Source organism: Amblyomma maculatum, chromosome 1 (assembly GCF_055883805.1).
Source record: "Amblyomma maculatum isolate TAMU_Amacu chromosome 1, ASM5588380v1, whole genome shotgun sequence".
Taxonomy (NCBI): Eukaryota; Metazoa; Arthropoda; class Arachnida; order Ixodida; family Ixodidae; genus Amblyomma; species Amblyomma maculatum.
This window is the reverse complement of record NC_139344.1, coordinates 490,062,816-490,134,904: the sequence shown is the minus strand read 5'-3', so window position 1 is coordinate 490,134,904 and position 72,089 is coordinate 490,062,816. Positions and strand designations below refer to the sequence as shown.

At 46.6% G+C, this 72,089-nt stretch overlaps 1 protein-coding gene and 1 long non-coding RNA gene across 4 annotated transcripts; one reads left to right on the top strand and one right to left on the bottom strand.

Annotated features, from left to right (window-relative positions):
- Positions 1–17,713: 17,713 nt before the first annotated feature.
- On the bottom strand, positions 17,714–27,104 carry LOC146210174 (uncharacterized). 2 transcript variants are annotated; one of them, XM_084608411.1, is made up of 3 exons: positions 26,982–27,103; positions 21,822–22,414; positions 17,714–21,761 (listed from the first exon to the last, which is right to left on the bottom strand). In XM_084608411.1, exons 2-3 carry the CDS (start codon positions 21,885–21,887, stop codon positions 21,027–21,029), a joined length of 801 nt encoding a protein of 266 aa, XP_084464537.1. In that variant the 5' UTR covers positions 21,888–22,414; positions 26,982–27,103; the 3' UTR covers positions 17,714–21,026. The 2 variants fall into 2 exon arrangements, with proteins under 2 accessions (XP_084464537.1, XP_084464531.1); XM_084608405.1 differs by having other exon boundaries at positions 17,714–22,414; positions 26,982–27,104.
- Positions 27,105–27,253: 149 nt separating this feature from the next.
- Positions 27,254–45,252, top strand: LOC146210173 (uncharacterized). Of its 2 annotated transcripts, none has more exons than XR_014708407.1 (3): positions 27,254–27,358; positions 29,893–30,003; positions 44,864–45,252. It is a non-coding gene; the product is annotated as an uncharacterized LOC146210173 (long non-coding RNA). The 2 variants fall into 2 exon arrangements; XR_014708406.1 differs by lacking the exon at positions 27,254–27,358 and adding an exon at positions 27,418–27,802.
- Positions 45,253–72,089: the final 26,837 nt, after the last annotated feature.

The window sequence follows — 72,089 nt, the reverse complement described above, 5'->3', positions numbered from 1 at the left end:
ACCGGTAGGACACAAACTGTGTTTGGGGCAGTCATCAGTAGATGTGATGTGGTAATATGTCGCCATCACAGCTCGCTGCATGGCATCCACATCACCTACATTTGATCGAAGCGCTCGGCCATAATATATTGCCAGCTTGTCAACTAGATCAGCTGTCAGCCTTCCTCTGCCGCCAAGACTTTGCTTCCCTGCACCCTTGTGTCTCTGCAAGAGGTTGCGCAAAGCTGCTCCCATACGCTTGTGCACGTGATTTATGCAGTCCTCTTTGACTATTTCAATGTAGCCATAGATTGCAGCATCTTTAAGAGCACTGAACGTGCGACTGTCCCCATCGCATAGCATGGCTGTGTAGCGCATGTTGTGGCGCTGCAGAGATCTTTCAAACAGAATTTTGCCAGCCTCTACTTCCATTTGACCAGCCTTGGAGTTGGTGTTTTTTTGGCACTGGTGGCGTGATTTCCAAAATTCGTAGCCGTCAGTGTTTGGCTTGGGACCAATTTCGCAGCCCAGACAAAAGTTTGACAACACCACATAATCAAGCACGTAACCAGTGAAGAGTTCCACCACGGCACCGACGCCTATATGTGATGAGTGTCCGCGCGTCATCCATGTGCCGTCGTAGCACACGGCAATGTTCCCCCTATGCCCAAAACACAAGTCATCGTAGACCTTCGCCACTGCCTGCGCGGCTTGTGCCATAGCGGTCGTGGCGGCTCGGGTAGCAGCGGGTTGCAGTGTGTTCTTCAGATGCCGTTGAAACGTCTTGTTGTGCATCCCGCGCCGCGACAACCCCATCGCCGAAAAGATATCGTTCATTGCTGTCTGGCCGTTACCGGTCGACAGCATTGCTCGACTAACCAGAATATTCAGCTCAAAAGGATTGCACCTTTTCTCGCCGTCAACCCTCCGCGAGTTCCACTCGGCCGCAATCTCACCGCAGTTGTCGCACAGCACGATCAGTTTTACGGCGAGGCCATAGCTCCGGTCGCTGGTAATTAAACGCACGCATCCACGACACGTTTTGCACCGCACGGCATCCAGAAGGATATTCACAATGCTGAGGTCAATTACCGCATAGGAGGCTGTTCCGTCCGCATCTGACTCTGCGGACGCACCACTTGCATCGGCGAACAGCGCGGTCTTTCGTGCCGTCGCCGGCGTCGATACCAGTCTATCAAGCGTAGCCTGCTCACGGGCACTCACTTGAGTTATGTCACTGTTAGTGACAGGCGCGGTATCAATACGTACACGACTGCAGTCGGCACGAAGAACGGCGCCGTTGTCCAGCGGAATCGGAGAAGCGTCGCCGCCCGCAACGTGATCGTCACACAATCCCGCAGCACTGGCACTTGCTTCTTGCACAGTATGCAACGAAGTCGCATTCTTAACGCGTTTCTTTGGTTGCTTTCGCCCGAACTTGTGCAAAGAGCGGTACTTCTTCGCGCCTGGCATGACTCTCGCGTTGCACTAGCGTGGTCGGCAGAAAGACAAAATGGCGTCACTGGGAGTCCGCATTTCAGGGCTAGCTTGCCGGAACCAACCAAACGACGCCATTTTGATCACGTGCCTTAACCGGCCAATAGTAGCGCGCGCTGCATGCTATCTTTTTGTTTGTTTTTTATGGGGAAGGCGGAGCGCACAGGGTTGCTTTCCGAAAGAAAAAATAAGCCAAAAGCGCGCGCTTTCGAACGAGACCAAAATCGCCGCGGTGGAGCGCGTAGTTCTCATGCGCCGGGCGATCGAAATTGGGTGTCGTTTGTCCACAATTTAAAGGGCAGTGGGTGTGGTACTGCATTTTTTAATCGCTATAACTTCATAAATACGCGGGGTATAAGGATGAAAATTTGCGTGCAGATGCGGAATGGTGCGAGGAATACGAAAATGAAAAAATTGAAAATCCGATTTTCAGGCCGATTTTCGGTGCCAAAGAGCCGTGTCCCCCCTTAAAGCCAAAAGAATCGAGGGGCCCTGCTTTCGCGGTCTCGAATCGTACTAAAATTCAAGATCAAGCAAGCATTTGCCCTTTTGCTCTACGAGAGGTTTCTGTCCTCGCTGAGCTCGCCTTAGGACACCTGCGTTACCGTTTGACAGATGTACCGCCCCAATCCAGTCTCACTCCTGACACTGTTGGAAAGTAAATTCAAAAATAAAGCGGAGTGAGAATGAGCCTGCACCAGCTAAGCTATAACAGGCTTAAACCAATCAAAAATAAATGAAAAGGGCCCAGTCGGCCAAAGTGCTTAATTTGGTAGAAAAAGCCAATTGGAAAAATAAATAGTGGGTACGGTTACACATCTGTATCCTAAGGGCTCAACGAGCACAGAGGGTGGGCAGTTCTCGCAAAGCTGGTTTATTTATGTTATAGGGATAATATTCAATAAATGTGCCCAGGGACACATACATAGACATTGCAAAATAACACTTACAAAAAAACACACACACAACAACAAACAAAACAAAAAGGAGGAAAAAAACCAATGAGACTTTAATGAGAAAAGGTGTGAGGGGGAATCTCGATCTTGGTGGTGAGCTGGCGGAGGAGGGAACCATAAAATTGTAAAGCATAGAAAAGAAAAGAGCATAGCAAAGCAAGGAAAAAGCAAAGAAGAAAATAGATGTAAAAGAGAAAATAGAAAATGGAGTCGAGGAAGGTGCAGGTGAATACAAAAATTTTCAAGAATCAATATGTACACTATCTACAGTATGTACACCATTTACACTTTGTACAATTAAAAAATGATAAATATAAATTGAAAATAAAGATTAAAACAGAAGAAAAATAAAATTAAAAAATTTACATTATCTGAAAGCGGCATGAGGGCGAGCACTGGCAGTGCCCACCTCATTTGGCTTGATTAGCCCCCAGCCGATGATAGGATAATGTAAAATGATAGTGTAAGTTGTGTATGAAATATTATCGTGCGTAATTTTGCCTTTTATAATCTGGGAGCAAAGAACTAACAAAATTTACTAGTCGAATTAACCACGCACAGTTGAATTTATTGTCTAGCCAATGTCTCCAAATTGTTGGGTCATGTAGTGGAGGTGGGGGAGGATTTAAATGGCGACGATGGGTAATGGTTAATGGACATGAGGTGATGTAATGAGTGACGTCACCCTATGATGCTCCGCAGGGGCATTGCGGTGATGGTGAAAGGCCGAAACGGTGCAAGTCGTGGGGTAATCGGCCGTGACCAGTTCTGAGATGAATAATTGGCTTCACGGGTGGAAATGAGATGGGTATGTTATTGGCATCGGGAACAAAATCAAATATTTCCGTGCCCTCGTTGTTTTCACGCCACCAAACAGCCCATCTCATTGCAACTACCCGACAGAATTCGGCGCGGACCACAGCTTTTGAAGCTACAGTAGCCGACGGGTAATTCGGACTCCAATAATTTGGATTTGTAGGATATTTCGGACTTCAGTGAGGCACCGTCAGTCACCCCATAGAAGCGCATACATATTCGCGACGGATATTTCGGACTTTAAAAGTCCGAAAGTTCGATTTTTCGGACTAATTTCAGTCCCCTGCAGGCCAAAATCTGCCATCTTATCGGCTTTTCGCCGGCGCAACAAGCGCCATCTTGGATTGAGGTGGATTGGCTCTGCAGTTGGATTGGCTTGACATGGTTTCGGTGCCCCATTTTTGCCAGGAGAGGCCCCTGCAATCTCTGCCACTTCGAGGTGGCAGTCGGATTGTCATCGCCGTCAACCTGCTTTTGTCGCCAACGCTGACGCGGGCAGCTATCTCTTTGTGTTTTGTCTCATACGTCCGCCGTGTTGTCACACGAGTTTCTCCGACCACGTCAACCGAGTGGCGCGCCGTCAATCCTTTGGCCGTTTTGTGATTGCGTCCGGCGGTTCCACCGCTCTGAACGAAAAGTGCCTCATTTTTGCGTGTTTGACGAGCGGTGTGGTGCGCACTCGGGCTGTGGACATGGCCCCGCCGGTGCTGCCGGGTCCGTCAAAGAAGCGTGGGAGCTATTCTACCATGACCCTTGAGAAAAAGGCAGCGATCATAAAGCTAGTGCTGAGTGGGCGAACGCAAGCTGACGTGGCCAAGGAGTTCGCACTGTCGAAGCAAACTATTTCGGATTACGTGAAAAATAAGGAGATTTTTTCCGCCTTTGAGGCGTCCCACAGCAGCAGCCAGAAGAACGACAGGAAAGGCGACCACCCCGAATTGGAGAAGGCCTTGCTACTCTGGCTTAAAGCTGCTTTAGCGAAAAACCTTCCAGTGTCGGGCGACACGTTGAAGGAAAAGGCAGAGACCCTGGCCGTGAAAATGAGAATTGAAAAATTCAAGTTCACGGACGGATGGCTCCACGGTTTCAAGAGACACGGTGTGTCTTTTAAGATGTGCGGGGAGAGCGGAGCCGCCAACCCAGCCACGGTAGCAGACTACCGTCAGACGAAGTTGAAGCCCTTGTTGAGCCAGTACAGCCCGGAGGACACCTTCAACTGTGACGAGACCGGCCTCTTCTTCAAGATGTTGCCTGACCGCACCCTCTCTTTTTCGGGTGACTACTGTTCAGGGGGCCGCCACAGCAAAGAAAGGATAACAGTAATGGTAGGTGCAAATGCCACTGGCACTGAGAAGCTGCCACTTCTTGTGATAGGCAAATCCAAAAATCCTAGGTGTTTTAAGGGCGCGAAGAACCTTCCCGTGTGGTACTGCAGCAACTCCAAGGCATGGATCACTCATGCTTTGTTTGAAGATTACGTGCGTCGACTCAACCGAAGTTTCGAGCGGCAGGGGCGACAAGTTATTATTTTTGTTGATAACTGCGCGGCTCACAGCACCTTCGACAACCTGAAAGCCATTCGGCTCGAATACCTGCCACCAAACACCACCAGCGTGCTCCAACCAATGGACCAGGGGGTGATCAAAAACCTTAAGGTGCATTATCGGACCCGTCTTCTGCGGCGCACAGTCCTTTGTATTGACAACGGAAAAAAGTACGCCACGGATCTTTTTGCGGCGGTTAGCATGCTGGCTGACGCGTGGAAGGCAGTGAGAGCGGAAACAATTGCTAATTGCTTCAGGCACGCTGGATTCTCCGCCGATGAAGTCGATGACGTAGAAGACTGCAACGATTCTGAGGATTTGACTGCAGACAGTGGCGAAGACCTCATCGTTGACCTTCGCGGGAACGGAATGGACATTCCAACGGGCTCCACGTTCCGCGAGTTTGTTGAAGTGGACGACGGCCTCGATATGTGTGCGGACCTCACGGACGACAAACTTGTACACCAGGTTCTTCAACCTGAAGACGAGTCTGACTCCGACGACGACTCGGGCGGCCTACCACAGCCATCGCTTGCATAAATTACGAACGCTGTGAACTTGCTGTCTAGCGTGTACAGCGAAACGACAACTTTGGCGCAAATACAAGCGCAAATCGTCGCCAGCAAAAGAAATTTGCCGCAAGGTAAAATCCGCGACTTTTTTAAGCCGATTTTCTCTGAATAAAGTGATTTTTTGTGCTTCACGGATTTTTCGGACTGTTCGATTATTCGGACCATTTTTCGGGTCCCTTCAAGTCCGAAAAAACGGTCGGCGACTGTAAAGCCAATCTGGTCCGGCTCGCCGTATGAGCTCGCGACGCAACTATGTCAGCGAGCTCATTACCTAACACTCCTGCATGTGCAGGGACATGAAATAGTCTAATCGGCCTTCGTATGATTATCTGTTTTAATAATCGCTTAATTTGCATGAATTTTACAGTTTGTAGTTTTTGGTGCGGCTAGGGCTGCAAGAGTCGAAAGGGAGTCTGTGCATATGTGCACAGGCTCCCCTGCAAACCCCGTACACAGCGGAGAGATTCTTCAAACGCTATTTGTTCTACGCCGTATGCGCCAGATGCTCCCTCTACTCTGAAGCGACCGACAGATGTTGTACGGCCTGCTGGCGACATAACGACGTAGGCCGCCCCGGCAGAGACAGAGGTGTACATGCCATCCGTGTAGACATGTATTTATTTATTTATTACAGGTTCCCGCAGCGGCCGAAGGCATTATTGCAGGGGGGGAGATGACAAATAAACTTGCTGGGAACGCCAGTGGTACAATAAAATACATAAAAATGAAGAAAATAACACGACACAAGTGACAATGCTGAATGAGAAACATGCATCTAAAGGGGGCAACTGCGCGACGTACAAAGTGATGAAAACACTCAAAAACAAAGTAATGAAGGAAACACACGCAAGAGAACTGGGCGCCACGTCACACATCCGATAAAAAAGCCCGAAATAAATTTTCAGTGCAACACTCAGTGATGCCAGCTGGCAGCCGGTTCCACTCATTGATCGTCAGTGGAAAAAACGAGGTGTTATACACATCTGTCCGGCATTTTATTTCGCGGATCTTACACTGATGATCAAGTCGTCTGGATAAAAAGTGAGGTTGAAGCAGGTACCGGTCTTTGTCAATGCTGAACTTTCCAAAATAAATGCGATACGTGATCTGCAGTCTGAAATGTTTTCTGCGGTGGGCTAAAGATTCCCAACCAAGATGGTGTTTAATAGACGTGACACTAGATGAAAAATTGTAATTGTTAGACACAAATTTGGCAGCATTATTTTGGACGCGTTCGCGCATGCCAGATAAGTAAATAAACTGGGGATCACATACAGGGCATGCATATTCAAGGATTGGCCTTATGTAAGTGAAATACAGGAGCTGCTTGACATTTGACTGCGCTTTGTTGAAATTACACTTTAAGAAATTAAACATTCTGCAGGCTCTCGATGTAATATGCTCAACTTGTCTCGTCCACGTAAGGTTAGATGTGAAATATACGCCGAGATACTTATATTCAGAAACTTTTTGCAGGGGAACATTATTTATTGAGTAACAGGTCTGTAGAGGGGAACGCTTACGAGTGAATGAGACAAGTTTGTATTTTGAAATGTTCAAAGACATTTGCCATTTTGAGCACCAGTACTGGATAAAATTTAAGTCTCGCTGAAGTTTTAATGCGTCAAAAGAACTTTCCACAACATATAGCCGCACTTGGCAGGTGAGGTCAAGATAAATATCATTAAATGAGAAAAAGAAGGGGTCCAAGGAGAGACCCCTGGGGCACACCTGAGGAGACGTTCACGGAATTGGAGTGGCAACCATTAATTACAACACGCTGCATGCGATCCTGGAGATATATACAAGGTGTTGCACAATTAGACGCGCGCTGTAGAATGCTTCTCCCAGCTAAACCGCGGAATCCTTGCAGTTCAGATTTCGCACAGAAATCGCATTTTGTCGCTAGTATTTTTTAATACTAAATTTGTTTAGGGTACTTGCCTGATTAGATAAGAAGAAGTAAAATATTCCCATGGTCTGCGGCGGCGGCGACGCCAGACAAATCGCTGCCCCAGCGATGGGACTGGTGGCGCCACCTCATGCTGCTTACAACAACTCAAACCTTCTGCCAGAAACGTTCGCCCCCTCTTTTTCTGCTACAAAGTTGAGACGCGCTTGTGTCGTCTCCTGTTCCTTTTAGTCCTGTGTTTTCGCGCTGCTTTAAGATGAATCCTATCCAACTCGCCCAGTTTTCTATACTTGTGACCCTAAACAAATTTAGTATTAAAAAATACTAGCGACAAAATGCGATTTCTGTGCGAAATCTGAACTGCAAGGATTCCGCGGTTTAGCTGGGAGAAGCATTCTACAGCGCGCGTCTAATTGTGCAACACCCTTTATGAATGAAGCCAGTCGATGATATTGGGATGCAGACCAAGACAACGTAACTTATGTAATAATAATATTAGTAGTAACAGTAATAGCACATAGAATAGCATAGCACACAAGACGGGTGACGACGCCATTGCCTCCGCGCCATCCCTGTCCAAACGGACTTACGCGATTGAAAAGACCTCTGACGGGTGCTCGAGCGAGTCATCGAACTGTGTGGCCACCTCTGATGCGCAGTATGACTTAAAACCAAACGTGGTGTCTAAGCGCTGCGTAAAAACCGCAAACTCTGCGTTGAACGTGTCAAGGTCGAACGCGAGTGGAGGCACGTGCAGCAAAATTTGGAGCGCCCTCGTGCTCGTAGTGGAATACGCTCCCGTAAGTGCCAATAACGGAGAGCGCTGAACTGAAATCAGTCGTGCACGTAAACCCGAATGGGGCGAATCTGTCCACCAAACGGGTGACGCATATGCAAGAAATGGAAGAACGACCTGATGGTAAAGCTGTCTCCGCTGCTCCGGTGCCGGTGTGCCGCTAAGCCGCATGAAAGAGCTGAGGCGCGCGGCAAAGATCTCGGCTTTCTTCTTGAGCATGTCATCATGGGGTATGAACGACAGGGTACGGTCGAAGACCACACCAAGAATACTGACGGAGGGCTTGAACTGCAAGCGCACTCCGCCAAGTCGTACGGTGGGAAGTGTGCGCCCCATTCCGCCCCTAGGGGGAGCAATAAGGACGCACACTGTCTTCTCCCTTGATTGTTAACCCTCGCGTTCTCCGCTCATGTTGCTACTCTGCCAAGAGCATTCTCCGCCAATTCCGTCAACGCCTTCCTGCCGGATGCAGGCACAAGGATGACGAGGTCATCCGCATAAGCCTGCACCGACACACCATCTGGCATCGGGAGCTCTAGCAAACCGCGCACCACTATATTCCACAGCAGCGACGACAGCGGAGATCCCTGTGGGCTGCCTAAGGTGGGACGCGCACCACGTCCCCCGCCTGGCAGCGGAATACCACCTCTCGGTCAGATAGAAAAGACCGGAGCAGCGCGCACAGGTTCTTTGGACACCTCCAGTTTCTGAGCAAGCTCAGTACCAGAGGATGCCAAACGCTGTCAAAAGCGCCGCGAAAGTCTATGGAAATGAGCAGTGCATACAGGCCATTATTGCACATATCTCTTGAGTGACAAGCGAATGCAAGGCCTGGACGGTCCCTCGCTGTCTCGTGAAACCGAATTGTTGCGGATGTAATAACTGACTTAGCGATAGAAAATGGTACAGGCGTCCGTACAAGAGTCGCTCGAGCACCTTACCGAGCGTAGAATTTATGACTATTGGCCGATATGATGTTGTCATCTCCGGAGGCCGACCCGGTTTATGCAAGAAAATGATGCGTCCCTTACGCCAGGTCATCGGAAAATGGCACAGTGTAAGGGACGCATTGAATATAAATATGTAAAAATTCGGATGACGCTCCCAGAGTTCGCGTACCATGCGCGGCGTTATGCCGTCCAATCCGGACGCCAGGGACTGACTTGCCGCAAGTAGACGTATCTCCCTGTGTGCGTCGCTATCGTTTCCGTCAGAATCTGAAGCAACTTGACCACCAAGAAATGACTGTGCTGTTTCCAGCAGAGACGCCGTCATTGTGCCGTTCCACAGGAGCAAGTGTAATGGTGCCGGAAGTTTTTTGAAGGCAATTTTGTATGGTCGCCCGAAGACTCCCGATTTGATCGATTGACGTGCCAATTCCCACAAGTACAAATTGCGGGCTTCCGTACATAACTAATAATGTCATCATAATGTTTTCGTATTTCTAATTCCGTAGATCTTTGATAACGTCTCCTGAGTGCTCTGGAACGCTCGATGGTCAAATCGGGTGTCCACCATTGGTTCGAATTGTTTGAATTAGGTCGAGAATTCGGACGGGTCGTTGTTAAATTTCGTTTCCTAAAATAATCGAATAAACTCTAAAATTTAGTAAGAATTAAATCTAATGCCGCCGGTGAAGCCAAATTTGCGCCTACAACGGCATCCATGAAACCAGATGAAGATAATGAGTTGAGGAGACGTGTTGTCCCTTTGTATGTAAGCCTACGCTCTTTTGGATGCGTGATAGGACCGAATCGAATCTCTATGTGTTTGTGTTCGGAAAATGTTTTGGTATCTGTAACTGTCCATGTGTAACCTGTCCTAAAGGGTGATGGGGAAGCTAAAGAAACGTCTATCCAACTGTATGTGTAACTTGTTGTGTATGTCGGAGGGGATTGTGGGTTATTGAGGATGACTAAACCGGAACCCATTGCGAAGCGGAGGAACTCCCCTCCTCTCGCATCGCAGAGTTCCGGACCCCACGCGGTATGCTTGGCATTAAAATCGCCAGCCAGTACCGCCGGCATCCCCTCCGTGGTGATGAGTGTTTGTCGTATGTCGTAAAGCGTAGGTGTCATAGGGTAGTGTGGTTGGAGCGTATGCAGAAATGAGGATGAATGATGCCGTTGTTGTGGAGCAAATGACTGATGTTACCCTGGATGATGCGAATGGAAAAATGTCAAAACGAGTGGTGCGTGCAATGATACACGTTCTTGAATTTGATGGCGCCCTAAAAATTTGCCAATTATGGGGAATTCCCGGAATGTCGTTTCCCTTCGTATATGGGTCGGATACTAATGCAAAGTCTATGTTAGCCTCTCGTAGCCTTTCTATGAGAATTAGCGTAGCGTTTTTACAGTGGTAAAAATTAGCTTGTATGAGTGAAAAAGATACAAGCGAATTCATTTTAGATTTGAGAAGCCGAATTGAAAAATTAGTGAGAGGCTATAAAACCGCATCATGAAACAGTATCCTAAGCGAAGAAGATACGAGTGCAGTGAAACCTCGTTAATACGTACCCGCTTACCAAGTAGTTGCGGTTAAAACGTAGTTGTGAAGATTCCCCGGCTGAGCCGCTATTGAAACCCATGTACTGGTTGACTGCTTAATGCGTAGTGGCTCGTGAAGTGCCTACCTGTTAATACGCACTTTTCGTTGCAGTTCGGCTGACGCCGTGCTGCGACGCAAAACGTTTTCACCTTTCCAAAAAGCGTTATGAACGTGCGGACTGCCGGTGATAGTAGAAAGTATTCCAGAGAAAGCATGCGGTTATTTTGACCATGTTCCAACGAACGCTGTTCGCAGCGGTGATGTCCATGTCAATAGGCAGCCTGGGAATCGTCGGCCACTCCGATATCGTTGGCAGCCCTATTGCAGTAACCATCACAGTCACCCCCAACCCGCCCACGTGACTTCGCGCTACGCGTGCAGTTGCGACGTAGCCTATCCTATGGCCTATCTTCCTTTCTTTGCTTCGTGGATGTGGTGCGGAACAGTTGGCTGCATCGTCTGCATTGAGCTGTGGTGCTTTGCGAAGTGGTTGTTGCGTGTGTGTGTGTGTGAATGAGCAGCACTATGCCGAAGCCTACCCGCCCGAAGTTGTATCGCGTGATCAGTGTGAAGAAAAAATTGGACATTATTCGTTGCATCGAAAATGGAACTGCGAAGACTGTAGTAGCACGTGCGCGGGACCTGCCCTTGACTACAGTTTGCGGCATTTGGAATGCTCGGGAGAAGTTGAAAAGCAGCGCGGCTGCGTCGAATATGAAGAGATGCTGCCTTAGGGGATCTGCTTTTCCCGACGTGGAAGAAGCTTTGGTGTTGTGGCTCAAGAAAGCTAGAGCTCAAAACCAGCCTGTCACCGGGCCCCTTCTCGCAGAAAAAGCAGAAACGTTCGCAGCCCAGCTGAACCACGAAGATTTCTCTTGCAGTAATGGTTGGTTGGCAAGATTTAAAGCACGCTACAGTATAGGTGCGAGGGTGGTTTGCGGAGAGGCAGCACACGCAGACAAAGATGGTGCTGAAGAATGGCAGAATGGGCAGCTGCGACACGAGTTGGCCAACTACGCTGCGGAAGATGTTATCAACTTCGACGAGTCGGCGCTCTTCTACCGACTTCTGCCCAACAGAACGCTGACATTCAAGGGTGAGAACTGCACTGGTGGCAAGCATGCAAAAGAATGAATATCAGTTGCTTTTGCAGTCAACATGACAGGAAGCCAGAAGTTGCTACTCCTTGCGATTGGAAGGCATGCCACACCAAGGTGCTTCAAAGGTGCCCGACTGCCCTCAGGTGTTTACTACAGAAGCAACCAAAAAGGGTGGATGACCGGAAAGCTTTTTGAGGAATACGTCCGACTGTTGGACCAGCGTTTCATGGCACAAAAAAGAAAAATTCTACTTGTGCTTGACAACGCATCCTTGCATCTTGATTTGGACAACCTGGGCACAATCAAGCTCCTTTTTTTGCCACCAAACACCACTGCGCTTGCTCAACCTCTCGATCAAGGCATCATTCATTCAGTGAAGCATCACTATAGGAAGAATCTCCTGCGTAGAATGCTTCTGGCAATGGAAAGCGGGAAGGTATACTTTATCGATCTGCTAGGTGCGGTGCACCTCCTCGCATTCTCGTGGCAGCAGGTTGATCCGCTGACAGTGCAGAATTGCTTTGCGAAGGCGAAATTCATTGTGCGCTCAAGCGATGCCGAGGTGAGCAACGGTGCCGATGACTGTGACACCCTACTAGCGGAAGTGTTGGAGCGACAGGGCGGTGCTGAGACTGTGGACTTTGAAATATTCCGTGACATGGACGGCGAGGTTGCAACGTCTCCGGACTGGCCGGACAGCGAAATTGTTGCCACTGTTGCCCCTCCCCAAAGCGATGAGGATATCGACAATGAGGACAGCGACGAGTTGGGAAGTGCCGATTCAGGCCCTACTGTGACGGAAGATGCTCAGGCATTAAGTGTTATGAGAGCATTTGCCGAGAAGATGGGCCTAATGGACAAGCTTGCTCGCGGTCTCGCTGATTTTGAGACGGCTGTTGTCGCCGCGCGACCGCCACGGCGGCAACTGAAAATGACCGACTTCTTTTCGGCAGGACGAGAATAAAGTGCATGTAGTACGTGTCTTCAAGGGAAATTTACAGTGTCTGGTTAATTCTTCACTTTTGGAGGGTGAGTAATGGCAAAATTTGTTGTAATCGGTTAAGGTGTACTGCCGGATAGTACGTACTTTTGCCGCGTCCCCGCCAACTACGTATTAACGGGGTTTTACTGTGGAAACGAAGTGGTGGGAATCTGAAACCTGTGTTATGAAACATAGGAATCGTAAATTTTAGCCCGACCAAATCAGAAAGTGAATATGGTATAAATGGGATCATTCGAAAAGATAATGGTTTTGAATCAGATGTCGTCATATCTTTGTGACGACGTGATTCCAAGTTAACTTTGATAATATAATTTGGTCGGGAGTGCAGAAAACTGCGAGACCTAATTAGAGAAGTTAGTAATAGTTTTAGGATGCCATATTCGTGCGTGGTTAATTTTGAAGGGGGACGGGAGAGGAGATCAAACACGCTGTGGAGATTCCTGAGGTGAACAACGCGTAGGATATCGCAAAGGGATGCGATGACGCACTTTGAATTGGTTGAAATGTTTTTGTCTCTCTCCCGTTCCTCTTGGAGTCGATCCGATCGCTACGTCATAGTCTGTCCGATTTCGCATGCGGAGCACCCTCTTCAGCAAAATCGAACAGACCTTATCACCCGCCCTGTGCGGGGGACCCTGGCGACCCGCACGCGTGCAGACCGCGCAGGCAACCTCCGCGTCCGGCCCAGTGTTCGTGCACACAGTCGTTAAATGATTACCGGCACATCGCGTGCAAGTAGCAGGAGATGGATCCGACGCCGCCCGACAATTCCGCCTCGAGTGTCCGTACTGGACGCAGTACGTACACATAGGGACGTGTAGGTCCTCGGCCACCTGCGCTGAGGACCACCCGATGGTAACACGCCACTTTGCTATAAGTCTGCGGAAGGCGTCGGGCAGCACCGAAATAATATGTGTTTCCGTGCCGTCCCTGGCACGAAACGTGTGCCGGCGCGTGCAGGTCGCAGGGTCGAGCTGGAGATCTGAGTTCTTTGAGATTAGATTACAGTCGCCGACGGATTTTTCGGACTTGCTGCATATTTCGGACATCCGCCAGGCACCGTCGGCTTCCCCATAGGACACTGTATATAGCAATGACTAATAATTCGGACAAATTGTGCATAGTGCGGGGCCCTTGGCCCCTCTGTTTTGGAGCATATCAATGCAACAACGCAGCCGGCCGCACTCGGCCGGCGCCGACGCTACTGCGCATGTCAGGCAGCCTGGACTCTGACGCGTAACGTTGCACGTGACTCGCCGAGCGTCTAGATAAGCGACGAGCAAACAGCCGCAGGGGGCTTTTTTCCCGCTGGACGGCCCGGGCAGCGGCGTTCGCCGGGAGCTATACGTGAGTGTGTGCGTTTTCGAAGCGTCGTGTTTTACGCCAGCAGCTATTCTTCTTGGTCGCGAACTCCGGTTTCCTATCGAGCACGACGTTACTTCCAGCTCTGAATTACCACCATCCAATTACTCCAGGTTCACCCAGGATCCATCGAGCCGCCTTGCCGGGACCCTGAAGGAGGCCAGAGAAAACCTGGACATCGCCCGCCTGGAGCAATGCAGTCAGTACAACAAGGGAATGCGACACGGGGAATTCACTGCTGGCGACAAGGTCCTCCGCCGCACACACCCACTCAGCGATGCTGCAAAGGGGTTTGCAGCCTCCCTCGTGTGCGATGGGAGGGCTCTTTCTTAATAATAAAACGCGTCAGCAGTCTAGCCTACCTTCTCCGAAACATGCATGGTGGTCGGACAATTGGCCCCGTTAACATCAATGATCTAAGACCTTACTACAAGCGTCTAAACCACTAGTAACGGTGTCTTGGACTTTACAACACTTTCATCGTTGTCGCTGCACTCCGAATTGGAACGTCCATACGCAGACCGATCCTTGTTGTCCCCATCCTTTTCCGTTGCTCTACAAGATGCCACGTGATCACCGCAACGAAAGGAGCCTTCCCAGCTATGATGGCAGCTCCGCGGCCTACCGCAGCCGCAGTCATCGCAGGACGGTCCAGACTCCGTACAGTCGACCCGCCTATCTTGCTCCCCCACGGCGTCGGCAAGCAAGGGACGAGGTTCCCGGGCACTGGCAGCACGTGGCAACTTGGTGCCACATCGGCAACGGCATGGTGGCATGCTTTGCATCTGCCTCCGCCTGGGAGACGCAGGTACGGCCGGAGAGAGGCAGTCTACCGGCACCACTGCCATTCACCGGCCATACCGTGGAGGAGCATCGGCGTAGAGACCCCATCCGGCCCCTCCCCGAGGAAGCCAACGTAGGCTGGTGCTCACTATGCGATACATGCATAACCTTTCAAGAGGCGCACTCCCTCAGCGCGCTACACCAGGAGCAGCAGCGGCTGCACGACACATTGCGCCAGGCTCTGCAGCCGGGTGCTCCAAATGACGCCAGGCGCCGCCTGCTCACAGAGTTCGCCGCAGCTCTAATCCACAGCCAAAGCCTGTCCCAAGCACCTGCAGTTCAAGACGCGGTGGCAGCTGACAACCTCTGGGACTTAGACGATGTCTAATTTGTCGTGAACACCCATGCAGTGCCTTTTGAACCTCATGAACGTTACTCTGTCCATTATGAACAATATTACAGTTCTCTTTTTAACCCCAGGGAGGGGTACCGTCTTGTGAGGGGGGGAGTGTGGGGCCCTTGGCCCCTCTGTTTTGGAGCATATCAATGCAACAACGCAGCCGGCCGCACTCGGCCGGCGCCGACGCTACTGCGCATGTCAGGCAGCCTGGACTCTGACGCGTAACGTTGCACGTGACTCGCCGAGCGTCTAGATAAGCGACGAGCAAACAGCCGCAGGGGGCTTTTTTCCCGCTGGACGGCCCGGGCAGCGGCGTTCGCCGGGAGCTCTACGTGAGTGTGTGCGTTTTCGAAGCATCGTGTTTTTGTCCGGCAGCGCAGGCGCTTTTCGGCCTCGCCACATGCGGCTTGGCTCTTGTGTTTCCACCTGGTTGTGTGGCGTGTTATCGATGCTCGCTTCCTTGTACGGTGCTGTGCAGCAACTCGCAAGATTGTTTTCTTTCACCATGCGTTTCACCATGCCTTTCATCATAGAGTTTATTTTTGACTGCTCAAATTAAAGCGGTTTCTTTTGTTCACATTGTTGCCGGTCGTTTCTCGCATGGGTGGCGGCTCACGAACCCCCCTGAGTGAGGGCTGAGGCCCACAATAGAAAGTTCGATATTTCGGACAAAAATTGGCATCTTCATTTCATTTCGCGACCACTTTCCGCCGTAATGGTACCATGCGGAGCTCAGCAGACACCCGAATGTCGCCATATTGAATTCTGGTGGCTTGTTAGGAACCGCGGGTGGCTTGGATTGGATTGGTGTGGCAGTCGTGCCAATCAGCGCGTGCGCCTTGCCGGCACGGTGTGCGGGTCACGTATTGCTAAATTTCTCTACTATCATCATCATTGTGCGCTCGTTGACGTCGTCATCGTTGCGCGGTGAGCTCGGTGGCTCGGTCGCTCGGTCTCTTTGTTGTCTTTGTCCCCGCCAACGGTGATAGTCGCCACTTGTGTGTTGTGTCCTCGTCGACCGGGATATTCACGCCTTTCCGAGAATATTCGTGGTGTGTTTTTGACGCTATGGCTCCGCCTCGTGCCCCTCCGCCGAACATCGCAAAGAAGAAACGCGGAAATTACAGCACCATGACGCTGGAAAAGAAAGCTGCGATAATTGGACTCGTAGAGAAAGGACGGACGCAAGCAAATGTCGCGAAACAGTTCCAGCTGTCCAAGCAAACAGTTTCCGACTACGTCCGAAACAAGAGTAAGATACTCTCTGCCTTAGAGAATTCGCACTCGAAGGACCAGAAAAACGACCGCAAGGGTGATCACCCAGAGCTGGAAGATGCATTGAAGCTCTGGCTGAAAGGGGTGCTGGCAAAGAACTTTCCAGTTTCCGTTGACACGCTTAAACAGAAGGCCGAGACTCTCGCTATCAAGATGAAAATTGAGAACTTCAAGTTCACCGACGGATGGCTCCGCGGCTTTAAGAAGAGGCACGGAATATCCTTCAAGAAGATGTGTGGGGAAAGTGGAGCCGTCAACCAGGAAATAGTGGCAGAATACCGCTCCAAGAATTTAATCTCTGTGCTGCAAAACTACAGACCTGAGGGCTTGTTTAATTGAGATGAAACAGGCCTATTCTTTAAGATGTTACCGGACCGTTCGCTGTGTTTCTCGGGTGACACCTGTTCCGGAGAGCGGCACAGCAAAGAAAGAATTACCGTTATGGTCGGCGCGAACTCGACCGGTACCGAGAAATTTCCACTCCTCGTGATTGGAAAGTCTCGAAACCCGAGATGCTTCAAGGGCGCCAGGAACTTGCCAGCATGGTACATGAACAACTCGAAGGCATGGATTATGCAGTCCTTCTTCGAGGATTACCTGCGCCGCTTGGACAGAATGTTCCGGTCCCAACAACGCCAAGTGGTAATTTTTGTTGACAATTGTGCAGCACACGGTGCTGTAGACAACCTTCAGGCCATCCGGCTGGAATTTTTGCCCCCTAACACTACGAGTGTGCTGCAGCCTATGGACCAGGGCGTGATTCAAAATTTGAAAGTGCACTACCGAGCCCGTCTTCTTCGCCGCACAGTCCTGTGCTTTGAAAATGAGAAATCGTACTCAGTGAATCTTTTTTCGGCAATTTGCATGCTTGCCGATTCGTGGACGGCCGTTCAGCCGGCAGCGATCGCGAATTGCTTCAGGCACGCCGGATTTTATGCCACCGAAGAGCCTGTTGCTGACAGTGCAGCTACAGCCAGTTACGACGCAGCAGCAGAAGACGGCGAAAACTTAATCGCCGACCTCAAAAGCAGTGGGATGGACATTCCGGCAGCTACAACATTCCGCGAGTTTGCCGAAGTTGACAACGACCTTGAACTGTGCACTGAACTCACCGATGACGAGATCGTTGCGCAGGTGCTTGAGCTCCAAGACAACGACTCTGGCTCCGATGAAGAGCCCCTCGGCTGTGTACAACCAACATCGGAAATTGCCAGTGCCTTGACATTGCTCTCAAATGTGTACGATGAAGCAACGACACTTGCGCAAATACAAGCGGATGTCGTATCCCGCAGGCGCAAAATGAGGCAAGGCACAATCTGAGATTATTTGAAGGGGGGAAGCGGGTCTTTATGGCGCAAAATTGAAAAAAAATTGTTTTTTTTTTATTTTGTCATACATATATTTATGAGGTTCATTTCCATCTGCTGGCGAAGTTTGAAAGCAAAATACCGCATAGTTTTCGAGAAAATCAAACTAAAGATTCGATCTCGATGAGATTCCTCAGGAAAAACCATCAAAAACGGCGATTTTGCGTGGCTCCGCGTATCGAAACTACCCGCCGTACCGCCACCATCTTGGTCTCGTTTGAAATGGCAGCCCTTCCGCTTTTTTTCCCGCCAAGAGGAAACTCTCTACGAGGCTTTGAAAATGAAGAAAAACGCCACAAACAAAAGCTAGGTACGCGACTGTGCTATTGGCCGTCACGTGGCAAAACTAGCGCGTCCCATTGGCTCGCACCGTTTCGGCACGGCGCCATTTTGAAAAAGCCAGCCATGCCTAGCCCACGGTCGCGGCGTCAGAAATTTCACAGTGCGCATAAATTTGGCAAAAAACGCAAGAAAGGTGCAAGAAGGCTAACTGATGCGTTCCGGCGATCGGCAGCGGCTGCAACGAGCGACGCGGCAGCGGCGGCGATAACGACGGCGATACCGATCGGCGACATCAGAAGCTGCGGACGCTGGCGCACAGCAGCACCGAATAAGGATTGATACCACATTCCTAACAACTTCCGATCAGCAGCGACTGCAACAACAGGCCGACGAAAGAGTTGCAGGTTTGTCGGCGATCTCCGCGAGTCAGCGTAAGCTGCAGGAACTTGTACCCGCGTGCGACGACGCCAGCCTGTCAGCGTCTGCGGCGACGTACACGATCGTTGACTTGACAGTGATCAACCGTTTGCTTGAAAGCGCTGCGTGCCGAGGATGCGGGGGTTCCATCTCCATCGGCAGGGATGACCGGGAATATGGCGCCGCGGTCAAATTGCGCCTCGACTGCGATGTCTGTGGTTCCATAGGAAATGAATGGAGCTCTCGCCGGGTTGCGGGAATGGCGAAATGCAACCCTTTTGAAATCAACATTCTTGCTGCTCGCGCTGTACAGAGTACAGGAAATGGCCATGCAGCATTAAATGATATTTTTTCTACAATGGGAATCTCTCACAGGGGCCTGCACCACAAGACATATCAAAACCATTTGAAGGCTAAAATAAACCCTGCAGCAATGAAAGCAGCTGACACAGTGCTTTCAAAATGTGCCACAGTGGTAAAGGACCTCTACAAAGAACTCTCCTTTGGAAATCCGGGGAACATAGCAGTATGTTTCGATGGAAGCTGGATGACGAGAGGGCACTTGTCCCATATTGGTGTGGGAACTGTTATTGAACTGTTCTCAGGGTATGTGCTAGATTTCATAGTCCTCTCAAATTTCTATGCTGGCTGCAAGCGTGCTCCCTCAGAAGATGACCCCAGCTACGGCGTCTGGAAAAAAGACCATGTCTGCCAGAAAAATACTGACAGCAAATCTGGCCAGATGGAAGTGGAGGCTGCTGTCACACTCTTCCAGCGATCACTTTCACGGCACAACCTGTGCTACACAACAATGTTGTGTGACGGGGATAGCAGGTCCTTCCGTGCCATTCGGGAAGCACAAGTATATGGCTTTATGCCCGTGGAAAAGGAGGACTGCATTAATCATGTAAAGAAGCGGATGGGTACTGCACTCCGCAGTCTTGTGCAGAAGCGGACGACAGAAGGCAGAAGTCTTGGCGGGAGAGGAAAATTAACAGCAGACATGACTGCAAAGTTCAGTGATTATTATAGCTGGGCTTTAAAGTCTAATGTTGGTGACATTGATGCCATGCATAAGGCGACTTATTACCATGTCACATCCACACAGGAACAGCCAAATCAACTCTTGGTGCACACATAATGCTGCAGTTGCAAGAGGGAAACCTCCGCCCAAACACCGCTATAATCTCCCAGACCATGTGAGTAGGGCACTTGTGTATGAGCGCCTAAGCGAGACGGTGCCACAGGGGCAAGACTCAAAATGCAAATGAAGCTTTGCACTCGGTGATATGGTCCCTTATGCCGAAGCAGAAGCATGCATCTCTTATTGCTGTAGAAACAGCAGTAGCTGAGGCGGTCATACGCTTCAATTCAGGAATAAGAGAGGCTTCAGGGCGTATCCTTCAAGAGCTGCAAGTTACACAAAACAGCAAGAGTATCCAGAGGGCAAAGGAGAAGGACACGCTCCGTATTGCAGCCTCGGTCGATTTTCAGCATGCTGCAAAACGACGGCAGCGAGGAAAGGACGACCCAGATTATGCTCCTGGATCATTCAGAATAAATACATTTTTATCAGCCAGAAAAGTGGTAAAAGCATTGCATTTAGTTTTTCACCATTTTCTTAGTTCGAGTTTTTCTGCCGCTTCATACTATTGCCGTGAACTTTTCTCTGGTTCTATGCAAGTGATTTTGCTCATTCTTCTTTTGTTTTGTAGCTGAATGCTGGATGTTTGCAATAAGATGAAACAGTTATACCTCACATAAATGCAAATAATATAAAAATTCACATAGCCTATTTCTAATCTTGTCCATTTTTGAACTGTAACTTCAAACATGCATAACTTCTGATGTAGGAGACATAGAATGGTAAAGTTAGTCTTATTGCATTTATTTTCTTCTGCAGAAGCCATTGATATTATACATACTGACATATGTGCAACAGATTTCTTTCCAGTATCCCGGCAAAATTTCAAAGATTATGTACTTAAAAACTGCATAAACAGTGAAAAATTTGTTTTATCTAAATGAGAGGTACATATTTGAAATCAGCATAAAAAACTGCATATGCACAGTAATTTTCATCACCATAACTGCAATATTAACAATTCCTTATCTAAGACCCTCTTCCCCCCTTAAAGTTGATGAGCCAAAATAAAGTTCATTTTTTTCATTTAACCGTTTTTTCGGACAGTTCGTTTATTCGGACATTTTTCCCGTTCCCTTGAAGTCCGAAAAATCGGTCGGCGACTGTATTAACTAAATCACCGTCCGCCACGTCGGGGTCGACTCCTCAGATGCGCACGTGCGGATGACGTCTTTCCGGGATGCGAACGCTCATAACGTTGTTTGTAACCGAGTTATTTCTAATCGCGTTGCGGAGGTTCTCTATTGTTGCGCGGTCCTTAGCGACTATAGTTACTCCACTCTGCGTGGTTTTGATAGTGACTGGACCGATTCCCGCGTCTTCGGGGTTGATGTTAGATTTAATGTCTGGACGACCTGTGATGGTGTGGTCGCCTCTGGCGACGTCACGATAATAAATGCCAAGTGGCCCGCCACTTGCCCATTTGTTGATGTGGGCGTCGTCGCAGAGGGTGGTGCCTGCGTCGACCGCGGCGAAGTCCCAACGATTTGTGCGAAGGTCGGTCGGGCCGTTGGCGTTGCCGCAACCGCAGATGGTACAAAGGCCCGCAACCGGACCTCCGCCGTCATCGCCCGCTCGCGCAGCTCGGAGTTCTCTCGCCGCTCCATCGCCCACATGCCGCGGAGAACCTCGCAGCAGCCTCGGGCATCCGACGCCAACGCATGGTAATCGGCGCAGGCAATCGTCACTTCCGCGAAGACCTGGGTGATGTATTTGCGGGCCTGGACACCGACCTTGTTTTCAGGAGCGCTCATAAAGTTTATGAGGCGCTCCTGAAATGACTTGATGCAGTAGAGCCGCGGGAGGTGCTCGAACGAATTGGTGTGGCCGGAGGGACCCTCCGTAGGAGGCGAGCCCTCCTGGCCGTTGGTCTCGCCCGCCGCCACGGGCCCGGGCACGTCCGCGCCGGAGTCCGACGCCCGCGAACCCCCGGCTGAGGAAGCACCGGGCCGTCGTGCTGGGCACCGCCAAGTACGGGGACAAAGGCTCCGGCGGAACAGGAATTGCTGCGATAGCGGCGTCGCCGGAATCAGAGAAGGGCCACATCGAGGGAAGAATACCCTCACCGGAAGGCGATGGCACCGATGCAGCGTCCAGCGACACCGACTGGGTCGCCGCTCGGATGAAGTCATCAGCAACCGATGTCGTTGGCTGCCGGGACGCAGGTGATGCGGGCGACGCTCCTGGAGAAGGTGGCGACGCCGAAGGGCCCGAGGTCGCCATGAGCGCGGCTGCGGGTGACCGCCTGCCCGGCCAGCAGCGGGACAAGGCTAGGCCTAGGCCTAAGCTTCGCTAAGGCAGCGTGGCCAGGCAGGACAAAGTCCAGCTGCCACAAAAAAGCGACCGAAAAAGCCGCCACTCCCTGGCGGTAGCCGCGGGCGTGGCGCAGGACCGCGCGGTGGAATCGGCAGGGCGGGACCAAAACTCGAACCAGGCGGCCGCCAGCAGCGAGCAGGAACAGCAGCCGCGGCAGGTCAGCGGCCGTGGCTAAGTCCGCAACCACAAAATTGCGGCCAAAAATACCGCCCGCGGGTTGCAGGCCCGCAAGCGGAAGTCGCGGCGCCGTCCACGACCGCAGCAGGAGAGCCCCAGAAGCACCGCAGGCAGGTATACAGCAGGCTGGCGTGAAAAAAGATAAGCCTCGCAGCCTGGAGTTAGGCTGCGAGCCGATCGAACAGGTGGGCGAGCTAGGCTAGCGCGAGCCCCTGGAGCGCTGCTCGGAGACAACCATTCTCTTCGAGCAGCTTGAAAGCGACTCATTTTTGATTTTCTTCCCAATATCATACCCATCTCATTTCCACCCGTGAAGGCAATTATTCATCTCATAACTGGTCACGGCCGATTCCCCCACTACTTGCACCGTTTCGGCCTTTCACCATCACCATCGGCCAGCTAACACAAGAACGTTCTAAGAACCGCCACCCTGCACCTCCACCAAGATGTTAAGTGCTTTGTACGCACGGGGGGTTTATTTACAGGGATCTGTCCAAACAGGACTGCGGTGAAGCGTACAAACGTCCCTCTGCCCTTGCTCTTCTTTCTTCACCAATCTACCCGACCGTTCATCTTCTGTCGACGTTCTACGAAGGCGCATGACAATATTATTATAAATTGTGTGTTCCTTGTAATATTGTTGCTTAAACACCTGTCTTAAATCTCCTTGTGTTTTTTGATAACGAACTCTCATTGCTCTTACTTTTTTTCTCTCTATTTCTAATTCCGTGTTCCACCTTGCATTTAGCTTGTGTTTGCTTTCCTTTAATTTAGTTTGATATTTCCTTTGAAGTGACTTGATCTTTCTATAGAATTCGCTTACTACATTTTCTATATCTTCAACAGAATTTAGTTCGTGATGTTGTTCAAACCATATATCATCCTTTAATTCCTTGAGTATGTTTTGTTCTCCCTTCATAGTTAAATGAAATGTTACTGGTTGTTCTACTTTTCCTATTACTATTTGAATGTATCTATGGTCACTATTATTGGCATGTTTTAGAACTTTCCAACTTTTAATTGAACTGCTTAATGGTTGATTCACTAGGGTTAGAGCTATCCATCCTTTGGCTCTACTTGTTTTAAATGTGGGTGGTGAATTCCTTTCATTTAAAATTATAAGATCATTACGTATTACAAATTCACAAGTTTCATTTCCTCTCTGATCATTTACTTTGCTTCCCCATATGACGTTTTTTGCGTTGAAATCTCCCATTACTAAGATCTCTTCTGTTTTGAATGGCGCTATATCTAATTCAATTTTGAGTAAAATTGGTATGATATCTTCATTTGGGGGACAGTATACACTTGCTACAATAATTTTCTTTCTCCCCTTAATTATTCGAGCTATTACTACTTTTTCTTCAACCTTAATTGGGGAAACTTGCATATTATCTTTATGTACAATAATCGCTGCCTTTGGCTTTTTACTGTTTGCTATTATTTTATGTTTTATCGGAAATGGAATTATTTTGTCGTTCAAAATGTACGGTTCCTGAATTGCTGAGATATCGTGAGAATGTTCGTTGTTAAAATCTTTCAATTTGCTTTAAATGATCGTGCCAGGTTGATTTGTATTATTGTTATTGTTTCTTTGTTTCCTTTTTGCGTTAATTGCAATTGCCCTCTTTGATTTTCAGATCTTGTTCCAGAGTGTTGTCCGCCTAATTCAGCCTTGCCAAAATCCTTTCTTTTTCTTTTTCTACCTTCTTCTGGTAGCATGGGCATGAATAAGCCAACAACGGGTGATTGCAATCCTCTGCATCATATCCCGCTTGCCGGCAGGCTAAGCAAAAAGACTTACGTTCGCACTCGTTTGAAATGTTTCCTGGTTTTGAACAGTTTATGCACCTAGCTGGTGCCTTGCAGAACCTGTCTGCGTGTTCCAGACATGGGCATTTTGAACATTTGATGACAAATAAGCTCTCAAAGATGGGACACCTTTCCCATCCGATGTTTACATGTGTGCGACCTTCTAGTGCTTCGTATGCACGTTTGTTGACAGCGATTATGGCTGTTCTTCCTCTTCGTCCATCTCTAGTTGTTTTCACGTGCATATCTTCTTTTTCGCACTTGATGTTGTTTTGCTTGACGATGGTTTCCACAAGGTCTTCATCGTCGATGTCGCCTTCTATTCCCACGATCTTGATTTCCAATCGTCGTCCCTTGGGTTCTTTCACTTGCAGATCTTTCGTTGCTTCATTTTCTTTCACCATCTTTCACCATTTCCAATCGCAGAGCAGGAGCACTTCCAGAGCAACGTTTTCTGCTCCTTTCGGAGCAATTGTCTTCCAAACGCAGATCCGGAACACGGATCGCGTCTTCCAAACGCAGAACGGGAGCAATTGCCGAGCAAGGGTCGCTCCGCGGAGCAGTCAAAACTGCTCCGCCGAAATCGGGGGAACCGACCGGAAGTTTGCGTGACGTGACTTTCCGAGCGACGCTTGCGCATGCGCTAGCTAGCGCATCCATTTCCGGTGGCTCGCCGCGTTGGCTTCTGGTCTCTGCAACGCGCCGCTCCATAGCAGACGATTAGTATTTGCCGCCGCCATGGATGGTGATTCGCGTCGCGCTCTTGCGCTCGCTTTGCTTGAGGACAGCGAGTCGGAGAGCAGCAGTTCCGACTCATCTGTCGAAAAATCAAGAATCAACTATTTATATGTCCATCGTCCGTGTAAACTCAAAGCCGCGCACGTTACAGCTCGGCTCTGGAAGGCTGCAAACATTCGGTATGTGAACCGAAGTTTTCTTCCATATTAAAGAAAGTGCTGAAGGAGTCTTACCGTGTGTGTCCGCGCTCGGCTCTTCGAGCAAGGAGGATATAATTGCGTAAACGGCTGGTGTAACCTCCATATCAAAGGGAAGAAAGGCTGCAGGCTTGCAAAGCAGACGACGCGAGCGCACGAAAAGCGCGGGCAAGTGCTAGGAATGATGGGTACTTTCTCCGTCTCCGTTTGCTCGCGAGCGCTACCTACTTGCTCCGGCCGGAGCAAGAGTATTCGAAACGCAGAGTCTGGGAGCGTGCTCTCCGCCGGATTGAGGCGTTCTGTGATGGAGCGTGCGCGCTGCTCCAGTTCTGCGATTGGAATTCGTCATTAGCGATTGTCTCAAGAGACTCCTGATTTGATGAAACCACCAGAACTCCTTCCCTGCTTGTCCTCAGGGAGGTTTCCTTGATGGCCAGCTCCACAGGGTTGATGTTGCGTTTTATGTCTTCGAGAATTCTTTCCTTCCTTTTTGTCGTTGAAGTGATGATTAATGCTCTTGTCTGGCTTTGGTTTTGGTTCCCTTTTTGTTCCTTTTCCTCATTTTCCTTTACGATGTCCGCATAGGATGGCCCTCCTTGGGTTCTTGCTCTACACTCCGCCAAACTTCCCTTGAGAAATTCATTCTCATGTGTGGCCTCAAGGAAGAGAGTTTTCAGCTTGGTTACTCCAGACACGATGTAGTCAACCTGTCTTCGAGCACTCTCATCTTCTGCCGTCTTGTTAGAGATTTCGATCAGTGCTGAAAAGATCATCTTGTCAATTACTCCCAACTCATTGAGAATTGATGTGGTTTCCATCCTTGAGGGGTCAGCGTTTGCTGGAGGAGTTCTGTTCTTTTCTTGTCGTTCCCTCCTCTCTTCTTCTGAGTCCACCACACTGGTGATTTGTGTCTGAGACATATGTTGGCTCTTTTGGTCTTCTTTCAGCTGTCTTCTTTTTTACCTTGCTTACAGGCTTCTTGAACATTTCTTTGTCCATTTGCCTCTGTGCCTGCTCTTGATCTGACATGGTTGGCTTCTTCCACACAGCTTGGTTACTGTTGAGTCGTTTTCCTATTGGTATATCTTCAGGTGAACCCCAAACAAGTTGTTTGCAGCCCGGCTGAGCCTACACTCCTGATGTTGTTAATTAATCTTCCTCACTTCTTCGGGCATAGCCCAAACGATCTTGTCCTTCACCTTCTTAATTTAAGTGCCCACTGCAGCAATTACCTTATTGTGCGCGCATCCCAACACCCTGTGGCGTCTGCTTGAGTGACAAAGGGTTAACTTCAAATGTTCTGAAATCTTCACTTGTGTTGTGCCACACTAGCTAAATGCTTGTCCGTGCCTGAATTGTAGCAACTTTTCCTGGTTGGTTTCTTCTTCCCGATTCCGAATCCAAATTAAAAAATTTTCCGCTAATTTTGACAGATTTTCAGTGGTATCTGATAACACTAGTTCAGGTAACCTTGTGCTACACAGCTTTTCTATCTAATATCTCGAAAACCAGCAATAATAGACAAAATCCCATTTCACTTTTGGATAGCCCTTGCTCAGCCTTTTAAAATTATATATTATACTTTTCTGTGGCTTCACTATTTACGAAGTTATTCAACTTTATGTCGCGCCGGTTATCCTGCCGAGGTACGGGCCCCTACTCCTCGGCTTCCATGACATGATGGTATTTTAGCTTATATGTTCTATTTTAGGCTATCGAAGGTCTGTTTCTTTGTTACTTGAGACACCCTGTCACTTTCTGATGCTTCGCTGACCTATTTTAGACATCGGGCGCTCTTATTTTTCTAGTTTCGAGTACTTTTCCACGGCGGCTTGAGATCGATTAGGGTTAGTTTGTTTACAACTTGTTCAGGGACATTTTTGGTGATAGTTTCCGAATTGCTGGGCGGATTTTCACGCAGTTTGTTTCTGGATGATCGCCAACACTTTGCGAAAGAGGAATGTGGAAGGGCATTGCCGGACTCACTCGTTTGCAGGTTGAAACTTGCAAAAACCGCCGCAGTCCAACCTGCCGGTCGCCACCGCGCGATCTTAGTAAGCTGCGCATGCGCGAGAAGAAAGAAGGTAGGCGAGGAGGAATCTTTTGTAATCTGGCGGATGTGACGTAATGAACTGTTCATGTTTGTGTTTTGCTTGCGCTTACTCTCGAACCCAGGAGCTTTTCTTTCTCTGACTCTGAAGCCGCAGATGCTTTCTTTTTTTTTTTTTTTTCTTCAACTTTGGCGCGCAGCGGCAATGGCGGGAGGTTCGTTTGCATCGCATTGTTTCAGATCGACCGGACTAAAATGGATTCTGCAAAATAGATTGGGTGGCACGCATCCCTGCAGCTTTCTCCAAACTTTCGTGAGTACTGCAAAATACAGCGCAAAGCACGTGTTGCATTCCGTACTTGCCTCGCCTACTCATTGCACCGCTGCCCCCTCGTTACAGATTGGAATTTTTTTTCTGCATCGACGCGCTATTGTTCAGCGATCTCAATTATTTTTTCGTAATCTTGCTGTGAGTCTGCAGTGACTGCAAGTGAAGTGTAGAGAAACTAGGGAGCCCTTTTTCGCGCGTTTAAAAGCAGTCCCGGCGGCTCGCACGAAAGGGCTTTCTTTTGTAGTTCATTTTCGAATACGCCTCCGTTTGGCCCCGGCTAGCCCTGTCCCAGCAAGAGCAACCATTTCTGTTTCCTTTCAATGTGTACCGAAATAATCTTGATGCACGGCGATTGTGAGATCTTGGCTTCGTCGCAGCTTCTGCTCATGGCCTCTCCCGATGGTATGAATTGTGCCTCATGAAAAGGTGAGTAGCACTTACTTGAGTGCACCTGCTTGTAAAAATATGTGCCGGCAAAAAACCGGTTGCTCCACAAGGGTGCTGATATATGGAATCAACAGACTTTATTTATGAAGATAGTCCACAGCATGACTGATGTGGCCAGGGCATGAATTTCGATCAGCACCGCCACAGCCAAAGCAGTTAAAAGCGGGGGAGAATCGAAATTAATGGTGGCCCAACAGCGCTAAACATACACAGACCAAGAAAGAAACGAAACGAGACACACGAACAGCGGTGAACTTACAGCTGATTTTTTTATTGGGGAGAATCACATCATATATATGCACACGAAGAAACAGCGCACATGCGCAATGTCAACGACCTCAAGTTTTGGTAAAAAAGAAAAAAAGCATTTAAAAGCACGAGTGCATCAGCAGAACTGCTGCCCACTGTGCAGCATATTCATTTCCCGAGGAGATAATGTGACAAAAGGCGTACTCACGCACCCTTTACTTTTTCTGATGTGAAAAGCTTTGGCTACTTCTCTAGTGCACTGGTAAGAATGAACGACCAAAACATCACTGTCATCAAAAAATGACGTGCATTCGCACGTGAATCAATGCATTGCTAGGTTAGTTTCTTTCTTTTTCAGCGAATTAGCGTGCTCCATGAGCCGCACTTTACTGCATTGCACAGTCTGGCCTATGTAGGTAAGGCCACAGGACAGAGGGATTTGATATACTATGCCAGTCTTACAAGGAACATATCTATTTTCATGATTTATGTTGCACATATTTCTTCTGCGCCCCTCGTGCATTCTTTGAACCGCGGCTCCCACTCTTTCTAGTTTGTTAGGAGAAGGAAACAGAACGTTTACCCTATGCTTGCTTCCTACTCTTTTAATTCGGTGCAACAGCGTGTGTACATATGGCATGACTATTACCTTTCTTCTTCCTTCCTCCGAACCCCTTTCCCGCCCTTACATGCTTGAAGACGATGTTAGCGCGCGGAGGACTTTGTCTGCACTCGAGACAAGAACTGAGTTCAGGAAACCAGCTTCCCTGCATTTGTCCGCCTGAGTTAAGAGACTGGACATTATTTCATGATGACAAGATTTCTTCACTGCCATGCCTAAGCATCCCGTAACAATACTACTTTTTACGAGCTTTGAATGAAAGGACCTGTAATTCAGAAGGTGCTTTTCACTCCTAGGTGAATACTGCCAACAGACATGATGGGGTTGGAAAGACAACTTTAAATCGAGAAATTGTAAGGCTGTTTCTTGGGGGACCTCATGCGTGAGCCTTAGTCCCGACCCATTACGTGCAAAAACATCAAGAACATTTGACACAAATTCAGGATTCACAGAGCTAGCTAGCACCAGAAAATCATCCACGGAACGGAAAATGTGCATGCAACAACTTGCTAAATCATTCTCAACTTTCATATCAACCCTGCTCAGATAAATGTCGCTGAGGATGGGAGCTACCTTGGCACCTATGCACACACCAGATTTTTGCGTATAAATTCGACCATCTCACTCAACAAACGTGTTACTCAGGTAGTAAGATAACATTTCCAAAAAGGATTCGGTTAAGGTTCCACACTCATTTTGGAACCAGCATTCATCATAGTCCTCCGTAATACATTGCTGAACATACTGGATGAGTTGAGAGTGTGGAAAAGATTATACAAATCAACCACATCTACGCTAAAACCAGCACTGTATGCCAAGCTCTCATTTTGGAGTAAGTCAGCAACTGCCTCAGAATTAGAAACGAGAAATGGATCCTTTACGCGAAGTGACGACAAATGTTTGCAAAGATAGTAGACACAACCAACTGCCATGAATTGCGGAATTCATACTTTCATTCATTATACTTTTTGTGTTGTAACAAAATCCTTCATGTCTTACCTTTCCCAGGAGTGGGCATTTATAGCTAATATTTCATAGCTAATATTGTATATATAGGATGTATTATTTATGTACCCAATTTTTGCAGTGTTTCTTTTTTTCCTGTATTTCTTTTTGCCCACTGCCCTCTGAAATGCCTGTACGGCCCTAAGGGTAAAGACAAATAAATAAATAAATATTGCATTTTTCTGATTTCCAGGTCCTTCCCTGTCTTTGGTGCGTGTGCTGAAACAGGGATCCTTTGGAGGCAACCTGTGCTTTCTTCTGTGCTTTTGATTCTGCCTTAGTTTCCATCGGATAGCTGTGACTGGTACGTGTGGGCAAAGGCGTTTCATATTTGCAGACCAGCATATATATGGTCCAGTGCTTGTCATGTCAAGCCAACAATTTTTTTCAGTACAAACTATGATGCTGCTGCAGTTCCACAAAAAAAAAAAAATGTTCTTACAATTTTTAGACAGCTTACCTTCAAGTTCTTCGATTTTGTGGTGGTGTATATATGTTATGCTACCACTGTTTGTTTGTTTTTTTTTGCTTTTTCTTGTCATGCTGATGCATCAAGGATAATGCTAGGCTGTTATGGCTAGCATGATCTGCTAAGGTAAAGGTGCCGGTTTCATTCTACACCAACTGATACAGGTTGTGGGCTCGACCATCCTCAATTTGTTTTTAAAAAATCATAGCAAATTGTATTGCTATGAAGAATATTATCCCAGCTTGTTTTTGGTGAAAAAGTATTTTCCTCCTGTGACCATCATCTTAAAGGAGTATAGACACCAAATTTTGGTGGCATTTTTGTAAGACATAGACATTTCTGTATACGGATCGCCACGTGGTTTTCGCCTACGACCGCTAAATAATTCTCAGTTCAATTTTCTTTTCTCACCTGTTTCGGTTTCAGCAGCTGAGATGGCTGTGACATCACAATCAAGTCCAAGCCATGCACGGCATTAAAAAGCCGCAGTATAATCACCAGCCCTTCACTTGTGATTCCGGTTCTTGAGGCAGGCTGGCTTCAGCGTTGTAGTGAATTTAAACATCACAGGATATCACAATTTTTTTTTCACCCATCACGTGACCTAGACTTTGGCGTCACCGAAACCGAAACGGGTGAGGAAAGAAATTCAATGATAAATTGTTTAGCAGTCATAGGTGGATATCACCTGGCACTTTCTGTACAGTAATACCTTGCGCATCATTACAGCTAATAAAACACGAACCCAAAAATTAGGTGTCTATAGGTCTCCACCATGTTTAAAACAAACAGCAATCGAGGTGGCGCGGCAGTCGTCTATGGCCCCAGAGCAGGCGGAAAGCACGGGAGCCACCCCACTGCTGTGGCCATGCTTGCCAAGAGCGTGTTATTGTGATATGCAGGCACCTTTTTGGCAGATAAAATACCCACGCGCTGTGTGAGTACAAAAGCAATACTTGGAAAAACTTCACGTACACAGCATGCATCGCCTTGTCCTGCACACCGTACCAGACCAAGAGCGGGTTCAAAGCGCACGAGCGAAGTTGTTGCTGCCTTGCAAATAGTAAACAGGAAAATGAGCAGGGTTGATTGATATCTATTTGCTATTTGCCCAGCACATTAGCCGCGGAATGCGTCGAGGATTGCAAAGCTTTGGGTGCATACAACAACTTTCAGTCGGGTAAGTGGAATGCGATTTTTCTCGCTCGTAAACAGCGCACGCAAACCAGGTAGGAAGTACTCCGCTCAAAGCATCATTGCATTCTCGGACGATTCTTCATACCGAGCACCAAATGAGCGCTGTTGGTAAGCATGGCAACAGTAGCAAGGGCATTGTGCCTTGGCACCGTACAGGTTTGCTTATCCTTGCATTATTTCTTTAAATCACCATGCTGCATGCCTATCTGTTGTGTTCGTGGGAGGTTATTGGTGTCAGCATTTATAATTTCTTCATGGGTATTCAAGCTTTTAGCTTGCATTACAAGCTGCAGCGTCCACATGCTGGTTCCGTAGTTAGGGCTACCCAGTTCAGTCCCGGCCGCCGTGACCATGTTTCTATGTAGGATAAACTCTGAATGCGACAGTGTGCCATGCAGTACGTAGTTGATGTAAAGATCCTCAAAATCTGAAACAGCTAGGGGCCCATATGTCGCTCGGGACGCTCAACCCCACAACTCTCATTCAAAATTAGCTGCAGTGAATACCACTCAAACCCCTCGGTGTAATAAAATTCAGCTCCAATTGAGCAAATCAGTGGCTGTCAGCGCACACACATTTCATCACAAAATTTAAAATAATTTTAGGTGAACAAAGCTGATGTTAGCCATACAATTTAACCACGGAGGAGTGCAACGCAGATCGCTTGCGCAGCAGCTCACTATGCACATAATACGTACAATTAGAAAGTGAAAAACAAAAATTTGCTTGAGGAATTGTTTACATTATAAACAGGTCTACGCATTAATATACTGGCTGCCTCGTCAACATTTTACGTGCACTCACAAAATACCATTACGCGTCGTAAAGAAGGCCAAACTCGAGTTATTCATGACCTTTGAGCTCGTAACCGCTGTGGCGTAAAGGTGTCGGTATCCAGCCTTCGCGCCTCACTGCGATGGCCCACTGTTTACGGCGACCTTCGTCCGTAAGAAACCTGTGCAAGCTTACTAAACTTTGCGTTCTTTACCATCCAGTACATGCCACGGTGATGCAACTAGTCAGCATGGTGCTTTGTTTTTTATTTCTTCGGCTGCAGCAAACCGTCGCACAATCACAGTAGGCGAAAGCAACTGAAGCAATGTTTTTCCTACCACACGAAAGTCTGCAATTACGACAGTGCCACCACATCTTCATGACGGAGCCAGAGCGAAGGTGGTCTATACTCTTTTAAGTTTGCAAGTGATAGCAAAACCTAGTCACACAGATAAATTTGTAAAAAAAATTAACTTTTTGATGCATCACTATAAAAAAAAATTTTCATATTAATAAAATGCACTGTTCTTTTGATGTGCAGGAAATAAACAAACTCTGCCTTATTTTTGTTCAAATAAAAATCATAAAATATTGTCACGGACAATAGGGCTAGACGTGCCTAAAAGACAGGGAGAAGCTGTACCAGCAGCCAGCGTTCCGCACAGAGCGCGCGAGCAGACTGTAGCGTCTTTCTCCCAGGCACCACCTAAGAATCTGGGGAACACCAGGTGGCATTACCCCCCCCCCCCCCCCCCCCCTCGTCCTCCTAAAAAAAAACGAAAGCAGAGGCTGATCGCGAGTGATCGGCTTTATATTTGTTCAAATATAAATCGTAAAATATGGTACAAAAAGCTGAAATTTTGAAATGTTTATCAAATTTTATATTCTTATGGTACTAGGTGCTAGACTAGAGTTCCAGAGTGCCTGGGTTCAAACCTGACTGCCGGCAGCTGCGTTTCGATGGATGCAAAGCGGAGAGGCATCTGTGTGCTGTGCGATGTCAATGCATGTTAAAGATCCCCAGGTGGTCAAAATTACTCCGTAGCCCTCCACTATGAGGCCTCTCTCCTTCCGCTTTCGCTCCCATCTTCCTTCCCTTGCAGCGTGATTCAGGTGTCCACGGAAAAACTTTTCCTTTCCTGTAAGCCAATTATTACTGTTATAGTACTCAATCTATTTCTCCAACTTTTTTAGAAGACAAAAAGCCTATAAAAGAGATCAAACAACTTAAGGTGCACCTGCAAAAATATTTAAATCCGAGAAAATTACCTTATTGAGGTTTATTCCTCCGTCAGTTATGTAATGAAGTGGCCCTATTAAAATTATGAACAATACTAGTTTGCACAGAGCCATTCATTGCTATTTAATTCTGAAAGTTTAATCAGGGTGCTTTTAAGCGAGAAAATAATTTCTCAAGTTGAGCCTTTGCAGGAAACCACGGTGTTGCTCTGTGCCTGCTCATCGCAGCAGTCCACTTTCTGCTGGCTGCGAACTAGCAGTCCACTGCTTGAGTGCAATGGTGCTTTAGGCCTGGGCTCTGTCAGCTTTAAATGTGCAAATTTTTTGCAGTTATATATATATATATATATATATATATATATTACATGACTCAGTACCATTCAATGGCATTTATTTTTTAGAGCTTAATCTAATTTGTGCTTTAGATTTTAAAAAAAAAACATTTCCATTCAGCGATCGCTTTGAACCCTGGCGTTGCTCTGTGCTTGCTCTTCACTGCAATGGATGCCGGAGCTGACGTCAAGGAGACATGTACCAACACCTTGTGGGGGTTCTCACGGGACTCGGGCTCTGTGCTCAGAACCGAACGCCCTGCCGCTAGCTCTAACCACATCCGTGGCAGGGAAGAATGAAACACTGAGGCAGAGCCACCGTATTGGGCTGTTTATTGGGAGTGCCCAATTTTTATCCTTGGTCATAGCAGCATCCGCGCGCTCTGGTGTCGCGGCGTCGTCTCCCCTGGATGAGATGCTGTGCATCGATATGAGAGGGTAGGGGGAAGGAGGGGCCGCTCGGCACGCTACGCCAGTTCTCTCGCCCCTGCCCTCTCCGCCACTGCTTCAGGGGAGGGAGAGAGCTGAGGTATCCCCGTGAGGGAGACGAGGGCGTGTTCTTCGTGTCGTGCGGGCGCGGGGAATCTAAAATTCCAACACCCTCCTCCCTTAATCGTGACCTCCACCTGGGTCCCATTTTCCCCTTTGGAGTCGCACGGCTGGTCCTTCAGCAGGCCCATGTAATACAGGAATCAGGGCAGGGGTCGGGACTTGGGTTGTTGGACTCTGCTCCTGGTGCCGCTGCCAAAGCGAGGAAGGCCACCCCCTATGCCGAGCGGGCCCCGCATGCAGGCCGTACATCCGACTCGTTCTGCTGAAATCCCTGTCGCCGCAGTCGCGAGGAAACACAAGGGGGCGAATTATCATGGCTCGCCTATCGGTCATGGGCTGCCAGTACGCCCGTGGTACGCTGCTCGCCCACGGCTGCGCCGACTTCCCGCAGGTCGTAAATCAGCATCAGACTCTATCCCGATAGGAGCTTCATACTGTTTTTGTGGAATGCCAGTCTCTGTGCTCGACCTCAAACCGAATACGGCACCTGCATTTGATAGCCCTCCTTGCAGCTGCGGGCAAAGAACAGTCTTCTCTGCAGCTTTTTGATCTGCATCTCAAATTACTTTGCGGGGAATTCTGATCCTTGTGCCATGCTACAGCTTCATTTAAATTTTTCTTTGTGTCCATGGCCTTCAGCAGATTCCTTTATTGTCGAAGCTGGCAGTGCCCAAGCCTAAAGCAGCATTTTATTGAAGCAGTGGAGTGCTGGTTCTGTGTATATTTGCAGCTGGCAGAAAGTGTCCTGCAGTGAAGAGCATGTAAGGAATTTACGGCGTTGTAGCGGAGCACCAGAACAAGAGGACCAGCGTGGCAGGCTTCTCGAACCGGACAGCCCATGCCTTGCTTGCTCACTGAGCACGCGTCGTTCAACCTTATTTTCTTCTTTTGCTGGCTGTGAACGCCGATCTTAGCGCCTCCGCTTTACAGCGGCGCTGTGCGCTACAGGGCCCCCCACCAAACGGAGCGGCGAAATGTACGCGCCAACGGGGCAGGGATGGCCTCAGCGGCAGGCACGTCGGCAGATAAGACAGCAACATCCGAGGGGAGCTCCTAGGGAGGTGTCTCCATGTATTTGGGTTTAAGGCGATTCAGGGAGACTACCCCTTCACGACCATCCAGCAGGATAGTCGCCGACTTTGTGGTCTTGTTGAGGATGCAGTACGGGCCATCATAGGGGGGGCTAAGAGGCGCCTTTACAGTGTCTAGCCTTAGAAAAACATGTGTCGAGGACGCAAGGTCTGGGTGCTCAAAGATCTGACGGTCAGATGATCGAGGTGGGACAGGGTTTAGCTGTTGAATGCAGTCCCAAAAACGTTAAAGGTACTGCAGGGGCTGGGACCAGGAAGCCGAAGGAACTAACAAGTCTCCGAGATGACTTCGGCCACCGAACAGCCAAGGTCGCGACGAAAAACGGTTCGTAGGCTAAGAAACACCATAAAAAGGTGACCAGCCCAGTGCTCGCGATCTAGGTGAGCAATGAGGGCAGTCTTGAGCTGACGATGGAGCCGCTCAGCCATGCCGTTGGCACAAGGATGGTATGCTGTGGTGCGGCAGTGTTTAGTGCTGAGCAGACGGGTAAGTGAAGTGAAGAGGATGCATTCAAACTGGCGGCCACGATCCGTGGTAACAGCCAGAGCTGGAAATCCATGCTGAAACGAAGGCTTTGGCAACTGTTTCCGCAGTAATGTCCAGAATGGGCACTGCTTCGAGCCAATGAGTGAAGCGGTCAATCATCATCAGAATGTGCCGGCAGCCATTAGGTGGAGGTGGTGGTCCAACCAAATCAAGGTGAACATGGTCAAAGTAATAACCAGGTGGCAGGAAAGGACAAGGAAGAAGACAACACCTGCGCTGTTGTCTTCTTCCTTGTCCTTCGTCTCTGCGCTGTTATTCCTTAAAAATATGTACCAACTAGCTCAACTTTCCGTGTTATTGTACCTTTCTTCTGTGACTTATACCTAAAAAAACGCTAAGTTGGTTTAATTTGCTGCATTCAAAAGTGCAAGTCGTGCACCGCGATAACCTTTGCACATACGCAGTTCAGCTGCCCCTCCACGCGCAGAGAGAAAAGAGCATGTGCAGTTTAATTAAAAGGCGTTGGAGCCTAAATGTTTTATGAATTTGTGAAGCCTCTTCGTAGACAATACGACATGTCAGCAATATTTCTTTTTACACGAGCAGTATCTAGAGTGGCAGGGAGTACTCAGGAGGAGAGATGAAATGCTGGTGTCACCGTTGGCGACCGATTTCTCAAGTGAAATGTACATGTCAGTATTGATTTTGTGAGTGCAGATCCCAAAAGTTTTGCTGCACGGCCATTAATTTCAGAGTGGTGGCAAATTGGCCATTTTAATGAGTTTGGTTCAACTGATGGGAAGACTTTTTTAAATCCAGTTTTTTCTGTGATAAAGGAGCCCTTTGTTGCCATACGGTTTTTCTTTGTCCATAGCTCATCATCATTATCATCATTAGCTGAACTATACCCACTGCAGAACGAAGGCTTCTCATAATCCTTCAGTTAACCCAGTCTTATGCTAGCTGCACCCACTTGACCCCTGAAAACTTACTAACCTCGTCCACCCACCTGACTTCCTGCCGCCCCCTGCCACCCTTTCCTTCACTTGGAATTCAATTTGTTACTCTTAGCGAATCGGTTATCCTCTCTTTGCAATATATGTCCTGCTTGTGGCCATTTGTTCTTGATTTCAACTAGAATGTCATTATTTAGAGTTGATTTCTTGGACCCGCTCTGCATGCTTCCTATCTTTAGACTACACTTACCATTTTCCATTCCGTAGCTCTATGCATCTTCTTCAACTTAAGTATAACCCCTTTAATTAGCGTTCACATTTGAGCCCCATAGATGAGTACTCGTAAGATGCAACTGTTATTTACTTTTCTCCTGAGTTATACCGGTAAGCTGCTAGTCATGACCTGCAAGAACTTGCCAAATGCGCTCCATCCTAGACTTGTTCTACAGGTTTTCCTTCTGAATTTAATCCTAGTGCCAGCGGAAATAATCTGAGCGCCAACTGATACAATCTGCGCACCGTGTAATTTAATTTGAGTGCCAAGCATTTAATAAAAGCGGCAGTGTATTTAATCCGAACGCCAACTCGAATAATGACAGTGCCAAACAATTTAATCAGAGTGCCAATGCAATTAATACAAGCGCCAGCGGATTTAATTCATATGTGGAAAATGAATGCGGTAGAGGGCCCTAAAGCACAAAGCATGAATTCCAGAATAAATCGAAATTGAGATCACTTCGCAGACCACGCGACGCTTAGGCGCCACATCTGCATGCACTATTTCGCTTTGTTCTTGTATCTTGCAAAAAACCAAGAACCACACGCAGCTGAAAAACTGCAGTTTATGACACGCCTCTCGCAGCTTTTAGTTTAGACGTATGACTAGTGAATAAATATGACTGTCATCTTCTAATCGGCTGGTTAAGCACTGCTTATTAAGGGTTGTCATATGCACTGAATCTGCATGCCGATGGCATTTCGGCCTTCACACAACAGCCTGCTGTTTTTACGAAATGGCAACCGGTGCAGAAATGTATTTGTGTTTCTAATAATGATTCAATGCCACTAACAGAAAAGAAGGATTAGTGTAAAGCAGAGTTGGTTCAGGCGAGAAGATATGGAGCCAGAGAAACATCTCATTTTACCGCTTTCTCAATTTTACACGACCACGGAAAGAGAGAGCGCGCGCCGTTGCATTCAGTCTGGCTGTGACATGGCAAAGTGGCTGAAACTATGTACAGCAGAGCTTACAACCCAAACAGCAGTGCTTAATTTGCCTGGGCGGCAATCGTAGCGGCGTAGGTGGATAACAAACTACAGGCTTGTAAAAGCACAGAAGCGGCCGTCTTTAAAATGCAATTTTATTTTCTGGGAGACATTAGGTTTAAAACACTTGCATCAAGGCAATATTTGTCATAATACTGATGAAGGCTATCCTATAAGTTGACGCTTCGCCGATTCGGCGCATTGTCTGAAAGATGATCTCAATTTCGATTTATTTCTGGAATTCATGTTTCGTGCTTTGGAGCCCTCTATTGCATTCATTTTCCACATATGAATTAAGTTGGTTGGCACACGGATTAAATTTGCCGGCGCTTGTATTAATTGCTTTGGCACTCAGATTAAATTAGTTGGAGCTGGCATTATTTGAGCTCGCACTCAAAATAGATTTGCTGGCGCTTTAATTAAATGCTTGGCACTCAAATTAAATTACATGGCACGCAGATTGTATCGGTCAGCGCTCAGATTATTTGCACTAGGATTAAATTCGGGGGAAAACCTGTAGTTATCGCCCTTTCATGGTCCGGATCTGCGGTTGTTACCTGTCCTAAGCAGACACATTCGCCAACAACATCTAGTGCTCTGTTACCTGCAGGGTGGAAGTACTGCTCCATTCACTCTTCTGCTCCAAGCTGCTTCATTCTGCTCCATCCTGCCCCAAAACGCAATATTGTTCCAAAACCCAAAAACTTGATGTTTTGCCATGATGTTTTGATGCCTTGATATTTTGCCATAAAATTTAACGAAACATGATTTTTGCTTAACATTAATTGTATTGGGCCATTAATTGCGCCAGGTACAAGAAATGCGGTTCGGTGCAATTTGATTAGGTGACTGTGAGAAGTGCAGCAGGGCAGTGGCATGTTGTGCTATAGACCTTTTCACGAGCCTCGGCGAAACTGGTTTGACTGGGCTGTGAGGCGGGTTTGGAAGAGATAATTCTCAACTTTTCCTGTGCGAGCAGCACAGCCCAGTATTCAATATGGCAGCTCCCACGACCACTTTTCGAAAAGGTCTATAGACCAGAGCAAGGAGGGTAAATTGAACACTGCCATTTTGAGAGCATTCTAGCACCATCTATAGGTGCCGCGGCGAAACTATGGCTCTGGATTGTCAAACGAGGCAGCCGTGGGTGTCTAGCTCTTGTGCTTCTATGTTTCTTTGAAGTTTTCAGAACTGGCTGCTGATAAAATTGTCAAAAGTTAATTTCCGCCTCACAGCAATGCTATTCTTTACATCTTGCGAGGGCAGAGGCAAGTACAGTGTCCACAAGTGAAGCGTGTGGTTCCTATAAGCGCATGGTACCGTTGCATGCAGGCTTGCTATGGCTGCGACTTTTCTTATTTGATTTGCACCCCCAAGTAATGTCCCACGTAGAAGCTAAACCTTTGCAGTCCGCAGTATGTTTTACCTTTGCGTGGTGACTGCAAAAAAATCTGCCGCAGCCCACACCTCACAAAACAGGCCGCATGCCGCTACTGCGAGTGAATACTTCTCATTGGCGATAATTGCCCGGTGTCTCTCTTCTTCTTCTTTTTCTTTTTTTTTTTTTTTTCCTTTCCAACAGGTTTGAAGAACAAATCAGCAGCACATCATCCAAGCAGGAGATATCAAGAAATATTATTTTTGTGACTGGTTGGCGTTGCTTATCTTGGCTGTTAAAAAAACAAAAAAGGCACTTCCTTGCTGAAATGGCAACGGAGACATCAGGGAATCAGAGCAAATGAGACATGTTTACTCACACTTGCGGCATGCCACCTGTTTGTGCGGTGCGGACCGCAACAAATTTCTGCAGACACCACGCGAGGGTAAGATATATTGTGTACTGCAAGGGTCTTGGTAATATGTGGCATATCATTGGGCGTGCAAATCAAAGTGGAAAAGTCACAACCGTAGTATTTTTCGCATAGAAAGGTACTATGCACTTAACCGAACCACTCGCTCCACTTGTGGACGCTGTGCTTGCCTCTGCCATTGCGAGATGTGCAGAACAGCCTTGCCATGAGGCGGAAACGCACTTTTGACGATTTTGTGGGCAGCAAGTTGTGAAAACTTCAAAGAGACTTAAAAGCGTAAGCACTATGAATACTCATGGCCACCTCGTTTGGTAGTGCAGAGCCGTCATTTCGCTGCAGCACCTCTAGATAGCCTTACAGCGCCCTCAATATGGTGGCGATCAATTTACCCTCCGTATTCTGGTCTATAGGGGCCGTCATAGTCTAAACGAAGGCAGCACACTGGTGGTGGAGGTACAATGCACCTTGGCTGGGCCTAGCTATCATATATAAATTTTTAATAAACTAGAAAAGCGAGCATAAGAAATCTTTTGATCTCAAGTTATTCTAAAACGAGTCACAAATGACTTGGAGGAATTAATTGCAAGAAAAATGTTTTGTGCACATGACGGCAACTTCTCCCAGCCTTTTGAATCGCCGGTGGTGAGAGAAGTGAGGGCAAGGAGCGAAGCAATCGCCACAGGCAACCATGAGCTGTTGAGGAAACTTTTCTGGTTACAAAGAACTACACGAGTTGTTCCAACAGTTCTGCTGTGAAAACGAGTGTGTACTTCACTATAGAATCGTTGTTAACAACAAACCTGTCAAGTCTACATCAGACAAAAGCATACTTGAAGTATTAGGGTGGTGATGCCATGACGGTGTCAATTGCAAGAAATGCTTTCAAGAGTGTTGGGCATAGAAAGCCTGTTGCCGACGTGTAGCCCCAGTATTACTTAAAAGAAAACATGAGTCACTAGGAGACAACCATGAAGTAAAGAAGCTTAAGGAAGAAAAGGCTACCCTTTAGTGCCATCTATCCTTTCTGAAAGTACTACTGAGCAGTGCCCAGGAATTTATCAGCACAGCTGCGGGATCAAGAAGGATATGAAGAAGATAGCGAGTGGCGATGTGCAGCTCGTTTATTTCAATTCCAAGGTAGTGGTGGTGCTTGAGCGTGGACATGTCTCAAGCTGTCAAGTCAGAATAGGCAAAAGCTTTTAGTCAGCTGTTACTTTAAACATCTTTACATGTTGAGATATGCGTGCATAGGTAGTACAGCATTGAATATTGAATAAAAAGTAATCAAATTGGATTTTTTTGTATATCAGGAAAAAAAATTGCAATTATTAAAAGTGCTTGACCCTAGAAACATGTTCTAAAGCATAATTTGAGTGCTCCAAAGTGGTATTACCACTGCTCCCTGAGCTGTTCCAAAATGCTCGAGCCTGCTTCCACCCCTGTACCTATTAAGGCTCATACTGTTGCTGTTTGTTCGTTCGGTCACACATAGCTGCCAATCCAGTAACGTCATCACCAAAACCGAAAGTAACGTCATCAGGAAAATGAACTTCAGTAGAGTAAGTTGTTGGGCTAGTTGGTATTATAGATTTAAGGACATAGTTTTCAGCGCAAAGGCATAGTCCCTATAGTCTTTCTTCTTCTTCTTTCCTTTAGCTGCGTGCCTTTGCGCTGAAAACTTTGTCCTTAAATCTAGAAAAATTAAAATCCGATCTCCACCGGGAATCAAACCTCCATCCCTCGGATCCCCTGCCGAGCGCTTTAACCTACTGCGCCATGCCCGGAATCGTGAAATACATCATAATTCTTCTTGTCTACAGTGAGGATGATAGTGGCGATAACAATAATGCTGCAATTAGCGATAATGACAATGATGGAATTAGCAATGACAATGCAATTAGTTGGTAATGATAATGAGAGCAAATGTGATTCACCTTGTGCACCAACAACACTCATGCTGTCGCATTTCTGCAGTGTAGATTCTACAGTGCCCTCGGAATTTTTGTAAACTGCTGTTCTTATCCGAGGCTATTGACCATTACCTTAGGGTTTCACTTATTAATTTTTAGGCCTATGTTTTTGCTTTGCTTGCCTAGGCCATTAAGCATTCTTTGTAATTTGTCCGCTGAGTTAATTAATAAGGCAATGTATTAAATCAGCCCTTATCCATAATTGTTCCCACTCCAGGTCTCTGAATACTTCCTCTAAGCAAGTGGCAAATAGTACTGGGGAGATCATGTCTGCTTGCCTAGTGCCTTGCCTTATGGGAATTTTATTACTTTCTTTATGGAGGACTATGGTTGCAATGCAGCCACTATTGATATCTTCCAATACTTTCACATACGGCTCATATACACCCTTAGGCAATGACTGCTGACGTTTCGACTGAGTCAAATGCTTATTCTAATCAACGAATGCTATTTATAGAGGCTGGTTATATCCCGAACATCCTTCTATCACCTCGTTGATAGCACGAATGTGATCGATGGTAGAGTACTCTCTCCGAAAACCTGCCTGATCATTTGGTTGATTAAAGTTTAAGGTTGCCCTGATTCTATATTTGATCCCGGATATATCAAATGCACATATATCATATTCCTATATCGAACTCTCAAAATATCCCCCTGAAAATCCTACATTAAAGTTTAGCAGCGTTGTTCATGTCCATCGAATTGCGCGTCGTGCCCTGCAAAGGATTGTTTTAACAGCTCACCGGCGATCATTTTTCATGCATGGAGCCGGGTTGTACAGTCTTGGCAGCTGCTGCCTGCCAAGATTTCCGGCGCCTGCGAAGCGGCATTTGGAAGTGTGCCCAATGTACTCTCCTTTTCGGCATTAAGTGGGAGGTGACATTCAATGCGTGTGTACGCCTTGCGGGTCATCGCCGCGTCCTTGGTGAGCAGTGTGTTGCCAGCAGGCAACGCACCGCTGCCATACATGTACCATATTCATGCTTCTGGGTTATAGAGAGCCTCATCTGTTGGTATGCCTTATATATGAAATTGCCTATGTATCTAACTATTTCGGGATCCCCTTCGAGTTCAATATATATAACTATAGTAGCAGGTAGTATGTTGATTGGTCTGTAATTTTTTGCAAGTCCTTAGCATCCCCTTTCTTAAAGATTAAAATAATGTCAGCATTCTTCCAAAACTCCGGTGCCAATGTCCAGACAATGCAAGTGCAGGGTGGCCATTTTTCAAGCACAATATCCCCACCGTCCTTCAACAAATCTGCAGTTATCTGAGCCTCCCCAGCTGCTTTCCTCCTTTTCATAGCTTCTAAAGCTTTCTTAACCTCTTCCTTTGTCACTGACGGAACGTCTGATTGCTCTTAACTATTGCTAATCTCATTATCAGCCTGGTTACTAGGCTACTGCACAGATCAGTGTAGAACTCCTCGGCTACCTTGGCATGCATACATCGGATTTTCACCTACTTAATTTCCCCTTCACCTCTTTCAGGCTAGCACTGTTTTTTTAGAGCATGCTCGATTCTCTCCGTAATATACTTCCTTGCGTCGAACAAATTACGTTCACTGAGTACCTTTAACATCTCTGCCTAGTTCTATCCTGACCACTGTAATGGAGGTTTTCGCGCCTTGCCATTTCATAATCAGATATTTCGTCTGCTTAGGTAGTTTACTGGTAGCCTGTCTAATTATCCTATTGCCTACCTCTGCCATGCACTCATTATCAATGGCTCTGAAATTATCGCTCATTGCTTCTAGACTAAGATCGCCTTCGTCGCTTAAAACTGAATTATCTATTCTGTTCAGAGATCTTGAATTCGTACACCTTCCCTCGTGTGGCAAACCTTATCCGTTCCCTCCCAAGTGTAGCGTGCTGCTGCGCTAGTTGATGATTCATGGAGTCGAGAATTTAGCTCTAAAATAAAGAACGGACGAAGAAGGACATATAAAATGATTGACTAGCGCTAGTCAATCGCCTTATGTGTTCTTCTTCGTCCATTGTTCTTTACTTTTGCGCTACATTCTTGACTTCGTTTAGCAAGGGGCAGCAGAAAATGAAGCGTGCGAATGAGATGAAGTATTCAAGGATTAAGTCGCCACAGCTGGCTAAACATTAAGATAGGCATGTAGGGAATTGGTGTCGATATTGGGACCTTGCCATTTTCAATGGGTTCAATGACCAAGATGCATAGGATTGGCTTCCCTCTTACAAGCGGTTAAGCGTCCACAACCAGGGAGGCGACGCTGGGAAGCTGAACAACATGGTGTCTAACGTGACAGGCGTTGCCAGTTTGTAGAGCAGAAACCACAAAGCAAACTTCATCACCTAGTCTGCTTTTAAATGCGCCTTTTCTTAGATCTTTGGCCACCCTTGCATACAAAAGCTGTGTTCCAAACAGTACTTGTGAGCCTAAACCCAGCTGCAAGGATCCTTCACCAGTTATACTGAAGACATTGTGAACCTGTGTACACATCTAGAAGTCTCCAGCCAGAGATGGATCGGATAGAGCGCATTCTCAAAAACATCGAGGCTGACGCAGTCCAGATGTTGTTGTTCGAAACCCTATCACTGTTGCCAATATATTCATGCTTTGCCAGGAGCAAAGCAGCGCATTCTGGTTCAGCCGCCTTCTGTGCACTTTGAATCACTTTCCAGCTTGGTTCCGTCCTGGACCAGTTTAAACCAGGGGAGGTGGCATAACAGCTACTCCTAATTAAGGACATTTGGGGATCTCCATCTAGCCTGGCCATGACCCTTCAGGCTGATTTGCGAGCAAGTGTCTGAAGTGCTGCCATTCATTCATCTGCAGGTTCCTGCTGCGGTTACGCTCATGTATGGCAACGTCAGATCTGGTCAGACATGTTTATCCCGTTCCGCCTTCCACTGTAACCTACCGCCTTCATTCCTACGTAGCCGTCCCCTTTTTGTGTGGACTCCTGGCGCACATATGACAACCTTCTTATTTGTTATGCGTGCAGAGTTTTTGGTCACATTGTGCGTCATTGTCACCACCTGCAGATGTGCCTGACTTTATGCGCCTCCTGAGCCCCGGCCACGTCTGTCCTGCAGACAACTTTGACACCTCCACTCACCACCTGCCTACTCGCCTCCATCCTCATAATGCCACTCGGTTTCTTTGCTGCATCTTTGCTCCAGGAAAACTAGTTACTGCCTGAGGCAAGAACTGCGATTATGTCGACAAATGTAGGGCCCACGTATTGTTCCTACAAATGTATTTGAAGCGGTGGAGGGCCGTTCCTTGTTGATACTGGTGCTACTGTATCTGTGATGTGTAGGAAACTGCACAAGCTAATAAAAGTGAGGACATCATTATCTGATCTTTCGCTTCTCACACCATAATGCGCAGTGTCTTTCTCCTTTGACCGCCTGCACGGCTAGGGTCGCCATTCACAGCTCGTTATGTACCATAAAATTTGTTCTCTCGTTGTGCTCCTGTGACCCCATTTCAGGTTTTGTCTTTTTCTCTGACCATGGCACCATCATCATCATCATCTGCGTTAATGGCTAATTAGAACTTCTCCCATGCAGTTTGATGATTTGTCTCCCACTTTGAGCAAACTGGCTGTGGCTGCCAAGATTGAGCTTCCTGCATGCTCATCTTCCTCCTTACAAGAGAATTAAAGGAGACTTTTATCCTGCAGTGGGTGTAGTCAGGCTGGTTAGGATGATGATGAGGAACCTGTTCGGCTATGCTCTTGCCATTTTTTTTTTTCTTTGCTGTTGCACACTATTGCATCCTCTTCACCTAAAAAAAAAAGTGCAAGACACCCCTACATAAAAACGTACACGATATCCATGGAAACCTACTTGTTGTGAGATGCTAGTCATTGTTGCATGGCTAGTGTTTTGTACTTTCCAATGTGCAGAAAGTGCCGAGCATTATTTTCATCTAGTCACACTAGCTTCATTTCTTATATTTATCGATTTAATTATACATACTATCGATCCAACCTGGACGAAGATAGGAGTGGACACAATGTCAAACTTGGAATAGCGCAGCCATTTCGTATCTAAAAAAGAAAAATAACTTTACCAAAAAAATAAAAGTGGACACTGCTCAGTTCTATGGCGCAGCTAGGAAGTGTTGTATGGTGCTTCATTTCTTTCTTTTCTGACATGATGGGAAGTTTTACTGAAGAGCTAAGATTTTGTTGGGGAAGCAGTTTCAGATAACAGAAATAAGCAGTTGGTCATATATGTGCTTGGTAGAAGAACATAGCTGCTATTCTGCGAGCATGAAACTGTGCGGCTTGTGCTAGTTCCTAACATATTTTTGTTGCCCCAGTTTTAGTGAAATAGGGGTTTGTTTCTAACTAGACACGCAAGTATTTATACATTTCTTGACAGATGAACATAACGCATGCCTGCAAGACCTGAAAGGCACTGTGTTTTGTTGTGCCCGAGTGCATATTTAACAAATATGGTAAATGCAGCACATGCCCTCTCATTTTGGAGATGTAAATTCAGGGGCTAACCGGATGGGTAGTAAGGACCTTGTAATACTTGTAAATTGGTGAGTACACTGAATTCTCATTTGAGGTGGAAAAAGATTGCTAGATCAAAGCAGTGCATCTTACTGTTGCATTTCATATTGCTTCCCCACAGTGGCGGCAAGTTTTAGATGCATAGCCGCGGATGTCCTGCTGATGACAGGAAAGTTGCTTGCATTACAGACCAAATTTTGCGAACATATTTTATAAGCATTGTGTTCATCCAGAAGAAAAGGAGGATTGTAGTATAAGATTATTTCAATTTGAGAGTTTCTATAGGCTCTCCAAGAGCGTTATGTGCCTTTTATTTGGACAAATGCTGCATCATTTGTCATTCCTTGTTCATATCTATACAGGTGCATGACCTGCAGGATTTTCATCCTCCTAGTGTGTGGGCGCTCATGCATGAAGGAAAAACTGAGTGCGAGACAAAACAAACTATCGCTTGTTTGCATGCTTGGGCCACTTTGTTTAGTGCATTTATAAAATATCTGTATAGCATGAGTCACTGTAAAAAGTAAAAAAAAAAATCGTCAAGGGTGAGTTGTGCTCTAGTTGCTGTCAGTTGAACACATCAACAAAACTGCCAGGCTCAAATCAACCACTTGTTTTCCAACATGTCAATCCAGTTGGATTCGTAATGTAACTGTTCAGCGTATTCTTCCTTTTGGGCTCTGCGAAGTATTTTCATAGTCACTTCTATTTGTGCTTGGAATATTGCTTGCGAGAAGAAAAAGGAGCAAGGGAATATCTTCACGTTTCCACTGGTTCCTCACAGGTCTGCGCGGATGTGCCTTGCGATCCCTGCTACATGTCGTGCGTCAAATGTCTCGATAGAGCAAAGCAGCCCTTGCGAGGTCTATCTTTGCAAACATGCGCTCGTTTAAAATAAGTACTTCAAATAGGGCGCCGAAACTGCATTTGCGAGCGGTGCAGATGGCGGCACTTACCAAATTTTAACGAATCATTTTTCTCTCTTTAGGATGCAGCAAACTAAGCTTTCTTATCAAGAGTATAGTTCTAAATGTTGAAATCATGTTGTTAGATGTCATTCAGAAGGGAACTTTTTTTTGTAACTGATATTTTTTGTGAAGTTGTAATTTCCAGTAGTGGCGCTGCATTCGCTTTTGGATTTTCTTCATGGCGCCGTGCTTGAAGCATTTATAACAACGTTCGGCAAGTGGTTCGACGTTAGAGGCAGAAATATGTGCTGTTATGCTGTTACATTTCCTCTTTACCGCTGTGGTTGTCGTATGCTTTCGCAGTTTTTATAAGTCGGCAACCAGACCCTTAAAGGCTGCGCTAAAACATTGTTGTACACATGCAACTTCGACGAACCGAGACCACCGATATGCGCAATTCACCTCATCTTGGTAAGTTCGCTCCTATTTAAAATGTCCGTGCATCGGAAACGAGCTTAGGAGAGTACAATGATTTTAGCGGCTTCTGCGAGGTTAAAATGGTTCAGTGCCATTTATAATGTCAATGCGTGGGGGCAAGTACAGAACTTGGGCGAGCGCACTAAAAGCCTGTTCGGAATGTATCGGCAGGAAGAAAGTAATTTATTGTTTCCGATGTAAAAAGTGCCAGTTATTCTCTGAAAAACGACAGGACTGTACAGAAACGTTCACGCAAGATTTGAAGTAATCGATGGTGTGATCAGCTTTAACAGCGCTTAGTTTTCTTTAGTTTGCATTCTTTGACACGCCACTCTTTGCATCTGTGCCCAACCTGAAGCGCGGATTTTTTTGTGGGTTGCATGTTTTTAATTCGTATTTTTAGCTCTAGATTTTCGCCTATGTACTTCGAAAAACTGTAAAAAAAAAAAAATCTTTGGTAGTCATGGTGTCCATGCCACACACTTACCAACAATTTTTCTTTGCACTGTTCAGCTGACTTGCACTGTTCAGCTGACTTGAAGGGGAATTTTTATTTCGGTTTTGCGGGTTCAAAAAGTTTGTTCCGTAAAAAACCAAACTGCTGCAAACTGTAGTACTGTACGCATGCCCGTTCTGAGACCCACACATATTACTGCCGCTAAAGCCGGTCTCAATCCGCCTTTTGCGCGAGGATGTGGCGCCATCATGCGGGAGCGGGCGGGAAGCACATTGAGCGGCAGTGTAGCAGACGACGCGAAAACGCACCATGCGAAAAGGCCACGCCAACGCTGGTAGAAAGCGAAAGCTTCCCCCCTTTTTTGGCCTCGGAGCGGAAAGTAGTGACAGTGATTGCAGCATATCATGTTCACGCAGTATGGGGGAAGGTAGAGCGTTTTCACAATCCACTCATAACGCACGTACGCATATACTATCTTCGTATTGTAAGAGCGTGTAGCGCGGGCCGTGTTCGACGTGACAGAGAGAGACGCTCTCAGCGTGCAGGTTTTCGGCAGACAGGAGAGCGTGGGGGCAGACAGAGAGAGAGGGATCTCAAAGGGCAAAGCAGCCGGGGGTTTGTTGATGCTGCAGAGCTAGGTGGAATCGTCTCCTGTGACTTTGAGTGGCGCATATGCGCGGGGTGTCGAGTTACTGAGCACAATGCGGTCACCGCGGCGCCGGCATGGTGCAATGGGCGTCGCTTCCTCCTAGCGTCATCTACAACCGTGCAGCTATAGGATTTCATCCACGAAGATCGGCAGAGAGGCACATATACACACCCCGTGAAAAGGGCATTGTCCCGGCCGGAATGCACACCTGCAGGAAACGCGCTGCATTTTTCTGGCAATGGATAATTCAGAGCTGTAGCCGGTTTCTGGCCTCAGGAGTCGGAACGGATGTGGTCGCAGTGGTGAAAAGGTTCTCGGTGCGCAGAGAATGGTCATTCTGTTGTGAAAGGATCTCCAACGTTCATTTCTGCCTCCGCCGCGATTTCTGCGGAATCAACTACTTGGTGTCACATGTGAATCTCCTACATATCGGATGCGCATCTCGGTCAGGAACCAACCCTGTTCTACGTCCAGAGCAAGACCATTATGGATAGCCTTTTTAGATATTAAAGGGACATACTACAGTGTAGATCAGAAAAAACTGTGGGACCAGTTGAAGGAATATGGCCTGAATAAAAACCTGGTTCAGTTCATACAAGAAGTGTATGCAGATAATGAGGCAGTGATAGTATGGGAGACGGAAACAACAAAACCAGCAAAAATAAAAAGGGGGCTTAGGCAAGGGTGCCCACTGTCACCGCTGCTTTTCATGATATACATGAGCCAAATGGAAAGGCGCCTGGAGGAAAGTAATAAGGGATTCGATGCAAGCTATATGCAGGGAGGACAGAAAGTAACACAAGCTCTACCAGGATTGATGTACGCGGATGACATTGTACTGCTGGCAGATAAGAGGGATGGGTTGCAGGAGCTGCTTAAGATCTGTGGAGAAGAGGGCGAATTTAGCAGTGAAAAATCAGGAATAATGGTATTTAATGATGAAAGGGGGGACGTGCTGGAAATACAAGGCACCAAGGTTGAACATGTGGAGAGCTATAAATACCTGGGCATATGGATCAACGAAGGAAAAAATTACCTAGAAAAGCATGAAGGAATTACGATAGACAAAGGGAAAAGGAGTTCGGATATTATGAAACACAGGGCCCTCTGGAATTATAACAGGTATGAGGTTGTTAGAGGGGTATGGAAGGGTGTTATGGTACCAGGACTCACTTTTGGAAATGCAGTCCTGTGCATGAAATCAGAAGTACAGTCAGGCCTTGAAATCAGACAGAGAAAGGTAGGTAGATTGGCATTGGGAGCACATGGCAACACACCTAATGAAGGAGTCCAGGGAGATATGGGCTGGGCATCATTTGAGGTTAGAGAGGCAATTAGCAAACTAAAATATGATCAGAGACTAACCGAAATGGAGGAATCAAGGTGGGCACGAAAAATGTACAAGCACCTCTTCATGAAAAGCCTGAATACGAAATGGACTAGCAGAACCCGAAAGCTCAGATTTAAGTACCTAGAGTTTGGAGATACACCGCAGCAAAACAGCAGCATTGAAAAGCAGGTAAAGGAGCCAGAAAGGAAAATGTGGGAGGAAAGAATGCAAGGAAAATCAGCATTGGGTATGTATAGAACTCGAAAACAGGATATAAAGAAAGAAAGTTTATTCGACAACTCACGAGGGAGCTCATTGCTGTTTGAGGCTAGGACAGGGGCCCTCAGAACAAAAACGTACAGGAAAAAATTTCAGGAAGTAGATATATTATGCGCGGCGTGCGGAACTGAGGAGGAAACAACGGAACATGTTGTTCTAAGGTGCCAAAAACTTCGTCCTGCCCTTCCCGCGGAAAAAGCGGCAGATCTGGAGAGAGCGCTGGGATTTGCTGGGGAAGATGGACGAATGGATGAGGAACGCGTTCTGATAACAAAAGACAGGTTAGGGGATTGGTGGAAAAAGTCAAGAGAATAAAGGGAGGAAAAAAAGGGAGGGGGGCAGATACGGGCGAATTAGAAGCTAAAAATGGGGAAGAGATAAATATATTTCTTTTAATTTTTTGGCTAGGCGGCGCAAGCTGCCGCCCGATTCAAAGGGCAGAGCCACTGTCATCCATCCATCCATCTGATCCACTCTGCAAGTGAACAAGCATGAACCCTCCAGGAGACTCATTTATTGCGGCGGGCGGTTTCCTTGCCGTTGCAAACGGTTGGACGAAGACGACGTTTATCAAGCTCCCTAACGAAGTGCATCTGATTGCGTACATTAAAGGAACAAAGCCGGGATGCTTTGGCGTGCACGAAGGCGAGCCTTTAATTAGAAAAAAAAAATACTGTGCGTCGTGCAAGTGTCAAGTGCGTCATATGCTCCGAGCGGCAAAAACAGATACTACAGGTATGTATGCAACTAAGCGAAATCGGCATGATGAAAAGTACCTACTGGAGTTTTCACCCAGGCTGTAGCGCACCAGTGATAGCTGCAATGAGGATTTCTTCGGTGCGTGATTGCTTCAGTTGCACCGGGGCCTGAAGGCGATGTATCTTCTTATCTTTATGTGCGAAAGGGCTAGGTAGCTTAGATATCACAGGCGGCTGTGTGCACTAGGCCGTAATATTTAGCAAGATCAAAAAACAGCGCGGCTACTTGGGACAAACAGAGAAGGGAGAATAACGGACAAGCGCTGACTAGCAACTGAAGTTTATTCGAAAAAAGCACAGGTAATATACACTTTTTTTCTTCAATTCTTCAATATTTAGCATGTTTTATCGTGACTGCCACCTGACTAACAAGAAAAAAAAATACGGCGTTTTAATGCACTGCCGTTCGCGAGCCTCATGACCAGCTAGCTCAACCACTCGGCTCGCTAACGGCGATGCATCACAACAAACACCCTTTTCTTCTTTTTAGTCAGGCGGCAGTCGCGATAAAACATGCTAAATATTACGGTCTAGCGCACACAGCCACCTGTGATATCTGCGCTACCCGGCCCCTTCGCACATAAATAAAACACACGACAAAATACATCGCCATCAGACGCCCCGAACAAATGCTCATTGTGGCTATCACTGGTGGGTTACAGGCTTGGTGCAAACTCCGGTAGATACTTTTCATCATGCACATTTCCTTTAGATGCATACATACCTGTAACGAAGTGTTTTTCGCATAGTCGAGAGCACGCAGTCGGCTGCCAAGGTCGCCCATTCACGTCTTGACGCTTGGTTGCCCTAATCCAAGCTTCACGCCGTTGCAGGTCGCGGCTCGCCGAAGGAAAGCTAACAAAATGCGTCTTGCATCCCGGCACGCCTCGAGAGTGGCAGCCGTAAGCGGCATAGGTGGTTGGCATCGTTTTACCAAGGCTGTGAACGTGACCGCGCCTCCAGCCCCCGTGCGTTGGCTATGAGTGCGGCGACGAGAAGCGCCGCCGACGCCGCTCAGTGTGTTTTCATCAGTCGCCGCTGGGGCTTCGCGCATGCGCAGAAAACTCGCGCAAAAGGCGGATTGCTTTCTCATATAACTACATTGCCGGAGTGAAATAGATTGTTTACTAGGTGGAGGGTTTTTGCTGTGGCAGAAGCCTATTTCATTTACTTCACGTACTTTACCACAAGAATGAATTTATTTTGCAGCCCTTATCTTTCCTGTACTGCTTCAGCCTTGAAAAGAACGAAGTACAAAAAAAAAAAAGTTCCGTTGGCAGATAAAGATATGTATTCTGTGGCACGTTCATGAATGAAAACAAAATAGTAATACACCTCAAGAAACTGAAGTTCCTTCTTGGCTAGAAGCAGCTGTGTCTGCAAAACCTTTCAATGAACTGCCTATCAACATTACTAGAATAAACTCTTTTGTTCTAGAAATGCCTTGATACACGACTTCGTGTGGAGATTGTGTCCCATGCAGCTTTCACTTCTGGAGCCTTGCTCTTTGCAGATCACAAGAACACTGGTGGAAGGATGGCTGACATTCACTTGTAGCTGTTATCAGTTCGAACCATTTCAACTCATCTTGTGAGTATACAGTTCAAAATCTACAAAATGTTTCATGCATGGTAACCAAATGATAGTAGCTTACTGATTGAAATAATAAAGATAATTTTGTTTCAAAGTGTGTTGTCAACTAATTTTTTTTATTGCTGAAATTCTCAGACCAGAAAACGGTTGGTTTGCTCAACTGAGAAAATTCTGGCTGAGCTACATGCGTTACAGCAATATGATTAGCAGCAGGTGCACTGCTCATCTCGGGCAGAGTGCTGAATTATGCGACGTGTATCAAAGAAAGCAGTACCACGCATTAGCTGCTGGATCAGTCAAATCTATACTTAGTGGAAACACTTAAGATAAAGTAGACTTCAAATAGAGGCTAATTACTCATTAGCACCCACATAAGTGCAGCCATACAGGTAAAAAAAGCTATACAAGTTTTCCAGAAGCTTCAGTAGTGAAAAATTTGACGTGGTCCAAGGAGTGAACCCTGGACTGTTACTCATGTGGGGCAGTTTGTCTACCAACTCATCTAACCAGGACAACCAGTGGATGGTGGGGCTAGGCTGAATTTATCAACAATGCACAGGACTATAACTTATGCTTCGATCCCATGGACACCAAAAAGGCCTTCAAGAACTGGCCCTTTATGTCTGATAGTTCACAGTGTACAGCTACACAGCACTAGTGCTGCACTATTGTTACTAAGAACCTTGCACTTTAATGTGCCTGTCGGACCTGTAAAGGGACAAAACATGGACCAAAATGTAACAATATGTACTAAATTAGATTATGGTGTAGATGAAAAAAAAAATGTCTTTAGTATAGATCGAGCACTATAATATCCAAGAATCAAGGATTTATTATAATTTGGCACTGAAATTGCATAAAAACAACTGAAGGGATCTCTTGCCATGAAACACTGTCATCATCCCTGTAACCACGTCTTGGGAAAATGTCAATGATTTTTTCAATTGCACGTGCTCTCTGTTTTTTGACAAACGCTCACCTTTTTTTATTGTATTGTTACATCCATGATCTCATTAGCGACATAGCAATGTTTTGAGTGCTGTCCAGTGTGCCTGTCAATAAACTGAATCCAGCTTCAGCAGAGTGGCCTGGACTAAATTTGGAAGTCACCATCATGCTTGACATAGCTGAATTAGCCTGAACGTCTGTTTTGGTCCAAATCAGACGAAGTCAAATTTTGAGGGTAGTTTAGACCAAATTTGGGGATCATCATCGTGTTTGCCATAGCCAAATTTTGTCAGTGGGACAGCTCAATAAAATCTTTGTCCGAGTTGGCTGACAGTGACGTTGGCTGCTCACTTTGAAACGGCGGGCGTGTATGCTTCATTGATTCGAAATAAAAAGAAAAAAAGACAGGCTTTCCGGATTTTCAGCGTGGGCGGAAGCTGCATACTCATGAAGAGGATTCTGTCATTTTTCATGCAAGATAAAACCTGAATTCGGATAATTCAAACTTTAGCAGAGCAAGACCGTAGTCATGTGGTATTTTCTTTTCCTTTCATATTTGCGCACTTTGTTTAAATGCTGGAAAAAACAATCATGCAGGAAGTATGTTAGTAGAAAAAACTGGGTCATTTGTACTTGAACCACATCTAGAACTTAATGAAGGGTACTTGGGCCTAAACTGAATATTAAAAAAATTAGAATTAATCTCAGCTAATTAACCAATTACATAAAATATAAGGAATACTCCAAACAGAACTACACGAAGACGAATAATACGTCGTTGGTTTCAGTCAGCTGCAGTGCTCCGCCTTTTTTTTTTTTAATCCTTGGTTCACATTACATAAAACTGTGTGCGTGCGAGTGTTTGGTCTATTCACCAACATGACAGTGGCCAACATTTTGCTGTTCATGGAGCGTTGCAAAAACTGCTATGCATGTCTCATCGGCTCACCACAATTTACTCCGGATTTCTACTCAAAAGCCATCTTCGGGGCAATAAAACGGCACGTGTGAGGTCATGTAAATACCCCTCTGTAAGCTTGTCCCCCCCATGAATAGCCAACAAAATAATAAACAGACAAATTATGAGTAACCAAATTTATTGCTATGCACAACAGCACTTGCAGTCTTAAAATTTGAAAGTGCTAAGATAAGGACGAGAGAGATGGACAGGACAAACGCTTTTGTCTCGTCCACTTCTCTTGTCCTTGTCTTTCCCAGCACTTTCAAATTTTAGGATGCTATACTATTTAACCCAGCAAACAACTTTGTTAAGCACATGCAATGCAGCTCTGCTATAGACCTTTTTCAAGTCGCACCTCTTCTTGCAGACGTCAGGCAAGGTATGTTTGGCAGGGCGGGTTACCGAGGCTCTCTCGCATAATTTCTGCAGAAATTCTTTCACAATAGTAGGGTGGGTTTATTTTCCAAGCGGCACTTGATCTCTTAGAAGGCAAACCTGGCAGCGTCTTTTCGTTTGTTGCAATAGCAGGCAGGGACAATGTATGTGGTCCTGAGGGCCGAGTACATGCTAGCAATGCATGCAATTATTGCGCAACAGTTTGTCGCGTCAATGACCCAGAAGACGTCTTTCATGGTTTTCGCACACGCAGTGAGCTTCTGCTCCACTATGTAGAAATAGAGAAGGAGGCTTCACACATGTGCAGTAGCATTACTGAAAATAAGTCCATTGGACCTTTTTCCATTTTATCCTGTCTCCAGCAGCCACCACTTCTGCAGCAATGTACTAATACTGGTTTCCATTGGACGAACAGGAGCACTTCTAGCTGCACTAAAAGCGCTCTCGCGAGTTTTGGCGCCTACCAGTGGTTGAACAGGAGCAGTAGCGTTGTGTTCTGTTGGCAGAAGAGGCGCGCTTTTGGGGTCCCGAGAGCAGCCGGGAGCAGTCCTTGGTGCTCCTCGCCAGCGGTGGAGTACAGGGAGAACGGAGGAAGTCACGTGACCTTTTTGTCGTCACTTCTGGTTATTCGCCCGGAGCCCAGGCACATCCCAAGCAGGACGGACGAGAAAAATGGCGGACGACGGCAGCGGTGGCGTTCGGCCGGCGGATACAGGCAACGCGAACGCGGGAAAAGTTTCATCACATGACGCCTGATGTCACGCTCCCCCTCGCTATGCTGCTCTCCGAGCAGCGTGAATGTTCCGTTGGGGAGACGAGAACGAGCGTCCTCAGTGCTCTTGTACGCTGCTCTGGCTGCTCGTTGCTCTTACTCCTGTTCGCCCAATGGAAACCAGTATAAGGTCACTCAGGATTGGAGTGCCTACTGCAGAGATCAGAAGTGAATGGCCCACATACTAGGGGCAATGCCTGACAACCGTAAGTGCTGGGAACAGTTCATGAAGAGCATTTTCATAGGAAGTTTTGTTGTAGGAAAAACAAATTTAAGGATTTAAGGACGGTTAGTTCGAGTGACTGCAGAAGAAATTCACTCACCAATGTATTACTATTCTCATTGTGCACTGTGGTGGCTTGGTCATTGGGTGCTTGACTACAGAGCTTGGAAACCCGGATTCGATCCTTGCCATGTTACAATGGAGACAAAATGCAAGGTGCCCACATGCTGTGCGATTTCAGAGTGCATACATTCAAGAACCTCACTTAGTCATAATTATCTGCAGCCCTCCACTACAGCGTCCCTCATAGCCAGAGTCACTTTGGAACATTTCAACCAATCCAATTTTAATTCCATCGTTTTTTTTTTCACTCTCCAATTATTCCAATCCTGATTATATTCTATTTCTATTCGTCGTGGCTTTTGGTTCGACTTTGCTGCATCTTTCTTGTCCAAATATCTCCCTCCTCTCCCATAAATGGAAGGCGGGAAATATCTCTTAACACCACCTGCCACAGTTACAAGGCGAAGGCTTCGCATGGACACTGACGCTGAATGCCTGACATTCTTCACGGTCAGCAAATGCTGTCGCATCAGTACTCGTATAGTTCATTGCATTAGGCGGATGGAAGCAGAGATGCCAAGTAGTGAGGAGCAGTGCAGTAGCATGCCAAGAGAGGGTATGCATCTTCTGCCCCTTGAACGATCACCACCGCTAGCCAGACCGCAGTATTGTGACTGGCATGATTGTAAATGAAATGCTAACCTCCATTTCCTCGGCTTATCACAGCTAAGACATTGAAGTTGAGCCCATGTCCTCTGTAGCAACAGAGGCACCATATGTCAAATAGGTATGACTGCACAGGGTAGTAATGCTTTGTCACTACCATTTTAATGCGTCAGCATTATGTAGGTATGTCGGCAGTTTCATGTCACCAGAATTGTCATCACAATTACATGTGAACGAAATAAGTTATAAGAAAAAGAATGGTTGCAGCATTAGATAGAGGACCAAGAAATCTTGCTGGGGAAATAATTTTAAGCATGTGGGTTAACTAGGTAATTAATTAGAGGGGTAATGGCGACATCCAAACCGGCCACGTGGTACTGACTTCCAGTGGCGGTAAATTTGAAATGTTTGAAACGTGGACGAGCGGGAAAGGGCGTGATTTGCGTGCACGAATGGTAGGAATGGTTAGAAAGTGTGTAAATAGAGGTAATCAGCCAACTTCAATCTGAAAAATTCCGAGTGCTGCAGAATCTGCAGTGGAGAGATCCGAACGCCTGAGCATTGCTGCTGCACATGGTACATCGCACGCCCCTTATTGAACACATCACAGTTCACCACCCTTCTATAATTGGTTTACAGGAAAGGAAAGGCGCAGTGTCTGTTACTCGTGGAATCCCGCTGACACATCTTGCGGACAACACAGCAATGAGCATGCTTACGCATTTCTCCAGTGCAGATCCTGCAGTGTCCTCGAAAATGTTCTGCTTTAAGGAGTGCAACAGTAATTATGCAGTGTTTTTGATTGACGTCCTTCAAACTTGTGTTTGAAGTGCCGCCTGGACTGCTCTTGACTGTTCTTGGTGCTAAGAAACTGCACTAGTTCTATCGCTGGATGAAAGTGTTCCAACCATAATTCTCCCATTGGAAGCAGCATCTCTTGGGAGAGAACTTTTGGGAGTGCTCCTGCTCATCCACTGGAATACATCATTAATCTGTCCTCTCCCTCTTCTCCTATACAAGTGGAGAGGGGGGATGCCCAGTGAAGGCACCTGATTGCTCAAATATAGCAACAGGATATTAAACTCTTAAACACCTTATTTTAATTCAGCACCATTAAAGTCTTCATCCCGCAGAAAAGCCATTGTCCACATTGTGAGCAAAAATTCATGGGCATGGCTCTGGCAAGTGGTAGCTGGCAGACGACATGGTCATGCATGACTAGTCATTGAGCTGTGTGATGGCATGAGATGTGGCATGGCCGAATTGGTAGGCGCTGCCAACCAAAGGGTGAAATCTGAATCCAGCCCTTCAGGACCCCTAGATCTAGAGTTAAGACATTCGAGCCCTAGGCCACGAAAATACCTTTGTGTGGCTTGGTTAAAATGGTGGTTTAGATCTTTGCCGCGGTGGTTTTATAATGTGGTATCTTGCGACTATGTATGGGACAACGTAGCCACAAGTTAAAAGCTTCTGACAAGTGAGTGCAAAGTCTGTCTACACGAAGGTCCACAAAGAAAACTGGCAACTGGCACCATTAACGCTGTCATGCCATGACCTTAAAGGCAGAGTTTAACTCATCGCACGTTCATGTCATGACCATCGAGGAATGCAATTTCCTTTTCTGACAGATTCACTGATGGAAGTACCAATTAACGCACACAGCTGCATTCTTGAGAATCAAACGTGCCTCATCTTATTTTTTTTAGTCATCGTCATCAGCCTGATTATACCCACTGCAGGGCGAAGGCCTCTCCCATATTTCTCCACTTAACCCTGTTCTGTGCTAGCTGCATCCACTTGACCCCTGCGAGCTTCTTAACCTCATCCGCCCACCTAACTTTCTGCCGCCCCCTGCTACGCTTTCCTTCCCTTGGAATCCAGTTTGTTACCCTAAGCGACCATCGGTTATCCTCTCTTCGCACTACATGTCCTGCCCATGTCCATTTCTTCTTCTTAATTTCTACTAGAATGTCGGTAACTTGAGTTATTTCTCTGACCCACTCTGCACGCTTTCTATCTCTTAATGTTACCCCTACCACTTCTCGTTCCATAGCCCTCTGGGTTGTCCTCAACTTAAGTAGAACTCTCTTGGTTAGCCTCCACGTTTCAGCCCCATAGGTGAGTACAGGCAAGATGCAACTGTTGTATACTTTCCTCTTGAGCGATACCGGTAAGCTGCTAGTCATAATCTGCGAGTGCTTGCCAAATGCGCTCCATCCCAATCGTATTCTTCTTGTTATTTCCTTTTCGTGGTCCGGATCTGCGGTTACTACCTGTCCTAAGTAGACATATTCGCCTACTACTTCCAGTATTTCGCTACCTATTGTAAACTGCTGTTCCTTCCCGAGGCTGTTGAACATTACCTTAGTCTTCTGCATATTGATTTTCAAGCCTACCTTTCTACTTTTCCTGTCTAGGTCATCAATCATTATTTGCAGTTCATCCCCCGAGTTGCTTAGCAAGGCAATGTCATCAGCAAATCGCAGATTACTGAGGTGTTCTCCATCTACCCTTATCCCTAACTGCTCCCATTCCAAGCCTCTGAATACTTCCTCTAAACAAGCTGTGAATAGTACTGGGGAGATTGTGTCTCCTTGCCTAACACCTTTCTTTATGGGAATTTTGTTACTTCCTTTATGCAGAACTATGGTTGCTGTGCAGCCACTATATATATCTTCCAGCACTTTCACGTACGGCTCGTCTACCCCCTGATTTCGCAATGCCTGCATCACCGCCGAGGTTTCAACTGAGTCGAATGCTTTTTCGTAATCAATGAATGCTATGTATAAGGGCTGGTTATATTCCGAGCATTTTTCTATCACCTGATTGATGGTATGGATATGATCGATAGTAGACTGCAGTTTCTGAAACCCTGCTTGATCCTTTGCTTGATTGCAGTCTAAGGTTGTCCTGATTCTATTAGCGATTACCTTAGTAAATACCTTATATGTAACAGACAGTAAGCTGATTGGTCTGTAATTTTTAAGGTCCTTAGAGTCCCCTTTCTTGTGAATGAGGATAATGTTTGCATTCTTCCATGGTTCCGGTGCCGTCGATGACACCAGGCACTGCGTATACAGGGTGGCCAGTTTTTCTAGCACGATATCCCCCCCGTCCTTCAGCAAATCTGTAGTTATCTGATCCTCTCCAGCTGATTTCCCCCTTTTCATAGTTTCTAGTGCTTTCTTGACCTCGTCCTTCGTCACTGGTGGAACGTCTGACTGTTTTTCCCTAGCGCCAATCTCATTACGGTCCTGACTACTTTGGCTACTGCAGAGATCTGTATAGAACTCCTCGGCTACTTTGACTATCTTGTCCATATTAGTGATGACGTTGCCCACCTTGTCCCTTATCGCATACATCTGGTCTTTGCCTATGCCCAATTTCTTCTTTACCGCTTTAAGGCTTCCCCCGTTCTTTACAGCATGCTCAATTTTCTCCATGTTATACTTCCTTATATCGGCCACCTTGCGCTTATTGATTAGCTTTGATATCTCAGCCAATTCGATCTGGTCTGTTGGATTGGAAGCTTTCATACTCTGGCGTTTCCTAATCAAATCTTTCGTCGCCTTAGACAGCTTGCCGGTATCCTCTCTAACTATCCTACCGCCTACTTCTACCGCGCACTCAGTAATAATATCTCTGAAATTATTGTTCCTTGCCTCTAGGGTAATGTCGCCATCCTCAGTTAGAGCTGAAAACCTATTCTGTAGCGAGATCCTGAACTCTTCTGCCCTCCCCCTCACCGCTAATTCGTTGATGGGTTTCTTTCTTACTAATCTGTTGCGTTCCTTCTTCAGATTTAGGCTAATTCGGGACCTCACCATCCTGTGGTCACTGCATCGCACTTTCCCGATTACCTCTACATCTTGCATAATGGCGGGGGTTGAACACATTATGAAGTCGATTTCATTTTTAGTCTCTCCGTTAGGACTTTTCCATGTCCATTTCCGGTTCTTCCGTTTGCTGAAGAAGGTATTCATGATTCGTAAGTTATTGCGCTCTGCAAACTCAACTAGTAACTCCCCCCTGCTATTCCTAGAACCAATGCCATAGTCACCTACTGCCTTGTCACCTGCCCGCTTTTTTCCTACCTTGGCATTGAAGTCGCCCATTAGTACAGTATACTGCGTCTCTACTTTTCGCATTGCCGATTCTACATCTTCATAGAAGCTTTCAACTGCCTGGTCATCATAACTACATGTAGGTGCATAGGCCTGTACAACCTTCAGTTTATACCGCTTATTACGCCTAATTACGATGCCTGCAACCCTCTCATTAATACTATAGAATTCATCTATATTACCCGCTATATACTTATTGACAAGGAAACCTACTCCTAGTTGTCGCCTCTCTGGTAAGCCTCGATAACACAGTACATGCCCATCCTTCAGTACAGTATATGCCTCATTCGGCCTCCTAACCTCACTAAGCCCTATGACATCCCATTTCATGCCCTCTAGTTCCTCTAACAGCACTGCTAAGCTAGCTTCACTAGCTAGGGTTCTAGTATTAAACGTTGCCAGGGTCAGTTTCCAATGGCAGCCTGTCCAGCGGAGCCAGGCTTTCTTAGCACCCCCTGCTGCGTCACAGGTCTGACCACCGCCGTGGTCAGTTGTTCCGCAGCCGCTGGTGACTGAGGGCCGGGGTTTTATGGAGCTTATCATAGGAGGTTGCGGCCAATTACTGCACCAGGGTGGCCAACTCCTGTTCTGGTGAGGGAGTGCGTTGCCGGAGGTGTTCACCGGCATCAGGTCGCACCCCAAACCTGTTTATGCAATTCCATCGACACGCGTTTTTTTTTTTTTTTTTATCCAGTGGAGAATTGCGCGGCACCGGGATTTGAACCCCGGTCCTCTTGCATGCGAGGCGGATGTTCTACCGCTACGCCACCGCTGCACCGATTAGTGATTTTTTTAGTGCTTTCCTCTATATATATGTTTATTCGCTCCAAATAAACTTGATTTGCAAGTTAGCGCTTTGCCCTGTGTCTCTTTCACGTCACTGAGTAAACCCCACTAACTAGTCCAAGAAATAGCCCTGAGGAGTTATGTATTCATTTCCTTTTTTTTTTAAATAAATTTGTGTCGTTCATGCAGAGAATACAGAACCGTAATATAAAAATTTGTTGAATGCTGCGACAGTTATAGTACTCTCCTCTGAGTTCCAGAAATTTCACAGAGTACAGGCTTAACATAAAATATCAGAAAAAACAAACTGGAACAATTGGTTAGAAAAACTACCATTGCAGCATCCTTCTTTGGCTGTGCCTTAAGCGCGGCTGCACAAGAGGACAACAAAGAATGCACTGGGCCGGAGACACGTGCTGCCACAGCTCAGTTTGGTTATGCCTTAAAATGTGTGGGAAGCTCATTTTTCCTTGCGGCCTAGAGCACCACATCTACAACTGATTACCTAGGACTAGAGGATGACTGAAGCCGGCACCTGCTCAACAGAGCTGCCCTTACTCTCGCAGTACGTTTCACTGCTGCAACTTTGCCTTTCACCCTTCTGATCCCAGAACCCGCAAGTGTGGTTTCTCCAGATTGAGGCACAATTCAGCCCTCACCGCTAAAGGTGTGCAAGGGCTCGGTGAAGGCACGAATATGGTTGTGGTGTGCTAGGAGTCACAATACAGCAGTTTTTTGCAGCATCCTTTCCAGACAAGAGTGTCTGAATTCTCTATACAGATGTTATGTACCTTTACACCACACACCCCTGGCATGAACAGATCTTTGCTAGCTGTCAACGACCAAGCAGAAGGGCTGCTTGTGGGCTATCAAATTTTTACTTTTGTCTCTTCCTCTTCGGCAGATGTTTAGGTATCAGTTTCCAGATTCGCGGTATGCTGTCAGCTCTTCCACGTCTGTGTTGTGCCAGGCCTCGACAAGCCTCAGTAGAAATGGGCCGCAACACCTAGTCAAAGCATCTGCGGTCCACGGCCTTGTCGGTGCCATGAAAGGCACACAGTGAGCAAGATAAGCTTACTGAGTACTTGGCCACAAAATCAACCCCTTGCTCAGAGGTGAAGTGAGGAAACCATGAACCCAAATCTCGCCTTTCTTGCTAAGTGCAGCCACAAGTTACAACAGTGAAAAGAACTTCAGCATTGCTGGATTCACAATCCAGGAGTGCCACAAATGTCTTAAGCATTCATCAATGATTAAATTGTTCTTGCATAATAACATTAAAAAAAATAATTCTATGTTGTGCTGCGCCTCTATATATTCTACAAATTTCAATCTTAAATGCGACAACTGAGCATTTCAAGGTCAACTCATTATTTGGAAATTATTTCTTTCCTTCTTATCTTCTTCCTTACACTGTATCATTCTGGGCCAGACCAGGGCCGTATAATATTCTAGTGAAGGTCTTTTGTGAGTATTAGAGTCAAATTTAAACACTTTGCATGGAGACAATTGACAACTAATTTTTAAAAAATGCTCCTGGTTAAAGCTCTCAACTGATTAGGGCGACACATTCCCCCGCGCAAACCTCCCAAATGATGTCATCGTGGCTTGCTGGTTGTGCCCGCTCACTGGATGCTCCCAGGTGACCCGGGCGGAATGGAACGTGGTGGGGTGCCGTCTCAGCTTTTTTTCATTTTTTTCTTCTGCGGTGGCGTGCGTTCGGTTAAGCGTGCAGAGGACGAGCGTCATTTTCAATCGCCAATATTTTCTGTATTACTGACACTAGCGTAAAAAATTGCGTGTTGCAAAGAGGACTGATAGGATACCTATATCTAGAGTGCATTTTCTAGTTTTCGTAAATAGCTCTCCATGGGCCCTTTAAGTCTGAACACGTTGCCATGCCAGACTCTGGTCTGTAACACAGATTCCAAGCTAGCTCGGGCTCAGAATTTCCGCCCGTGCACATCTCTACTGACTGCATCACCTCACAAAGTGATTTAGTACAATCATGTCGTATCTGCGCTCTCTCCTGACATGATCAGTGACCTGTAGGATAGTCTTATAAACTCATGGGAGATGCCCTCATCAGCACCTCAAGACCAAAGTACCCGAGAGAACTATGGCATAAGAACGCTCTCACCTACAGCAGCTCCTTACTGGTGGACCTTGGTGACTGTCGCCTTTCACAACTTCACCGGATTTGGCAGCTCCTCGGTGAGGACTCACCACCCATGTTCCGCTGCTTCGAGAGCTCTTCTTCAGCTCTTGCTGATGCCCAAGCATCTGCATCTTGCCTTCCCAGCGGCCAGTGACACAACCATAGAGCTGACCAACCAGGTTCATGAGGTGGCCTTCCAGCTAGCCACAGCTGTCTCACCACTGGCAGACTCGGCAATTTTCTGCCTCGAGGCCTGTACTGATGAGCTTACTACCTCAGTTGACACACTCAGGAGCCTGTCCCAAGAGACCATTTACCATATTCCAGTCACCACTTTCCATCGTGCACAACGAGCCATAGCTTAACACTGTTGGTATGACTGGCAATTCCTACATCCTGCCATGAAGTGCACGTCTCGTGGTTGGGAAAAACCCCTCAAGACCATTAATGGCAACTCGTGGCTCCCCAATGCGGCCACCTTTCGTGGTTTGGTTTGTGGGGTTTAACGTCCCAAAGCAACTCAGGCTATGAGAGACGCCGTAGTGGAAATTTCGACCACTTGGGGTTCTTTAACGTGCACTGACATCGCACAGCACACGGGCGCCTTGCTTTTCGCCTCGATCGAAAAGTGGCCGCCGAGGCCGGGAGTCGATCCCGCGTCCTTGGGAACAGTAGTCGAGTGCCGTAACCACTGCGCCACCCTGGCGGGCTCCTTTTGTGGTAATTGACAAGACCTGTCATACCCCGTTTCTTGTCAACAATGGTGCAGAGGTCAGCGTGATCCTTCAAAAAAAAAGCCATCGTGCCATCTCTTCGACCATAGTGACATATAGACTTCGCTCCCTCACCCTCAACTTGGTACCCTGCCACACATTTTGATGAGTGTTCGTCATCGCTGATGTTGACCCAATCATCAGCGTATATTTCTTATCGTACTTTCACTTGGGCTTCATTCAGCATGCAGCCCGACAGACAGCTTCACTCGGCTATCTATATCTGGCGTCGAGTCTAACCTTGTCCCCACTGGCATCGGCATGCTGATACCATCACCTCCTTTGAGAACATCCCGGTGTGATTTCAGTAACTGGCAAAGCGTTTAAATCTCACCCAGCCACCAAAGCATATGGTGTGACCACCACCAGCAGCACGATCACGCCTCTTGTTTGGTGGTCACCTGCTAAACGGGAGTTCAATCATGATGCAGCTCGACATTATACACCCATCATCCAGCGCATGGGCTTCATTCCATCTCATATATAAAAAAAGATCCAAGTGACTGGTGTCCGTGCGGTGACTATTAAGCGTTGAATGCCAAGACTGTCCACGACAGCTATCCACTGCTTCACATCACATCTGAATGGCTGCACCATTTTTAACAAAGTGGACCTGGTTAGGCACATCACCAGATACCCACTGTGTTTGCCAGCATACCTAAGGCAGCCCTTTGGACTTCAGAACCCAGCTCGAACTTTCAGCAGTTCATTGCTAAGGTCACAAGAGGCCTCCCAGCTGTGTTCGCATACATCGATCATTGATGTATGCGAACACAGTCAGCAATATGTCTATAGATAACGAGAACTACCTGCGTGCAGTTTACAGCGCCTCCAACAGCACGGCCTGGTTGTGAATTCCGACAAGTGCGTATTCGCCGTTTCCATGCTCACTTTTTGAGCCATCACAACTTATAGCTTAATTGCCAATTGCTAATATTTACTCATTTGTCAACTTTTGCAAGAGTGAAATTCTCGCGGGAACAAAAAAAAAAACAATTCCTTTGCAGGTTTCTTTATTGCGGGGTTCGACTGCATGTGCTCTACATTTTGACGGTTGAAAATGAAACTTGCAGTGCTCCGAAACCATTATGATTTGCTGAAGTGGACTAAAGCATAAGTCAATGCAATGGGTGCCAGAGGTTTATATGTGAAATGCCCCATTTTTACTTTCAAATGAGGAAGTGCTTACTGAGAAGTTCGAGGAAGAGAGAGATGCGTGCAGACTGGGCTTTGGGCCGTTTGCAAGCAGTCTTCATTATTCAAACGCTGACCTGCATTAAACCCATTTCATCCGCTACATTTGGTGGAGGTGCTGGGTAAAAGCATCCTGGGAATCCAGCCAGTACCTCGTCGCAGCCGCCATGTGGCAGGTGTTTGCCACCTTTATCTTCTCAAGAGTACCTTCCAATAGCTACCATCCAAGCGATGCAGACTCAGGAACAGTGAGCTGAAGAGACGACGACCTAGAGATCAGCAAAGCGGCTCAGAACGGCTCAGCTTACTGAAGTGAGCCGGCTCATTTGAACGGTTCACCGGCTCACTTAAGCTTGGGTCGCTCAGGAGCGGACAGTGGTCTATTGGAAAGAGAGAAAGACAACTCTGCCTCTCTCTCGTTCACTGATACGCACCCGTTCGACCTCCCGAAACTAAACGAAAGCGTGGAAATATTTGTGTGTCTATCCTATCTCCCCTCCCCCCACACATGCTTTCTCTAGCTGATTCGTTTTTCGTATATTCTTATAACCCTGTTGTTCAACTTTGCGACAGTTTTTCTCAATACCCACAGCTCTCAGCACCCCGGCTTCTCCCATTGCTTCCTTTATTCCTGGCAACAGGTTTCTGGCCCGGTCCCCTAACCCAAACTTGTTCAACCTTTCCGTTTTTGCCGCCACATACATACGCAGACCGTATTTAATTCATTTGTTCATTTTGTGTCTACTTCAAGTCGAATCGCTCCCATTCATGCTGTGAAGTGTGGTTTTCATTTTCTTAAAGCATCTGTTCCCGTTTAGAGCACACGACGTGCTGCAGTCTGTGCTGTTCGTGACTGAACCAGATATTTTTTTCTGCTGGGCTGGCTGCGGAAGGGGCTATGCATTCCACAATCGCCCTGTTGTAATGCAGCTTGAGAAAGCTATGCATAGCAATTACTGAAAGCAAAACAAAAGACGCACAAAAACAGCGGCGACCACCCGAAGCATACAAACATTGCGGCTGCCAGGTCGCCAGCGCGGAGCCTCGACACGGCATCGAAACAGCCAACCGACGGCGTGCGAAGGATTGTGCAGACAGCACACTTTTTTCTTTTCTTTATATGCCGGCCCAATCCACCTGTGCCTGCCCACTGGAGTTGCTTTCTCGTGCTGCTAATAGATGGCGCTGAAGTTGCAGCAAACAGAAGACCTAACTCTGGCAAAACGGTTCCTAACAGCACTCCAAAAGAAACGCTGCTCACGGTTCCCGATGGCTCACTGAACCAGCGGCTCTTTAAAAGAGTGGCCGCTCAGTGAGTCGCCACTCATTCTCGCTCTTTTGAAAAAGCAGCTCAAAAGACAGTCAAAGGCGAGGAGATGTTTGCGAGGAAGGGCGGGAAGCATGGCCTCAGAAATCACCCCCGCAAGCGTGGCGATGATCTCGGAGGCAATGTGGGACAGCAGACTCTTTCTCGCAACGCTAATAGATGGCGCCGAATTCACAGAATTGGTAGAACTCGCTGAGCTTGTTTATATAGATTTAACACTTCAGATGCATGTCGATACCGCAGAGTTCCCTAATATATATCTTTTGCTTGCTCCAACAGCGTCATCACTTTGAGAAAACTGGGAATGATAGCAGAAACAATGCCTCCATAAATAGTGGGCAGTGCTTGGCTTCAAGCTGCTGTCAAGGCCATTGACAGCTTATTTGAAAACAAAGCAATAATTAACCTGAGGTGGTACGTTTTGTTGAGGGGAGTGAGGCACCGTTGCATGTACAGCCTTTGTCAAAAGTGTAGAGCCCGGGGGGTCCGCTTCTGAGCCGAATTGTGGCACTGATGTAGAATTAGTTGAGGCCTTTCCCACTGAAGGGGGTAGGACAAAAAATCTTCTTGCCGTCAACAAAGTTGGAATACCAGAAATTCATTACAAGTCGCAGGAACTGGCCCAGAAGCAGACCCCCTGGGCTCTACACTTTTGACGAAGACTGTACCTCGTAATCCTGTCAAAGAGCTTGGCAGTTGCTGCTATAAGCACTCTTGATTACAATTCCATGCAAGCCGCAGCATATTCCGCACTTACTGCACACGTGATTTAACTTAGTCTCTTTGTTTGCTATTTCAGTGTTTTGCAAGTGTGCTAAATATTTGTATTTGTGCTAGCATTGACTGCCAGTCTCGTTACTTCCTTTTTCCTTCTGCGGCAGGCACTCTCACTTGCTTTACTCAAATCAAATTCTATTGTGAGTGAGTTTGCTGAATTTATGCAAACTAAATGTAATTGCTGTATTACTCTCGTTTATTTACATTTACATAGGCAAGGAATACTCTGGGCCGACGTACGAGTTTCCTCCACCAGTTGGATTCCGCCGCTACCTCAGTAGTGCAGTGAGCTGTAACTGGTGTGACCAAATGGACACTCTCACTCCTACTGGTTTAGAGCGTGCTCCTATTTAAGTTTAAAATATCTTGCTTGCAATGTATTTAATCTTGTTGTGGAGTATTGTCACCCTTGCATTTGCTGATATGTTATTATTTGGAAAGCATTCAGAGTGATTTTGGACGCATGATTTGCAGTGGCGGGAGGTGGAGAAGCACAAATGTGTGACTGCAATTTTTTGCCTCTCTAGTTTTCAGCCTTTAGAATTAAAGCAACAGATTGATATGTGAACAGGCCTGGCATGGATTAAAGAGTTTGTCATATACAACAACACTTGACCCTTGCGGGGGTAACACAGCTGTGGTTATCTGAGCAAAAGTTCTCTGTATGTGATGGTGTCCGAAACATGGCATTGTCTTAAGTAACTTGGCATGGAATCGGCCACTTCTTGGACTCTCTTGACAGCATCTATTGTACTGTGTGCTAGGCGACATGCCTTCGGATCTGTTGTATGTCTGCAGCAGTTGCCTTGATGTATCAAGACAGGGTGGTTGTTGCGAGTTGGAAATTCCTATTCTCCCGACTACACCAATAAAATGTAGTGAAGCCAAATACCAGGAACCAATGTGTTACGTGGTTCATTGTGAAGGCTTGCCATTCTCGTAACTTTGCCAAATTGCTAGAAACATTATTTTTAAGCCCGGTCTTCTTTTGCTCATAGCACAACTCATTTCGTGCATTTATCAACTTTTTGTGGTTTATGGTTGGCACATTTTGCAGAGGGTGACAAAATTTGAGCTGGTGTGCCACGAAGGTTAAATATCTGTTTATTGAACTCTTCTCGGGAAGCTACATGCAAATACTGCCTAATGTGGCTGTGAGGGCTTCGCACTTGATTGATGTACCGGTGCATTACTTGTGGCAGCTGGTCTACATTGTACAGGACTGCCACTTTGAGAAGCACCAGCACTGCTATGAAGCAGATTCACAGCATTGTTCCTGGTGGAGGCAAACCACTGTAGATGTCCTCATTCCAGTGCAGCTTCAGCCAGTGAAGTTTCACAATGCCCGTGTTGGACAAACAAGAGGCCTATGAACTTGAGCATTTCACTTAGTCATTTCTTCCAAACATCCGTCAAAACAAGCAACCTGTTGGTTTCCCCAAAATCCCTGTACAATCATATTTATTTTTATTTTTACAAATAGTTTGTATCATAAGCTGGAGAGCCTTCACTCAAGTATACACTAGGTTCCTATCTACGTGAAAACTACACGCTTGTGTGCCAGTGTCAGCAGATCGTTGCTAATGATTGTGGAAACCCTCCTAAACAGAGATAAAACTGAGAACATGCAGCGATCATGTGTACATACTCAAAAGCAAGTGGGTACGGAAACTATGTGCACCTTTGGCCACTAGTTGGCATTACAGGTGGTTGTAGTACCTGAATCGCTAAAAGCTGAAATCAGAGCTTCTTCTGACAGACTCTTCTGGCTGTGCGGCCTGACACGAACATTTCTCTATCTAAGGTGCCACCATTCTTCAGATACAGATCGCTTGTGTGTCACCACTTGGTGCGATGTTACTCTGTGTCACCAGGGGTAGAGACAGACAATTGGAGGAAGAGGATACGCTACAACAGGACATGTATTTGCAGACTAACAGGAAAAATAAGGAGGCCTTAGGAAAGCTAAAGAATACAGTAAACGCTGCCATGAGGCTCACTGAAAGAATCTCCAATCTAAAGAGAGGATTGCAGGAAAAGGAGCCAAGTCATTTGGTACAGGCATTCATAATCAGTAGAACAGTTTATGCGACGCCTTGTATGAATATGAACGTGACGGAGGAAAACAAGGTGGACGCTATGATTAGGCTGGCGTATAAGGCGGCCCTTGGGTTACCTAACATTGCTTCTACCGAAAGTCTGTGGGATTCATCATCATCAGCCTGACTATACCCATTGCACTATCCCATATTTCTCCACTTAACCCGGTTCTGTGCTAGTTGCATCCGCTTCACCCCTGCGAACTTCTTAATCCGCCCATCTAACTTTCTGCCACCCCCTGCTACGCTTTCCTTCCCTTGGAATCCAGTTTGTTACCCTCAGTGACCATCGGTTATCCTCTCTTCGCACTACATGTCTGGCCCATGTCCATTTCTTCTTCTTAATTTCCACTAGAATGTCGGTAACTTGAGTTATTTCTCTAACCCACTGTGCACGCTTCCCGTCTCTTAATGTTACCTCTACCATTTTTCGTTCCATAGCCCTCTGGGTTGTCCTCAACTTAAGTAGAACTCTCTTGGTTAGCCTCCACGTTTCAGCCCCATAGGCGAGTAATGGTAAGATGCAACTGTTGTATACTTTCCTCTTGAGCGATACCGGTAAGCTGCTAGTCATAATCTGCGAGTGCTTGCCAAATGCGCTCCATCCCAATCCTGTTCTTGTTATTTCCTTTTCATGGTCCGGATCTGCGGGTACTACAATTCAATTCAATTCAATTCAATTCAATTTTATTTTTCAGAAAGCTTCTGAAGGGTCACCTGGACTAAAAGCTGTCATGTCAGCTTGACGAGGCCCAGGTGCCCGAATGTACAAGGCAGGGCATGGTGGCCTACCATGCATAGGACAGTACAATGAAAAATAAAATACACAATATTCATGGTACAGATTTGTACATGTGAAAATATCAACTATGATAGGACAAAATAGATACATGTTTGCAACAAAACAGCAATGACGTCATTCAAAGAATAGATGCGAGAGAGAAAAAAAAAATATCTAAAGATGCAATACAAATAGTGCTTCTAAAGGGAAACATACAGGAAACAAGTACATTTTCACAAATAACGGCTTCTGAAAATCAGGATAGCAGGAAATATCACCCACTAAAATCTAATGGGATAAAAAATACTGCCGTAATCGGTTGAGGTTGGGGCTGCTAAATTCATTATACTTATTGAGAATTTGTGGAAGATTATGTTTCAAAGACTGTAGTTTGTAATTGGTGCGGAAGCGTGGAATCTGCCAAACATCAGTGCTGCGTGTAGAGGCATTGCTTTGATAATGTTGTAAGGATGCGACAGACGTAATGAACTGCCTGAAAGCGGGTGATGATAAATAAAATGAGCGCAGCATACGAAATTCATAAATGTTTTGTATCGGGACTATATTGTATTGAGGAAAATACTGTTCAGTTGAAGAGAAGTAGTCAATGTTAGCTATAATGCGCACAATCTTCTTTTGCAACATGTAAACCTTCTTAGTGTTGCCTTTAGTTGTTGTCAACCACACCAAATTGCAATAGTTAATGTATGAGAAGAACAGCGCCTGATATATTTGAAGTTTAGTGTGCACTGGAAGTAATGAGCGGCAGCGAGATAAGGCCCCGGTTGTTTTACTGAGTTTTGCGCAGATATTGGTGATGTGCGAGTCCCATGTTAATGAATCGGAAAACGTCACTCCTAGAATCTTATGTTCTTTTACAACTGAAATTTCTTCACCATCACAGTGAAGAGTGGTAGCCAAGCTTACTACTTTATTTCTCGGCCGAAAAATAATTACTTTTGTTTTTGCCGGATTAATTTTCAATCGGTTATTCTTTGACCAGAAAACCAATCTTTCGAGCAAGTCGTTACATTGTGTTGCAAGACTGTTTTCTTCTGGGCCAGATAAAAGAATGCTACTATCATCAGCATAAATAATAAATTTTCCCTCTAACCCAGTCGTCACAATGTCATTAATATAAACATTAAAAAGAAACGGCCCTAAAATACTACCCTGTGGAACTCCAGTTGCAATGGGTAAAAAAGAGGACTGTCTGTTACCTAAGTGTACGCACTGACTT

Excerpts from the sequence above, each read along its gene's own strand:
- LOC146210174 (XM_084608405.1), bottom strand. The coding sequence starts at position 21,887 with ATGACTTCATCCGAGCGGCGACCCAGTCGGTGTCGCTGGACGCTGCAT.